Source organism: Arachis hypogaea, chromosome 20 (genome assembly GCF_003086295.3).
Source record: "Arachis hypogaea cultivar Tifrunner chromosome 20, arahy.Tifrunner.gnm2.J5K5, whole genome shotgun sequence".
Classification (NCBI taxonomy): domain Eukaryota; kingdom Viridiplantae; phylum Streptophyta; class Magnoliopsida; order Fabales; family Fabaceae; genus Arachis; species Arachis hypogaea.
This window is the reverse complement of record NC_092055.1, coordinates 143,905,658-143,977,241: the sequence shown is the minus strand read 5'-3', so window position 1 is coordinate 143,977,241 and position 71,584 is coordinate 143,905,658. Positions and strand designations below refer to the sequence as shown.

The 71,584-nt window shown below is 35.2% G+C and overlaps 5 protein-coding genes and 1 long non-coding RNA gene across 11 annotated transcripts; 1 reads left to right on the top strand and 5 right to left on the bottom strand.

Annotated features, from left to right (window-relative positions):
- Positions 1–10,482: 10,482 nt before the first annotated feature.
- On the bottom strand, positions 10,483–14,826 carry LOC112783104 (cellulose synthase-like protein D4). Its single transcript, XM_025825881.3, has 4 exons — positions 14,063–14,826; positions 13,564–13,959; positions 11,913–13,469; positions 10,483–11,671 (listed from the first exon to the last, which is right to left on the bottom strand). The coding sequence occupies exons 1-4, from the start codon at positions 14,527–14,529 to the stop codon at positions 10,711–10,713; spliced, it is 3,381 nt and encodes a 1,126-aa protein (XP_025681666.1). The 5' UTR covers positions 14,530–14,826; the 3' UTR covers positions 10,483–10,710.
- A 3,478-nt stretch (positions 14,827–18,304) lies between these two features.
- LOC112783103 (probable uridine nucleosidase 2) lies at positions 18,305–22,244 on the top strand. The gene is made up of 9 exons (XM_025825880.3): positions 18,305–18,438; positions 18,583–18,698; positions 18,794–18,853; positions 18,926–19,111; positions 19,229–19,333; positions 19,423–19,519; positions 20,650–20,757; positions 20,836–20,971; positions 21,873–22,244. The coding sequence occupies exons 1-9, from the start codon at positions 18,390–18,392 to the stop codon at positions 21,979–21,981; spliced, it is 966 nt and encodes a 321-aa protein (XP_025681665.1). The 5' UTR covers positions 18,305–18,389; the 3' UTR covers positions 21,982–22,244.
- A 1,832-nt stretch (positions 22,245–24,076) lies between these two features.
- On the bottom strand, positions 24,077–31,818 carry LOC112783102 (phytochrome-associated serine/threonine-protein phosphatase). 3 transcript variants are annotated; one of them, XM_025825878.2, is made up of 10 exons: positions 31,475–31,818; positions 30,825–30,971; positions 30,639–30,706; positions 30,335–30,392; positions 27,675–27,785; positions 27,501–27,551; positions 26,514–26,657; positions 26,336–26,431; positions 25,684–25,755; positions 24,077–24,304 (listed from the first exon to the last, which is right to left on the bottom strand). In XM_025825878.2, the coding sequence occupies exons 1-10, from the start codon at positions 31,553–31,555 to the stop codon at positions 24,221–24,223; spliced, it is 912 nt and encodes a 303-aa protein (XP_025681663.1). In that variant the 5' UTR covers positions 31,556–31,818; the 3' UTR covers positions 24,077–24,220. The 3 variants fall into 3 exon arrangements, with proteins under 3 accessions (XP_025681663.1, XP_072087748.1, XP_072087749.1); XM_072231647.1 differs by having other exon boundaries at positions 30,825–31,380; positions 31,475–31,814; XM_072231648.1 differs by having other exon boundaries at positions 30,825–31,404; positions 31,475–31,703.
- Positions 31,819–43,422: 11,604 nt separating this feature from the next.
- On the bottom strand, positions 43,423–47,324 carry LOC112784559 (uncharacterized). The gene is made up of 2 exons (XR_003193942.3): positions 46,918–47,324; positions 43,423–43,817 (listed from the first exon to the last, which is right to left on the bottom strand). It is a non-coding gene; the product is annotated as an uncharacterized lncRNA (long non-coding RNA).
- A 2,503-nt stretch (positions 47,325–49,827) lies between these two features.
- LOC112784024 (protein ASPARTIC PROTEASE IN GUARD CELL 2-like) lies at positions 49,828–52,482 on the bottom strand. The gene is made up of 2 exons (XM_025827103.3): positions 52,134–52,482; positions 49,828–51,872 (listed from the first exon to the last, which is right to left on the bottom strand). Exon 2 carries the CDS (start codon positions 51,558–51,560, stop codon positions 50,127–50,129), a length of 1,434 nt encoding a protein of 477 aa, XP_025682888.1. The 5' UTR covers positions 51,561–51,872; positions 52,134–52,482; the 3' UTR covers positions 49,828–50,126.
- Positions 52,483–59,214: 6,732 nt separating this feature from the next.
- On the bottom strand, positions 59,215–71,232 carry LOC112782481 (probable protein arginine N-methyltransferase 6). 4 transcript variants are annotated; one of them, XR_011879330.1, is made up of 14 exons: positions 70,879–71,232; positions 70,390–70,455; positions 69,080–69,148; positions 68,120–68,155; positions 66,619–66,684; positions 65,311–65,379; positions 64,277–64,354; positions 63,867–63,945; positions 63,256–63,350; positions 61,303–61,387; positions 60,938–61,134; positions 59,766–59,856; positions 59,590–59,681; positions 59,215–59,426 (listed from the first exon to the last, which is right to left on the bottom strand). XR_011879330.1 is itself a non-coding variant. In XM_025824875.3 (14 exons), the coding sequence occupies exons 1-13, from the start codon at positions 71,134–71,136 to the stop codon at positions 59,639–59,641; spliced, it is 1,260 nt and encodes a 419-aa protein (XP_025680660.1). In that variant the 5' UTR covers positions 71,137–71,232; the 3' UTR covers positions 59,215–59,426; positions 59,590–59,638. The 4 variants fall into 4 exon arrangements, 2 of the variants coding, with proteins under 2 accessions (XP_025680660.1, XP_025680659.1); XM_025824875.3 differs by having other exon boundaries at positions 59,766–59,884; XR_011879329.1 differs by having other exon boundaries at positions 59,215–59,681.
- Positions 71,233–71,584: the final 352 nt, after the last annotated feature.

The window sequence follows — 71,584 nt, the reverse complement described above, 5'->3', positions numbered from 1 at the left end:
GACGAGGTCGGAAACTTCATGCAGAGGTGGGGCGTCGATACCACCGCTCCGAGTTGATTAAGGGTAGCTCTGCCGATTAAAGCATTATAGGCCGACCCCACGTCGATGACTATGAAGTCTATACTCAGAGTTTTTGATTTTTCCCCCTTTCCAAAGGTGGTGTGGAGGGGTAAAAATCCTAGTGGCTTTATTGGCGTGTCACCTAATCCGTACAAGGTGTCGGGGTAGGCTCTTAACTCTTTCTCATCTAAACCTAGTTTGTCGAAAGCGGGCTTAAAGAGGATGTCTGCTGAGCTTCCTTGGTCTACTAGTGTTCTGTGTAAATGGGCATTTGCCAGGATCATGGTAATTACCACTGGGTCATCGTGTCCGGGGATTATTCCTCGCCCGTCTTCCTTTGTGAATGAAATGGTCGGAAGGTCGGAGGACCCCTCTTCGACCTGGTAGACTCTCTTGAGATGTCTTTTACGAGAGGATTTTGTGAGTCCCCCTCCCGCAAATCCTCCTGAGATCATATGGATATGTCTCTCCGGAGTTTGTGGTGGTGGGTCTCTTCTATCCGTATCTTCTCGCTTTCTTTTTCCATGACCGTCCGACCTTTCTATGAGATATCTGTCAAGCCGACCTTCTCTGGCTAGCTTTTCTATCACATTTTTAAGGTCGTAACAGTCGTTTGTGGAGTGCCCATATATCTTATGGTACTCGCAGTAATCACCGCGGCTCCCCCCTTTTTTATTCTTAATGGGTCTGGGGGGAGGCAGCCTTTCAGTATTGCAAATTTCTCTGTATACGTCCACTACGGGAACTTTCAATGGAGTATAAGAGTGATATTTCCTTGGCCTATCGAGGCCGAGCTCTTCCTTCTTCTTCGCTTCCCTCTCCCTTTCTTTCGTTGGGGAAGGGTGTCCGAGTCGCAAACTCGGGTCTCTTAGCCTAGCGTTTTCTTCCATATTGATGTATTTTTCAGCTCTTTCCTGTACATCATTTAAAGAGGCGGGGTGTCTTTTTGATATGGACTGTGAGAAGGGACCTTCTCTAAGACCATTGACTAGCCCCATGATGACCGCTTCGGTGGGCAGGTCTTGAATCTCCAAGCATGCTTTGTTGAATCTTTCCATATAGGCTCGTAAGGATTCCCCGACCTCCTGTTTTATTCCCAGGAGACTTGGTGCGTGTTTTACCTTGTCCTTCTGGATAGAGAACCTCATCAAGAATTTTCTTGAGAGGTCTTCAAAACTGGTAATTGACCTCGGAGGGAGGCTGTCGAACCACTTCATCGCTGCTTTTGACAAGGTTGTCGGGAAAGCTTTGCATCGCGTGGCGTCAGAGGCGTCGGTCAGATACATCCGACTTTTAAAGTTGCTCAGATGGTGCTTTGGATCGGTGGTTCCATCGTAGAGGTCCATATCGGGGCTTCTAAAGTTTCTCGGAACTTTTGCCCTCATTATGTCCTCGCTAAACGGATCTTTCTCTCCTAAGGGAGAATCTTCTCTATCGTCGTGGGAATTCCGACCTTTGAGGGAGGATTCTAACTTTAAGAGTTTTCTTTCTAACTCTTTTCGTTGCTCCATCTCCTCTTTTAGGTTCCTTTCAGCTTCCCTTTGTCGTTCCCGCTCCTGTTCTAGCTGTTCAAGGCGGCTATGGATTAATCCCATAAGTTCACTAGCGTGGGAGGGTCCTTCTTTTTCTGACTCGCGCCCCTCCGAGGAGTTCACCTTCGGATTTTTGATTCCGGAGGTGCCTTCCCTATGTTGGTCATTGACTTCCTGATGGAGGGTCTGATCTGCCTCAGTGTTCAAATTCTCTTGTTCGGAATCTGTCTCCACATGACCCTCTTCAGGGGATCTTTCCGCCATCACTGGTTGATCTCACGGGTCCCCGGCAACGGCGCCAATGTTACGGTGGGTAACCAGAGATTAGTGGGCCGGATGGCGTTGGTTGGCCCAAACGTGTGAGGGAGGTGACTATCGAGTGAACCTGAAACTCGGTGTTCCTCCGTCCGACTTGTACGTGCGAAAGAATGGGGGGTGGTACCTGCAAGGACACTCCGATGCCTAAGTTAGCAAGAGTGTGAGCAAGTTTAGAGTGTATTGGACTTAGTGATACCTGAGGGGTGTCAGGGTATTTATAGTGGTGAACCAATAACCACCGCTGGAGTAGTGCCACCTTTTTAGGTGGATAACCGTTCCCATATCTTAGGGAAGTTAAGATATGGCTCTATGAAGTGGTTGGAGAGTTTCTAGGGGCCGTTACTCATTCGAATGAGTGTTATCTGCCAGCTAACCCTCGTATCCGACTTCTTTGGAGCAGGTCGTGTTCAGTACCGACTTCTTGGGATGAAGGCTGGTACTGGGTGAGGGCCAACCCTTTGGGTTGGGTCTATTTGCTTGGATCCTGGACCTTTATTATTGGGCCAGGGTATGAACACTTATCATCGGTAAGGCAAACAGTGTAGCCGCTGTAGCATGACAGGAGCCAGTTCCAAAACCACGATTGTACCTATGATTTATGAATTTCGAAATATTGTTATCAGAGTCGGGCTCAACCGTCCAAGTCTCTTTTATGTGGTCAAAGTGGGCCAAATAGGAGTCTGTCCCATTCCCCGTGAACGATGAAAGAAAGACGGTCTTCTATCATATTTTATTTTTTAGTTTTGAACCCATTTTTGGAAAAACTATTTTGCTTCCTTGAATGACTCTCTTCCGATGCAAAGACATAATGTTTAAATCTAACCTCTTGCAAAACTCAACTAAATCCAACCGATCTTCATGGTTGTCCCTAGTTTTATCAATATTTATTATTGTGTAAATAATATTACTAAATATATTCTTCTCAATATATATATATATATATATATATATATATATATATATATATATATATATATATATATATATATATATATATATATATATATTAGTCTTACTCCTAATCTATCTATCTATCTATCTTGGTCGGTCTATATATAGTTGTTGCTGCACATTTTAATCAACACGAATCCCTTCAGTCAAGTTTATTATAGGAGCCAAACTGTGACCAACCTAGCTACAATCAAGTCTATATATTCTAATAACTTGGGGATATGCATTTATCAAAAAAGCATATCATTGTTGAATCCATAAAATGCACTTGTAGTGGCACCAATAGCAGCAATATGTGCAACATTAAAATCCATGAATGAACAAAGTTTACAACTTTAAAACACCTATATAATTAAAAATAGTAGAATTTATTTCTATACTACACTCAATTGCATCCTTCACTACACTCAATTTGAACGACATCTCTTGAAAGGGGAGCTACGTAGTGAAGATTACTGGGTACAAAAAACGAGCAAAACCAATTTCAAAGTGCATAGAAATAAAGTTCAGAATAAATCAAACCAAAAAGAAAACACCAGAAGTAATGAGCAGAGCAGAAGGAGGAGGCACTAACAACGCATAGAAGTTGGACATTCTTGCGATAGGTCTTACCATTAACTTGAACAGCACCTTTGTCTCCTGTGATTTCCAATAATGCAACAGGTGAACCTCCACGTTGTGTAGAATAACAACCATGATCAGTAATCTAAAATAGTAATTACCCAAAATGCATCATACAAATGACTCATTTTCCATAACCAAAATGCAAACTAGAGAGATCATTAGCAACTCAGCCACCTGTTTTGAATTGCATAAAATAGAAAGTGGAACCTCTACCTCGATATTACTCAACTTGCATAAAATATTGCCAACAGTTAGATCTTTAAGCCATAAATTGCACTAACGATCTTGGCCAATGGTGAAAATAGGATCACACATAGGCTAGTGAGGAATTTGGAGAAGAAAGAAAAACAAATATGATTAATTCTAGATTGACATGACTAATGAAAACACAATCTGCTCATAATTCTTCCCATTTTAAGCCTAAAAAAGCAGAAGATACTTCAAAGTAGATGTCTCACTTACTCATGTCTAGCACGGTAGCACCTATATATTTTATGGTGAAATCACACACAACATTGCTTTTATCAAGTAATGCAAAATCTTTGGCGCAAAATATCACTAACTGTGGCATGATATTGCAAGAAACAAAATTTTCTCTAGCTAGACGAATAGAACAACAACCAAGCCATATCTCATTAGGTTGGATGCACTAAATGAATCAAACATTGCCATCCATAGTGTCCTTATCATAGATCATATCTACATAGAACTTTAAAACATATTCAAAACACTTGGCATATTGTCGAACACTTGGCATGCAAAAGCATAAACAACACAAAATAACATTAACAAGCATTTTTTGCAACACCAATTCAAAATTCAGCACCAATGACATAAAAAATCAGCAGCATTTTGCAGTTACTCGGCAAAGCATCAGTCAATCAATCCAAACAAATTGAAATTCAAACTCAAGAAGCTCTTATCAGCATGTTTAAATATGCATAAACTAACACTAATTCCAATCAGAAAATCCTAATTCTAACCTAAACTCAACTAACAGCAGCAAATAATTCTAAGCAAATCAAATTAATACTAGAATCAACATATAACTAATCCTAAATTAACTAAAATAGAGAAGAAAAGGTGATCTGAGAACCTGAATCGAGTTAATACTAGAGTGGCTCTGTTCTGATTCTACGATTGGGAATGAGAGAGGCATGGGCGAGCTAGAGAGCCACAGGCCCACAGTGCGAGGTTGTAAGGAGGAGAAGAATATGGTTGCGGCAGCACTGGATGGTAGCCGGCGGCGAGACAGAGAAGGCAGGAAACAGGGGAAGAGAAAGAGAGGAAGGGTTTTCGCAGTGGTTGTTCGGCGAAGACGAAGAAGAAGAAGAAGAAGAAGAAGAAGAAGAATGTGGTTTTATGGTTCTGACGGAGGCGCTGGGGGGTGATGATCGATGGGGGTGTTGCGTGGGGTGGTCGAAGAGAAGCTAGGGCTGGAAAAGGGGGAGTGATTCAGATTTCGGTGCTTTGGACTTCAGTGAGTGACGGAGCATTTAAAGCTGACTCTCTTCTTTGGTTTGATCTGCAGCTGTTGGAAAGGTAACTGCCACTATCTTAGTTCTTTTTGTAGCAGAGCCCAAACCGCTACCCTATTGGCTGCTATCATGCCAATTTACTGCGATTTGATAAACAGCCGCTAATTAGCCGCCGCTATCATCCGTATTTGTTGCAGTGAAACCCTTGAATATCTTAGAAAAACCCTAGAAAATCCTAAAAAATCTTAGAAAAACCTAAAAAACCTTAGAAAAACCCTCGAAAACCCTAAGAAATCCTAGAAAAACCTAGGAAACCCTAGAAAGTCCTAGAGAAACCCTCGAAAACCCTAAAAACCCTCGAAAATCCAAGAAAACCCTAGAAAACTTTAACAAAATCCTAGAAATCCCTAGAAAACCCTAAAAAACCTAGAAAAAGCCTAGAAAAACCACAGAAAACCCTAGAAAATCCTAGAAAACTCTAAGAAAACCTAGACAACCCTAGAAAAACCCTTGAAAACCTTAAAAAATCCTAAAAAAACCCTCGAAAGTCCTAGAGAACCCTAGAAAACACTGAGAAAACCCTAAGAGAATCATAAAAAACCCTAAGAGAATCATAAAAAACCCTAGAAAACCATAGATAACCCTAAAAACCTTAGAAAAACCTAGAAAACACTAAAAATACCTAGAAAACCCTAGAATATTCTAGAAAAACCCTAGAAACCCCTAAAAAATCCTAGAAAATCCTAGAGAAACCCTCAAAAACCCTAAAAACTCTCAAAAATCCAAGAAAATCCTAGAAAACCCTAACAAAACCCTAGAAAACCCTATAAACCCTAGAAAACTCTCGAAAACCCTAGAAAACCCTAAAAGACCCTAAGAAAATCCTAGAAAGCCCTAAGAAAACCCTTGAAAATCCTAGAAAAACCCTAGAAAACCCTAGAAACCCATAAAAAACCTGCGAAAACCCTAGAAAAACCCTAGAAAACACTAAAAAAATCCTAGAAAACCCTCGAAAATCCTAGAAATCTCTAAGAAAATCCTAGAAAATCCTAGAAAACCCAAGAAAATCCTCGAAAACACTAGAAAACTCTAAGAAAACTCTAGAAATCCCTAGAAATCCCTAAAAAATCCCTAGAAAACTCTAGAAAACCCTAAAAAACACTAAAAACCCTCAAAAACACTAGAAAAACATAGAAACACCTAGAAAATCCTAGAAAAATCCTAGAAAACCCTAGAAAATCCTAGAAAAATCCTAGAAAGCCCTAGAAAATTCTAGAGAAACCCTAGAAAACCCTAGAAAATCCTAGAAAATTTCTAGAAAACCCTAGAAAAATCCTAGAACACCCTAGAAAATCCTAAAAAATCCTTAAAACCATAGAAAAATATTTAAAACCCTAGAAAACCCTAAAAAACCCGAGAAAATCCTAGAAAAATCCTTAAAACCCCTAGAAAAATTTAGAAAAACCTTGAAAACCCTAAAAAATCCTTGAAAAACCCTAGAAAATCCAAGAAAACCCTAGAAAATCCCTAGAAAACCCTGAAAAACTCTAGAACACCCTAGAAAATCTCTAGAAAACCCTAAAACCCTAGAAAAATATTAAAAACACTAGAAAACACTAAAAAAATTCTAGAAAAGTCTAGAAAACCTTAGAAAATCCTAGAAAAACCCTAAAAAATCCTGGAAAATCCTAGAAAAACCTATGAAACCCTAGAAAAATCTGCGAAAACCCTAAAAACCCTCGAAAATCCTAGAAAACTCTACAAAAACCCTAGAAATCGTTAGAAAACCTTAGAAATTCCTAGAAAATCCTAAAAAACCCTAGAAAATGCTAAAAAAATCCTAAAAACACTAGAAAAATATAGAAAACCCTAGAAAAACCTTTAATACCCAAGAAAAACCCTAGAAAATTCTAGAAAATCCATATAAAACCCTAGAAAATTCTAGAAAATCCTAAGAAAACCCTAGAAAAACCTAGAAAACCTTAGAAAATCCTAAAAACCCTAGAAAAGCCTAAGAAAACCCTCGAAAACCCTAGAAAACCCTATATAACACAAGAAATCCCTAAAAAAACCTCGAAAATTCTAGAAATCTCTAGAAATCCCTAGAAAACTCTTGAAAACACAAAAAAATCTTAGAAAACCCTAAGAAAATCCTAAAAAACCATAGAAAAACATAGAAAAATTTAGAAAATCCTAGAAAAATCCAAGAAAACCCCTAGAAAAATCCTAGAAAACTATAGAAAACCCTAGTAATTACTAGAAATTTCTAGATAACCCTAAAAACCCTAGAAAAACCATAGAAAACCCTAAGAAAACCATGGAAAATCCCTCGAAAACCCTAGAAGATCCTAAAAAACCCTCGAAAATCCTAGAAAACTCTAAGAAAACCCGTAGAAAAACCCTAGAAACCCTAGAAAACACAAAAATTTTAGAAAACCCTAAAAAATTCTAGATAATCCTATAAACTCCCTAGAAAATCCTAGAAAACTTTAGAAAATCTTAGAAAAACCTTTAAAACCCTAGAAAAACCCTCAAAAACTCTAGAAAACCCTGGAAAACCTTAGAAAAATGTTTAAAACCCTAGAAAACCCGAAAAAAAAAACCCTCGAATACCCTAGAAAACCCTAAAAAACCTCAAAAATTTTAGAAAACCCTAGAAAACTCTAAGAAAATCCTACAAAATCTTAGAAAATCTTAGAAAACCCTAAGAAAACTCGAGAAAACCCTAGAATATCCTAGAAAAACCCAAAAAATCTTAGAAAACCCTAAGAAAACCTTAAAAAACCCTAAGAAAACCCTAGAAAAACCTATAAAACCCTAGAAAAACCCTCAAAACCTTAGAAACTCCTAAGAAACGCTCGAAAATCATAGAAAAACCGTAGAAAACCCTAGAAAACAATAAAAAATCCTACAAAACCCTAATAAACCCTCGAAAACACTAGAAAAATCTAAGAAAACCTTAGAAGACCCAAAAAATCCCCAGAAATTCCTAGAAAACCTTAAAAAATCCTCGAAAACACTAGAAAACCCTAGAAAAACCCTAGAACACCCTAGAAAATTCCTAGAAAATCCTAAAACCCTAGAAAACATTGAAAACCCTAGAATAACTCTAGAAAAATCCTAAAAACACTAAAAAACTCTAAAAAATCCTAAAAAACCCTAAAAAACTATAAAAAATCCTAGAAAACCCTACAAAACACTAAAAATCCTAGAAAACGCTAGAATATCCTAGAAAAACCCTAGAAAACCCTAGAATATCTTAGAAAAATCCCAGAAAATCCTAGAAAACCCAAGAAATCCTAGAAAACCCTAAGAAAATTCTAGAAAATTATAGATAAACCTAAAAAATCCTAGAAAAACCCTCGAAAACCCTAGAAAACCCTAAAAACCCATGAAAATCCTAGAAAATTCTAGAAAACCCTAAGAAGACCCTAGAAAATCCTAGAAATTCCTAGAAATCCCTAAAAAATCCTAGAAAACTCCTAGAAAACTCTAAAAAAACCATGAAAAATCCTAGAAAAACCTATAAAACCCTAGAAAATCCTTCGAAAACCCCAGAAAATCCTAAACAAACCCTCAAAAATCTTAGAAAACCCTAGAAAACTCTAAGAAAACCCTAGAAAACTCTAGAAAGCCCTAGAAATCCCTACAAAACCCTAGAAAACCCTAAAAAAATCCTAGAAAATGCTAGAATATCCTAGAAAAACCCTAGAAAACCCTGGAATATCCTAGAAAAACCATAGAAAATCCTAGAAACCCTAGAAGATTTTAGAAAACCTTAAGAAAACCCTAGAAAATTATTGCAAAACCTAGGAAAACCCTAGAAAAATTGTCGAAAACCCTAGAAAACCTTAGAAAATCCTAGAAAAATCCTAGAAAACCCTAGAAAATCCTAGAAAACCCTAAGAAAACCTTGGAAAATCTTAGGAAAACCTTTAAAACCCTAAAAAACCTTCGAAAACTCTAAAAAACCCTAAGAAAACCCTAGAAAACCCTAGAATATCCTAGAAAAACCCTAGAAAATCCTAGAAAAACCATAGAAATTCCAAAAAATCTTAGAAAATCTTTAGAAAACCCTAGAAAAACCTATAAAACCCTAGAAAAACCCTCGAAAACTCTAAAAAAACTTCGAAAACCCTAGAAAAACCCTAAAAAACACTAGAAAACACTAAAAAAATCCTAAAAAGCCCCAAGAAAAACCTCGAAAATACTAGAAAAACCTAAGAAAACCCTAAAAATTCATAGAAATTCTTTATATACATAAGAACAAATAGATTTTGCCCCTCAGATATTACTACTCTCCCTCCTTGTAGATGAAAGGAAACAATGCCAAGTGTCAAAGGGTATTGACTTGTGGGCAAAGCAACAAATCTTATTCTATCATTAATTAAGGATAGGGAAGTCTACCTCAACCAAGGAAAGATACAAGAATAAAGTACCGTGCAATTTAGATTCCTTGATTGATCTTATTATACTATGAATAGATAGGAAGAGAATCTAATTAATCTAGGCAACCTTTTTTAAAAGAATTACAAACTCATTACTTTACTTACTGAATTTACCGAAACTTAGCTATGTAAAATGACAGAAAGTTGTATTCACCTTAAAGTGTATGAGTACCAAGCTAAAGGGACAATATGAGTTCTCGACTCTAAACTATTTTAGTCTGAACAAGACCACATTCAAAACATCAACGATTCTTGCATCTTTTTTACACTATGTAACACTACACGTTATGACTTATAGCAATTCCCAAAACCATCATAACTCCATGTGAAACAAGGCACAAAATCTTTATAAATCAATAGAAAACCATAAAAAATATAGCTATCCTAATTTCTTACAAACAATTATAATTTTATGCTTAATCCTCAAACTTAAGCACCAAATTCTAAATTCTAAATCCTAAATTTTTTATCCATCAGATACTTTTAAATGGGTGGTGCCACCCACCATGTGTAGTTGTTTTTGTTTCCTTTTTAACCGGTCAATAATCTTTTGAAAATTCTTTAACGTGAGTGACGAATCAGTTCACCTCCTTTTGTTATAGAAGCCATTTGTCTAACAAGGATTAGTTAGAAAGACTTTGATGGTTAGTTCCAATTTTTCATTTTTCATACTATCTAAGTCATTTGATTAATAAATTCATTGTAATAACATGTCTTGTTCAAGTAAATGCAATTAATTGTTTCATTTTCTTTCTTAGCATGAACATGGTATCTAAGCCTATCTTGTATAGATGAGCTACCTACAAAAGTTTATTCTTGCAAATATTATGCTTCATATGTTCAATCTTGAGTGTGATCTGAGAAGAATGTATTGAAAATTCTAAATTATTTAAGGTATATGATCTCGATAACCTTCATGATTATGTCATAGTCCTCACTCCTTGAACTATAGAATGAGATTTTCTGGTTGAGTTATGCCTACTGCTCAATGGAAATAAAATAAGGTATATACTTTTGTACATTTCAAAAAACAATGTCTTTACACCAACTCATCCGCATTGCAGAAATATATGAAATAAAAACTAATCCACAATTTTTTGTCTTTTATTTTCATGCTTTTAATACCCAAGATTTGTCTACCCATTTTAAATTGAAAAAAAAAAATATATATTTATACTGTAAGTTGGTTTCTACACCTATCTAGACTCCACTTTTTGTCCAAAAATTTTTCCCATCCTTCTCTTTCAAACATGGTGCTCATACCAAAGTTAGGTACATATAGTGTTGTTGATTAATGTTTCATGGAAATTGGAATTCTGTCTTAACACCTTTTGCGCCTCCCTTGGGTGGGCTAATGGCAATCCACAACAAAGAAATTGTAATGGCAACGAGACCTGCCCAAACATAGACAATGGTTGGGGTCTTTCCTCTCCTCCCCATCAACCCTTTGGCAAATGGATACAAATGAGCAAGCACCCAAAAACTAAAGAAAGCACCTCCAATAAACTTGCTCCAATCTGGATATACGCTGAAAATTGTCCTAGAAAATGCAACCACAATGGCAATAATGTTCACCATAGCAATAACAATGGGTGGAATCATGAGGGAGGACCACTTAACTATATACAAATCTGCATATATATCTTCATCGTCCTCTGCCGCAGATTTGGATGTCAATGTGAAATTAATTTCAATACCAGCAATGACCTTAAGGAGTCCTTGAACCACAGCAGCAAAGTGAGCACTAGTTCCAGAAATGAGCCAAAATTGTTCGTTTCTCCACCATTGCTCTAACTCAACACCAGACCATTTTACCTCAAGAATGGCCAACAAAACCAAACATATGGTGATGGTAAGCAAGTAGATCAAGAAGGCAATGCTAAGAGTTTGGACAATGAAGAACCCAGAAAATAGAGAAAGTGCAGGGAGGAAACAATACACAATAAGGAACACAGAGGTGAATGGGTATATGCCAACATTTAGGTAAGCGAGTCTTTGAAGAAAATTAAGGCGCCGACTTGCAAGGATAGCATTATTCTTTGAGAAGAAGATTTCAACAGACCCTGTGGCCCATCGTAACACCTGGTGCAGTCGATCAGTGAGATTAATTGGTGCCGATCCTCGAAACGAGTCTCTTTTTGTTACACAATACACAGAACGCCATCCACGATTGTGCATGCGATACCCTGTCACCACGTCTTCTGTCACTGACCCATAAATCCATCCTACCCTATCTCCCCACTCTGTCTTGTCCTCGTACCTATAAATAATTTACCAACTTATTGTCAATAATAATTAATTATTATATTTTAAACACATATATAAAGAGACACATTCAAAAAATATATTTATAAAGACACTTCTATTAAACACAACCATAAAAAAGATATTTTTATTAGACACATCCATAAAGACATTTTCATTAAACACAATTATAAATAAGAGTTGGTAGAAGTTGGCAGAAATGCTGTTGGTAACGATTCAAAAGCATGCATACATACCAACAAGAAATGACAGATACGGCCTCTGCTACAGTGGTGGCATCAAGTGGGTCACGAGGTACCCTAAGAGCACCGGGTGGACGTCCATACTTGACTGCCGGATGATCTGCAAGCGGCCGACCTTGGAACTCAGCAATGGGTATGCTCTCGGATAACATGGTAGAATTACCAAAACGTTTTGGCAATAGGTTCATATCTAGATCTCTATCAAATTCACTAGCACTCAATGCTTGCATTTCAGACTCACCTTCACCTTTTTTAGGGTTTACCTGATCCACCAAGGGAGGGTTAAAACCATATAGTGCAAATCTTCGAAACATGCAACCCGTTCCCACATAAACTGGGCCTTGAAGACCATCAAGAGCTCGCATGTTACCATCAAAGAAGACTGTATTGTGGTTGGCATAGCGATCTGAAGGATCAATTCCTTCAAACCTCTGTGGGAATTGGATATAGCATATGTTTTCACCACCTCTATCCATCATGAAGCACATTCCTTCTCGCACCGCCTTGCAATTATAGATGTAATGGTCACAGTCAAGGTTCAGAATGAATGGCCCATTCGACAGAATCGCGGATGCTCGAACTAGTGCATTCATGGCACCTGCTTTCTTGTTGTGATCGTAACCCGGGCGTTTCTCTCGAGATACATACACAAACATTGGTAATCGTATATCTACTTCTGCAAAGTCTATGATCTTGTCATCTGCACTTCCTAACAATGGATCAGGACTTGGCGGCTTCAACATCACCTGAAGTATTCCAGCATGATCACCTTTTGCATGCTCCCTAGAAGGAGAAGCCCAAGTGCCAGGCCAATGGGTACCATCAGCCATCCATGTTGCCTTCAACACTTTAATTGGTTCAGAAGGGTCGGCACCACTCTCTTTCATGTGTTTCATCATCTTCATTTCCTCTCGTGCATTGAAGGCATCTGATCTTCTCCTAATAGAATCTGGAAGCCCATTGATGCGCACTTTGAACTCATCATATTCTCTTTTGACCCTTCTTCTGTCCTTCACAAAATCTGATCTGCTTTTGTTCTTTGTGGGGTCAACTTTTAAGTTGAAGTAACTCTCTGGATTCCTGGGCTCAATTTGATGTTTTCTGCAAAAAGGAACCCATAAGTCGGCAAAGCTAGCAGCCTCAGCCATGGCTTCAAAAGTCAATAGGGCACCTCCATCGTCAGAAACATAACATGAAAGCTTTTCCACCGGATAATCAACTGCTAATATGGAAAGAATTGTATTGGCAGTCACCAGAGGTGGCTCTTTATCAGGATCAGCAGTGGATACAAAAAAGTCAACACCCGGTAAATCTGATCTCCCTGTAGGATTGGAAGGGGATGGAGCATCAAATTTCTCATGAAGGACTTCAAGGTCAGTGGAACGGTTAATGGGGGAAAACTTGGGAATTTGATCAAGTATCCAAGAAAAAGCAAACCATGTCTCACAAATAATTGACATAAACCACAACCATAATGCATCTTGATTTGGATGTGCTATTCTCCAATGTAAAAAGAATCCCAATACTATTAATCGAACAAAAATTAGCAACCTGTCAACAACATCAATAAAGTATATTCAAATCATCAACTAATTAATATACTATAATGTGCATGTAGTTTGTTATGATGATGAATAATAATAACCTATAAGGACTCAAGATAGCAGTTGGAATTGGTATTATTCTACTTAAAGGCTTCCATGGTTTGTCTGATGGATCTATCATTCCTCCTTGCATACCACCATCACCATCACCACCATACATATGATCTTCCTGAGGCCAATACGCATTTCCAACACCATAGGTACCTTTGGTCTCAAATAGCCACCGATTATGGTCAAATTCTCCATTTTGATTCCTTTTCATGACAGACATGTTGTTTGCATCCCGCTTAGACCCATCTGGTGCAGGTAACGGCAATGCTCTATTAGAATAATCTACATCGTCGTCATATTCACCCACTCTATATGGCTCTTTACAACCAGGGCATAAGCCACTTTCTTTTTGTGCATCCAAAAAGCAGTCTCTGCAAATCTTGAACCTGGGTTGGTTCATAAAATTGTATAAAAATCAATTGGATTATTTCTTCCAAGTAATAATACTTTTAATATGGAATTAGGTGTTATATTTAATTGAAGTCATACCTACACTCACATGGGATTACATCATTTCCTCTTTCATCCTTCATAACCTTGCCATCACAGGCAGGCATTGAGCAAGCAGAGCCTTTGGCGCCTGCCATTTGGGGGTGGCTCACCTCAGAATCAATCACCTTGTCCATTAAGTGGGCTCTAGTTACGCTATTGAATCCTCCAGTAAATAAAGAATTGGAAACATATTGTTCTTCGGCTTTCATAGCGACTGATGAGTCCATGGGTTGATTATCAGGGGTAGGAGGAATATGAACAGTATAATTCATATAGTCTCCTGACATGTCTCCAGACATGTCAATGTCTTCTCTTGACAATGTTACATATTTCCCACTTGAAGTTCGCCTTGCAAACTTCACAGTTGGTCCTCCAGAGTTGCGCGCTCCTTGGGAACTACTCGATTCTGATACTCCACTATTACGTACAGACTTTTTTGAAGGTTGGCTTGATGATGACATCATCTTTTCTATAATTTTGATGAATTTCGTTGCAAGCCTTTGCTCATTTTAATTTACACATCTTTTCGAAAGAATCAACAAAGAAACATACCAGATAGATTTATGGTGAGAGACCGAGTCATTTTCTACAATCCTATCTTCAAGGGTATCCGTTTCTGATTTCTAGGAGTGTGTTTGCTTTATATGCATGCGTCTTAAAACTAATATGTTTGTTTTGCTATATATACTTGCAATTTTTTCTTTGAGTAATTATTATTTCCACTTGTGCAATGTGTATGACAATTTGAAACTATTGAATTATATTTGTTTTTATTAAAGCTTTTTAAAATATTTGCAAAAAGATACTTTAGTTAATGCATATCTTTTTAATTAGACCTAACAAATACAATGAAAAATTTAATTCTGTATATTTTCTATAAGAATCTGCTCGGTTAATAAATTTATGATAACACTTGCAGCGAAAACCCAACAACTAAAATTAGTAAGACATCATTTAATATGAAAATAAAAAATTCATTAAAAAATCATATTTTTTGGAAACCTAATGATACATTGCACTTTTGTACGTTTTTCTGTGTATATTTCCGTCTTCAGCAAAATTTAATATTTTCAACACACGATTTTGGCTTCATTTGATTTGAATCCCAAGATGAAAGTACAGAGACAAATAGAAATAGAAATATAAAAATAAAAAATAAAAAAAAAAACATTTAGAATAAAGGACAGCTACAAACAAAGAAAATAGATTTTAGAGAAAAGGACAAATAGGTCCCTGACCTTTTGTTTCGCAGACATTTTCGTCCTCGACCATTGAAAAATACTTTTAAGTTCCTGATCTTTACAAAATTTGGACGGATCAGTCCCTCCGTCCAAATACCTCCATCAGTGACTGATCCGTCCAAATGCCTCTGTCAAGGATTGATCTGCCTAAGTTTTGTGAAGGTCAGGAACTTAAAAGTATTTTTCAATGGTAAGGGACGAAAATGTCCGCGGAGCAAAAAGTCAACTCTTTGATCAGTGACCAAACCTAGGTAACTGTTAACAAAATTCTTTATTTATTTGGGTGAAATTTGAAATATATTATATATATAACGATATTATGTACAATATTATAAGAAATCGTGTTTTTTTTTTTAATAAAGAGACATCTTTTGGAACATATAAATTCCTCGTGGTTAAGAAACACTTGTAAAAGATGTGAGAGATGTCATGAATCTTCTTGCACACTATATACCTTAATATATAAGATTTTGAAGATATAAACCAGGAGAAGCAACATTATAAGTTTAAGTATTCTCAAATATTACAAGTTTACTTTATCATTCTTATAAGTTTAAGAGAGTATGAAATTTTGTTATTGCCTGAATGTTTGATAAGTAACTCATTAACAGCTATGTATTGAAGAAAATATCTTTCTACAAAAGGTATTTCATTTATAAACCATAATATTCAAGTTATTATTATCTTAGAATGCAAATATAAATGTGAAAGTATATCTTTCTTCTCTTTTCTCTTGTAGTAGACCAAACCCACTTCCAATATTTCTGTGTTTTTATTTTCCACAACATTAACATCATTTTCTTCTTCTTCTTCTTCAAATGCTTCTTCTATTCCTTCCTCTTCTTCTTCTGACAAATTGTATTTAGTATCAGAATTTTTTTTGGTGACTATTTAGTATCAGAATTTGAAAAAAAAGGAACAACTTTTTTCTTTGTTTCTATTTTAAATAAAAATGGTTTATTTTCAAATATAAATTTTAAAAACGTTATCTTAAAAATATATTAAAATTATAATTTAATAATTTTTAATTAAGACCATTAGAAAATCTCAAACTTACTTATGTTACGGATCCGGCCCACCATCCCGGATCCAAGACCGAACCCAACACCGGTTCCCCGGGTCCGACCCGTTCCTCACTTCTAGAAGGCCCGAAAACGGCATTCTCAGACTCCTAACCGACTTTCGAATTCAAACGTCTCCTTTATCTTAGCCAAACAAGATAAGATAAGATATTCTCCATCACCTATAAATAGAGGACTCAAAGTCTCTCCAGGTATTCATTCATTCTACACACTTTCTACCTCTCAGATCCATTCTGACTTGAGCGTTGGGTACCACCCCCCATCGCCCCAGTCAAGCGATCCGGCATCCGCCTCGACCCGCAGGTTTCCGATCCATCTCTCAACCCGTACCAGAGACATCTTGTACAACTTAAAACTATCAAATTCAATCCCTACATATAACGTATTATACAGAGTGTACCCTGCATACACATTCAGCAAATATATTCTCCCCCTCCCCCCCCCTCTTTTCTCTCTTCTCTTTTTCTTTATCTTTTCAATTCATTTTTTTCTTTCCTTCTCAACAATAATTCTAAAATTCTTTTTCATACTTATTAATCTGCACAAATACAAAAAGGAAAAAAATTTATACTTATTTTTTCCAACACAATTCATTTTTTTCCTTCACAATTCATTTTTTTCTTCACAATTCATTTATATATATAAACGTGTTTTTCTTTTTCAAAAGTCCATTTTTACTTGTCTATTTATATTATATTTATTAATTTGTACAAATGTGAAGAAAAATATATGTTTATTTTTTAATTGAAATTCATGCTTACTTTATGCCTAGCATGTATATTGAATTATACAAATACAAATAAATCAAAGAACATGTCTATTTTGTGCCACCTACATTTTCTTTTCTTTTTTTTCCTCCTTGGTTCTTTCTTTTGTTTCTCTCCTTTTTCAATTTTCATCTTGACTATTCTTCGTTCCTTTCACTTATGTGCAAATTTTGAACCATTTCAATTTTATTTGTCTTCTTCAAAGAGATTGAAGACTCTTCTTCTCTCGTTCCTGGCTTTTCTTCCCTATCAAATCATATAATCGTTTCAAACGGATGGTAACAAGTAATAAATCTATCTTGAACAAAAATAAATGTTTCACATAATAAATACTCATCTCTATCAAAAGATTAAATAGGGGATCGCAATATGGTTTTGAAAGAACAGTAAATTTGATAGAAATAGAAAACAAAACATTGACCAATAATTTTTTAGGAAGACATTAAACACGATTTAACCTGTATAGAGAAAAAAAACATGTTTTATTTAGACACAAATAAATATCCATTTGAAATACAATAAAAATGGTTCATAATTTGTACCAACATGCATGTAACATCTAAGTAATTCTAAACAAAATAAACATTGTTTAAATGCAATTTTATTTTATATATATGTAACATGTTTGGAATTTAGTAGAATATATTCATATTTATTCTGATTCCAATACACGTTTCTTTTTTAATTTAAGACATGTTTATTAATTAATTTGTACAAAGCATACTTGTCTTGGATAAATATAGTAGATAACTTTTATTTTTAAATGTGATAGTTTCTGTTCTCACAGATTATCATTGTATATCACAAAACGAAGGAAACTGATTCCACAATTTCACAAAAAGTACTTCTAATAAAAAAATATTTTAAGAAAGTAATATATAAATTTTTAAAAGAGTAATGCTAGGGAGCCAATGGCCTAAGTGTACAATACATCAGGGATGGGTTCACCAAAGTTCGAACTCTTGACTTTTCGAATCTGGAACTCTAATACCATGTCCTGAAACCACTCATCCCAAAAGGGTAACCTGACAGGACAATGTAACACTAATAATCATATCTCTAATACTTTCTAAACCTTCGTTGTACGCATTATACGCTTAGGTCATTGGCTCCCTATACTTTCTCTTTTTAAAAATGCAATTTGTTCACACGCAGGAACTTAACTGAACTTATCTGGTTTGGTTGGGAAAGAAGAGAGGATTGATCAGTCATAACTCATAACTCATAACATTAGATGGCGGCCGAACCAAAGAAGATCATAATTGATACTGATCCTGGCATCGGTAAGAATAAGATTTCAAGCTTTCCATCATAATTCGAAATGCTTCTTTGCTGATCCCTAGTGCCCCCAAATCAAACAATAAAAAGCAAACAGATCATTTTGAATAGAGGATTTTTAATTCAATTTAGATTGGTTTTTCTTGTAGATGATGCTATGGCAATATTTCTTGCCCTACGATCACCGGAGGTGCAAGTAATTGGACTTACAACTATTTATGGAAACGTTTACACCACCCTGGCAACCAGAAACGCCTTGCATCTGGTAAATTTACTGGGATATTTCTTGTCAGCACCAGTTCCATTTTCTATGTATGTTATTGTGAAGGACTTGTGCTTTGCGTTCCATTGCATGTGCAGTTGGAGGTTGCAGGGAGAACTGATATACCGGTTGCTGAAGGATCTCATGTCACATTAACTGTAACAACTCTCACTCAGCATGGCTTTAATGTTGATATCAATTGTTATGACTCTTGTGTTTTTTTCTTACAGAAAGGAACAAAACTTCGCGTTGCAGATTTTGTCCACGGTGCTGATGGACTTGGCAACCAAAATTTTCCTCCGCCAGAAGGGAAGCCTATTGAAGATTCAGCTGCTGCTTTTTTGGTTCAACAAGCAAAACTTGACCCTGGCGAAGTCACTGTGGTGGCCCTGGGTCCACTTACAAACATTGCTTTGGTTTGATTATAAATGGACAATTTTCGATTTGGCTGGCATTTCTTTTCCATGTTGCTCTTCGGAGACCATATCATGTCGTACAATACCTCATTTCTTGACTAGATTCTTCTTTTGTAGGCCATACAGCTTGATCCAGAATTTGCCAAGAACATTGGGCAGATTGTTATACTTGGTGGTGCTTTCGCAGTAAATGGCAATGTGAATCCAGCCGCGGAAGCCAATGTGTGTTGTGATGAAATAAATAAATAACTACATCTGTGTACGGGTCATTTCTCTCCTTGTCTCACTCCTTTAGTTGGGTTTGATTCCAGATATTTGGTGATCCAGATGCTGCAGATGTTGTGTTCACGAGTGGAGCGGATATACTAACAGTGGGGATAAATGTTACCCACCAAGTTGTATTGACTGGTACAAGCTCTGTCAAAGTTTTCTTCACTCAAGTTTTTCTTAAAATTTTTAACCATTAATTCATTGGTCCTATCTTTATGGAAAATTTTCTTGTTGGGTCAAGTGTTTACCACTAGACCAGAAGCTATGGTTGTTAGTAGGATACAACTTTATTTTCTTATACTTTCTCAAATCATATCTAGCATGAGGAGGTGCTAAACCTATTTTAACATTTATATTTTAGATAAAAGTAAGTACAGAAAATCAACTTTTAATTAGTTAAAATTAGGCAAGTTTTTTATTATAAAATTACTTTCTTAACTTTCACTTTTTGGAAAGTATAGAGTTTAGGATTTAGAATTTAGAATTTATAATAAAAGGGTAATTTTAGAAAATTTGTCTAATATTGGCTGAAATAGTTGATTTCCTAGTTGAATTCTTTAGATTTTAGTTGGTGAGTTTTCTATAACAGAGGTTTCAGTTCAACTGAACTCAGAGGTCTACCCAACTGGACTAATATTCAAGACTTTCTTTGATCAATGAAAAGTTACTGCTGTGTTACTAAATATTTCAATTATTTCAATGAAGCATTGCATTGGTATGTTACAATGAATCTGTCTTTGACATTTATTTCTCATATCTTGTTCTGTAGTATGCTTAATTTTATAAGTATTAAGGTTAGACAGATATTTTGTGTTGTATTTTGTTAGTCTGAACCCAAAGAGTTGGGAGAGGATTTGAAGAAACTTGGAATTTGAATGGTTACATGGTTCTGTATCAGTAAGCTCACAGAACAACAATGGGGCAAAATATAAGATACAAGCGTACATAAAGTACAAAAGTAAAGGGTGATACTTCTCTTTCACCCTCCCATTCTTTTGTGAAATTCCACTTGAGCCTTCTGTTCCCCCATTCCCACTTCCTTTTTTCATCAATGCATACAAGGTTAGAGATGCATTGCATTGGCAGGGAAAGATACTAGTACTTAGATTGGAGGAGTCAGAGTTCACAAAACTGCTACAAACTTAAATAACACTATTTTAATTTCATAAAATTGCATGGCTTTTAGCTGCTGTTAATTATGGCACACATCATTTATCTTCTTTCTCATCCGTTCTGGCCTAATCTCATGCTCTAAACTTGATGACTAGGTTCTGATCGAGAAAAGTTGGCAAGTTCAAATGGAAAATTCGCTCAGTACTTGACCAAAATCCTTGATCTGTATTTCTCGTATCATCGTGAGGCATACAACACCGACGGTCTGTCTTCAAAGTGCATTCAAGAATTGGGAGAGACCTAATAATCTGAAATACTAACTGCAATTATTTTCTGTGCAGGGGTTTACCTTCATGACCCCACAGCACTTCTTGCAGCTGTTGATCCTACTCTTGTAACCTGCATGGAGGGTAGTGTTAGAGTTCAAACCAGTGGCATTACACGGGGTCTTACAATACTGTACAACAAACAGAAAAGGTACTGTTATCTTTGTATGACCTTAAGGTCACGAGGTTAAGTCGTATAATTAGTCATTGATGCATTTATTAGGTTAGAATGTCTACATTACATCCTTTAGGAATGGTGCTTGTGCACCAGGGTTTTTTTTTTGCTTGCAGTTTAATCTAGTATTTATGAATTCATTCCTTGATATAGAGTAAACTCTTTCCAGAAATGCAAAGAGTAAGATTTGGTAAGAGTTTGGACTGTATTAGACATAAGAATGCCATACTCTTCTCGTTACTAGCTAATTTTACGGAGACCTAATAATCATCTTGCATGTTAGAGGGTGAGATCTTGAAAACTGCAACTATAGTATCTCTTTTCTGAATCTTGGGCACAGATATCATAGTACACATTTTCAACTAGACAGCCTATTATATTCAGGCTATGACATTATTTTGACTTTTCCATTCCTCTGATTTATTGTATTTAATGTAGTTTTATTTATGCTCTTACTGAAAAAAGAAATGCTATTAAAGATAAAGAAAGGTAAGGGGAACCTGGGACATGGATGCGTCTTAAATTGATACTCTGCTGTCTCTAATTTGAATGGTGTAGAACATAGATTTATTGAGGACTCCATCGAATTGTTTATGCTAGGAAAGAACAAAGGAGGGAACTGAAGTCTGCTTTACATAGGCTTGGATGAAATAAATGCACATAATTATTGGATATTCTAAATAACAGTTTATTATTGGTTAGCGATGTAATATGGCATTATGTAGTTACTTGTAGTGACCGAACTAAATGCTATACATGTTGAATCTGGATATGATTTAATGCTTACATATATATATATATATATGAACCTGTGACCAGGTCATATGATTCATTTAAAAATATATGCCTATTCACTTGTATGTCTCAAATAATTCAGGTTTGGTGAAATCACTGAATGGTCCAATAAGCCCACAGTAAAGGTAGCTGTGACTGTTGATGCTCCTAGAGTTGTAAAATTGATCATGGATCGTCTTGTGGAGTCTTGAAGATACCACCAAACCCTTCACATAAAACTATATATTTATTTCTATCTATTTGGAGGAGGATACAATAAGCTTAAAGCAAAATATGTTTATGCTACTTCATTTTAGGTGCGTGGGCACCACTATGTTAATCTCAAATTCAGGATGATACTGGAGAGGAAGTAGCTCTATTGAGTTGTTCATTCTTGCTCTCCAAGCAATGCAGCATCTTACTCACTTTTTGTACATTTCACTCTTCTTTATTAATCCACCAGTTATTATAATTATGTACCAGCGTGTGGCCTGCATAAGAAATTACTTGAACAATGTTATAAAATTTATTTCTAAAACCCGCGAAAATGTGCAGGATTAATACAAAAAATTGTATATTACATACATTTTGGAAATAAGTTTAATTATAATTGTTTAGAACAAAACATTATCAAGCATTAATAAATATTAAATAAACTTAGAATCTTTTGAAAAATAAATGAAGTCTTAAAGAAATATCATTAGCCAACACCAAATAAGCCATGTCATCTCGGAAGAGACAAGTAAAACACGATGGAATATTTTTAAGTCAAACATATTATTACTAAAATAAATATAATCAGGAGAAAACATTGATTGAATCAAAGAAAAATGCCCTTTGTCCAACGACAAGAAAATTTTACAATTCTAAATCGTATTGGTATGGGAAATAATTTGCTAATGAAAAGATTTATGAAACGATCATGTTCAACAGAAGGACCACACTATGTTTTTCAAGATTACTATTGGATTATTCTTCACAAATAAAGCTAGGTTTTGTGCAATAGACAAATAAAGATAGGTTTTGTTATCTCACATGATGATTCAAACAACTCAACACAAACAAACAATGTGGTTTATTATTAAGTCTCTTTAGGAACATTTGATTTCATTCTCAGGATGCATACTCTACCGATTAAACAACCGGGTAAGAACAAATTTCCCAAATTGCATCGTTACAACTATCGTATATAAATTTACAATTACAAATTTGCATATTGCTTTCTATCTCTGTAGTGTTATGTTAACTCCACTCAATCTAATATTTTCCTCTATCCACAATCAGAATCAGCTCTTAGTGTTATATTCTATGAAGCTATTTTTATAACTTCACCGATAATCCATGAAAGTACATTGCATATGTTTATACAAAAACTGCTACTTTCCATGCATCTACTTTTTTTGATATTTCTAAAAAAAAAAATTCAACTTTCACATCATGCTAAGAACTCATTGTTGGCATCATTGCAGGGGATGAAACGTTTCCATAGCTTCAGAAGTTCATTTCGACCAAGTCATGGATGATACCTATGTGTGCTAATGTATTTATCATTTGTAGTATTAACTACCATAATTTTCTTTACAACCAGTTGAAAAAAAAATCTCATGCAGCAAAAACTTTCACAAACAACTTTCACAAACGTGCATAAACAATATTATCGCATGGGATATTGATCAAACGGTCACACACTTAGAAAAGAAAAAATTGTAAAATTTCAAAGAACTATCCTTGAATACATGAGATGGGGACCAAATGTCTTGGAACTATCTAGTGTGAATAGCGCTTGCAACACAACTCTCATTTGCAGATATCCAACACGCTCCAACCCAGTCAGAGCGAATTGGCAACCTAACCTGCAAAGAAAGTCAAATACGAGTGCCGAAACAACCCTGTCTGCACCCTTCATATAAAATGTAAATGTTCATAAAAATATATATACATATGATGTAGAAGTGATAATTTGAGCCCAAATTTTTACCTCTTGTACAAATACTTGATGTCATCAAACTATTAATTTAATTTATCATACATCAATAATATTTAATATTATAAAATAAAAAAGACTAAATACTATATTTTAGTCAACTTTTTTTTTTTTTTTTTTTTTTGCAAATCTAGTCGAATAGAATTAGATTGAAAGAATTAAACTGTAAGAAGAATTTGGATTGCAGAGTCTAAACCCGCAAATAAAGTTACAGTGAAATTTAAATCCTATTCTACCCTATCCATCTATCCTATCCATTGCCACCCAAGTTTAGTGTTCCATATAGAAAATTGAAAAACATATACCGCATAGGAATCGGGAAGTTTTATGCCAAAAATATGATCCACTTTTGCAATAAAAAAGAAATGCTTTTCAATCTCCATGATACATGACTATCAATGTCCAATCATAAGAGTAAACGATTTACTATATAATTTTACAATAAATTCCAGCAAGAAGTTGACAAGTTACAAGAAATATGGAACGCCTGTCCTGGGACCTCTCATCTGGTTGTTCTCCTCTGTTTCAGTGAAAAATTTAACTTCTCTCTCCTGTTAAAAATAAACCATATGCTCGCAACTAAGAATGACCGCAACCATGAAAAACAAGTTACAAGATCACTTATTTCATCTAAGCACATACATTGGATCACATTCATATGTTTCTTTGCTGTCTGAATATATCAAATGTTAAAACACTGAAAATTTTCACGCATGCCACAAGATAACTATTTTCATTATTTAAGAAGTTTCAATACTACTCCTAAAGTATTATTTGTTTCAATTTTATAACTAACATTTTCAGAAAGTTTCAATCTTACCCTTCCATTAAATTCTTTTTTACAATCAAATGCGGGTCAAAATGCTTTATTTTATTTTTTTTTAAATGTTACCCCTCTTATCCCATCATCACCGATCCTCCCATCCACCATCTTCCATAACCATCAACACCACGTCTTCCCCCATCCTCCTCATCATCATCACAACCTACACCTCTGCTGCCACCACCCCTCCTCACAGCCACCACATCCACCATCATTGTCATCACCACCACCATCATCATCTTCCATAACTAACACCTCCTCCTCCCTCATCTTCATTATCATCATCATAACCTCCAAAAAATATCCCAGAAGCGAAAAATGATGTGTGCTTAATTGTTGTTGTGTTTGTTGATGATGGTGACGGTGGTTTTTGAGAAAGGAGAAATTGGCAATGGTAGTGGCAGTGAAGGTGATGGTGGTGTTGGTTTTGGTTGTGGCACTGGTGGTGCAGGTTGAAGGAGACAATAAGGATGAAAAGGGGTAGAATTGGCTGCGGGGAGATGATGACGGTTTGGTTGTGGTGGCAGCGGGGCCGATTGTGATGGCAACACTATTGTTGGAGGAGGTAAGATGAAGAAAAAAGATGAAGAGTAAGGAGGGAAATTGGAACAAAAATATTCAATTGTCTATAATTTAACACATGGAAAATAAGGGTAAGATTGAAACTTTTTTAAATCGCTAGGTACAAAATTGAAACAAAACGTTATGAACTGTTTTGAAACTACTGAGTAGAGACAACATATTTTACCAACAACTACCATCTTCAATGTTTTATATTGACACTTATTATTTAAATTGATTAGAGTATATTAATAAGGGGTATGACTCAAAATTAATTTACCATTCACATCTAAATTTTGGAGGTAAATGTCTTCCAGTTCCAACAATTCGTATCTGTTGTCTCTCAATTTCTTTGATATAAAAGATGTAGGAGAATGAATGTAATTTGATGCATCAAAGAAAGAAATCATAACTCATAAAAACATTCGACAGAAATACATATTGATAAAACAAAAGCACCACACACGTTCATGAGACCAAATGATGCAGTGAAGCAGATTGCACATACATACACCAAAAAAAAAAAAACAACTGGAGATAGCTCACCATATTTTCATTGAAACTAAGAATGGAAGCTACATTTCCACAACGATAGCAATAATTAGGTGCAGACCATACCTGCAAAAAATAAAAGAATTACTCCATTGACCGCATAATTTTCAAGAGACAGTTTATAATTTTTGAAAGACTACAATAACAGTCAAGGTTAATACCACAATAACTGCATTGGCTAAATGGATTAATTGACAAATTTCACCATCAACCATCAACCTCTATCAAAAATCTAGTGTAAGTAAGCATTTATAGGCAAAAAAAAAAAAAAAACATTTTAATATTTCCCATCATGTTTTCTCAAGTCTTCCACATTTCTTTTGGCTCGTACAATGTTTAGGCATAGACTTTTCGTGTGAGACTAATACACACATCCAATTTATTGAGATTTGAGGATGCCTTTCCCAGAATTACTTTTCTAAAAGTGTCAACCCTTGACATTTCACTATTTCAGAATCCCCTCAAGGCCTCAACCACTGAGCTCAGGCTTCCTTATCACTTTAGCCATCAATGTGAGTCATTTTCTCAAAATAAAACTTTTACCAGTCAAGTGGCCCTTAACCACCTTAAAATGTACAGTAATTAAAATTGAAATAACATTCAAAGTTTTCATAAATAAAAATACAAAAATACAATCTACACTTACAGTTACAAGACCTTTATCTTGGAACATATACTTAAGTCCTTCTTGAACAAGTTGGTGTGCTCGGCAAACTAGATCAAGATTGTTTATGTGATTGAACTGCATAAACACAATGCTTATGTAATTAGCACTTATGTTCAGCTCTACAAGTAAAGAGCATTTAATAATAAACTTATATTACCTCAGAAGTGACTCTGGAACCAAATAGCCAACCTGCTCCACGAGGACTAACCGCCCATGTTTCAATGTCTTCAGGATCACTCCACATTAGATCACAAAATGGTCCCTCATGAGGAATTTCACAGTTCCTCTCAATGACTCTTATCTGCCATAGAAAATGTGCATCATTATCTTCAAACCAATAAACTTTGTTATTCACTTATTCTCTTGAAAAAAATTTACACAAACATCACAAGTGTGCACCATTTACAGATAACAGTGAATAAACCAAATCCCAGTGACAACTTACAGATTAGATATTTCTGTGGACACGACTAAATTTGGGTAGTGTTAGAAAATAAAACAGACAAATACATCAAAATGAAACAACCGAAAGCTTTCTGAAGTCAAACAAACACTGATCACATAAATCTGCTACTGAAAAGATAGGAATCTAAGGACAAGCAAATACACACATACACACACACATGTATATATATATATATATATATATATATATAAATAATCCAAATGTATCCGTGAATATTATTTATTAAATAGTGATATTTTGTTCTCTGAAGTGCTTGAAAAAAACAAGGAAGAGAGGAAAACCAGCAAGAAAATTACAGGAGCACTTTATATTGTGAAAGTTAAATCAAGGTGTACAATAATACAGGCACATCATATACATAACACGCTTGTACATATGATGTATCAACAACAAAAAAGACAAGGATGGGCATAGAAAATTGTAGCGTGAAAATTTTCAAAATATTTACTTGACAAGATGTATTTTTACATCTAGTGAAGTACTTATTCAAGTTGACATACACATCTTATGGATTTTCCAGACCTATTAAACAACAAAAGATTTAGAAGAAAAAGTTCTAGCTGCAGTTTATACCAGAAGCTTTTTCAAAAAACAAAAAAGGATCATCCAAACCTAAGCGTAGCTTAAACTTAGACCATATTTTTGTATGATCATTAGTTGAGAAGGGAGATACACAACCTGATCAATTGTTCGAATGTCTGGAGAAAGTCCTCCATGAACACAAAGCACCTGTGTCAACCGAAGCATGCATAAGAGGGATTTTTTTCAAACAGATTGGAATATCAAAATATTAAAGGCTTGTATACCACTATACACAAATAGAAGCAGAGGGATGGAAGAAGAGAGATTTACGGTTCCATCTATAATTGCAGAAAGTGTTAGATAGTCAAAAACGTCTGTACAATATCGCCAAGCATTAGCATTTCCATACTTTCTCTGGCATTCATCATAAAATCCATAGACCTGGAAAAAGACAGTAAATCAAAACAAAATAAAATGAAAAGAAATAATAATTGGTATGATAAATTGTAAATTTTTCTTTTAAAATCTTAATCTTAGCATTACCTATGGGATCAACCAAAAGAAATTCATAAAATTTTGACATCTCTTACTATAAAAAGAACAAATGGCAAAAATATAAATTTTAAGTTTTAGCTCGGTCTCTACACTGCAGAATCATAAACATCATCAATCAACTCCTAATTCCAACATAACAAAATCCTTTAATTTTATCATAATTACCAATGTAATGCATCTATGGATCCTGAGGTGCATCAAACTATAGAATGCATCACAGTTTTGTATTCATCAGTCATCACTACTGCAACAACATATCCAATGTTTCTCTTCTGTACACTTCTCATCCCTAACATCAGCAACCCACATTTTTAAACATTATTACTGCCAATCTGTACATCCCTGTGATTGAGCAATTATTTGCCAGCCAGAAGAAAAATGGGACGAAATGGTCGTCTATTTTGAGGTGTTGCATAACATGAGTCTTCAAAAAATTACTGAACAATTAATTATACCACATGCTACATAAACCATGAAGGGTCATCACTTACTAAACTCAAACTTAGTTAATGACTATAATACAGGTGAAAGGTTTAAGAATAGATCGATTTTACACTTCATGAAAGTAGAATAGAACTGAGCAATTTCCTAGTAAATGAAGCTGAAGGTTCAAATGAACTATTTTACATTTTACAGACAATGAAATTCAGACAAATACTTTATCAGACTCGGTTTGTTTTCCATCACGAGACAGAAACAAAAGGACAGGAAGATGTTTGGAAAGAAAGACAAGGACAGAGACAGAAAAAAGATTCTATCCCAGAGACAGATATTTACCAATTTTCATCCACCCCAAAATGGGGGACATAACAATGGATAGAGAGACGGAAATTTTTATAGGTCAAGAATGGTGTTGGAAGAAGGTAGATGGTAGTTTGGTGTGGATGGTAAGGAGATGGGGACAAAACTGACTTTTAAATTTTTTGGTCTTTATTTTTACCAAACAAGATATAAAGACAATTTTGTATGCCTCTATCCCTAATGTCACCATCTCCATCTCTGTATTTATGTCTCAGGAAAATATCCAAATGGAGCCTTAGGCCCACTACCTTCTCAGATATAATTTATCATAATAAAAAATAAATAAATATAAATAGAAACCATGAGATCACATGCAGTTCAGTTTAGGATAACATATAGCCTATAACCCCAACATGCAGTATATATAGTTGGAGTGCAATTTATGCACTTTCAATATCAGATTTTTAGAAAAATAAGTTTCAGGGGATACAATTAGAAGTTTGGCTTGAGAGATTGGAAATCTATGCTTCACTGGTCTTTGTTACTTATTTCAATGTAGTCAAAGGTGTGCTTTGGCACTAGAGGCAAGTCAAGCAACAGTTCTGTGCCTCTAACATGTTCAGGCACACTAGGTTCAACGAAGCGTGTTGCTAGTATGTCTCTTCATGAAAATGGTAGTCTACTCGTGGCGCATTGGTAATGACTTGACAGCCTTATATAGGGAGGTAATGAACTCGAGTTAGTTAAGACTTCACTGGTTGCAATGACAACACGGTGCACAATGTTTGGCCTTCCCCTAGGTGATCTAGCAAGCATGATGTAGTTGTAGGGTGATCATAGTGGCACCACCCCAATTTGAGGTTGAACACAAGTGCAGTCTAAGAAGGGCAACACATCCATGCTCCATTGCTTTCTACCGGCTTTGTTTAGTGAGGTGTGTGCCTTTTGGTGCTTTTCACCTCAAGTCATTTTGAGACACTTGCGCCTTTCGCTTTGACTACCTTGACTTATTTTATTTTGTTAGCAGGATCTCCTATTCCCCCTTCTTGTATCGTTCTTTTCCTAGCCATAATTATCTTCTTTTACTCAAAGGAATACATACATATACTGAAAAAAGATCCCCATTCCCTACTACATTCAAAACCACATTTTACTATAATCAATTTACTGTTTAAGAAAACTCCTAGCTAGTAGACTTTTTGAGATTACCTAGTTCATGCTAATCAAGTTCAATAAGGGCAGATCTGAACTGCAAAGGTTTTAATCCAAGTTCTTCCTTAAATCTTGGTGTTAATTGGCATAAGAAACTAATCCTGTCTCAACAACACTAAAACTGGCAGACTAAGGTGACATGCAATGACGTAATGCATATATCAAATCATAAACGGAATCTGAAGTTTAGAAACAAGGTGCTAAATGACTCAGTAAAGAAATGTTTTACAGCTTTCATCTTTTGTACAGACTACTCACATAAAATATAAGTATACAATTATTCATGCCATATTTCTGGTTACAGGCTATGAAGTCATGCAGATAAAGTCGTGCCAAAGATGCTTTTTAAGCTTTGAATCGGCACATGCAACATTCACATTGAGTATAAATCTTCAACATAACCTTTTTGAATAAGCTGTTTACTTCAAATAGAATCCTATAAATCTAGAATGATATATTTCAGGAACAATAGCAAAGCTTACCTGTGTAAGTTGTCTACTTTCATGGTTTCCACGGAGAAGAGTAATATTAGCTGGGTATCTATGAAATTAAACAAAGGAATAAATGTAAAAGAAAAGTAATTGTAAGATCACAACAATTCTAAGATTTGAGCAATTCTAAATTGGAGCTTCAAAAACAATCACTAGGAAGCTGCTACAGCCTGAAATTATTCTAATAAGCTTACAATATCAAGGTAAAATAAAAAATGACCTTATTTTAATTAAGAGTCATGTGAACAATGCAGCAAGTTGATGACAGATGCAAGCATACATGATGATAACATACCTTGCTTTTAGAAGCAAAAGGATGGTGAACACTTCCAGACTGTTGTAACCACGGTCAACAAAGTCTCCCTGCCACACATTTAGGAAGATATAGCATACAAGATAAGATATTTAAAAGCAAAAGAGAGACAGAGAATACATTAAGTGCATCACCCAATAAGCAGTTCCTTGAGAAAAATTCACATACCATAAAAATGTAATTTGTCTCTGGCACATGACCACCAGTCTGGAAAAGTTTCATTAGATCATGAAACTGACCATGAATATCACCACAAACAGTCACTGGACTGTTGACAGGTTGCACATTGGATTCTTCAATAAGGATTTCTTTGACCTGAGATATCAGTCAAAACATAACAAAAGAAGAAAAGCATAATACGTTGCAGTATAAATGACCCAAGCTATGTAGATAGGACAAACCAAATGTGACCAAACGACAACCCAAGCACAAGAAATACGTAAAGCATAAGCCCCTCAACGAAAATTAATATAATCAGAATTGAACCCTTGGGTATACATATTAAGCTAAAAGCTTCGCTTCTTCTTGCCTCGCAATGGCACATTCATCAACCACATTTGATTCGTTTGACAAAGAGACTTATCAAGATAACTCTATTTTACCCCCTCCCGACTTAACTATCGGTGCTTTAACACGGATAACCCCAAAATGCAGATTCAGTCTAGATGCTTGAGCAAAGATTTGGAGAGTGGGAAAAGAGAACCGAGGGAGTTGAAGAGGAACCCTAACACGATAGCGGAGGGGAGATCTAATTGGAATTATTATTAGAAACCCTAAATGGGGAAAATGAACCGAGCGAAAGGGGAAATGATGCTTACGTATTCGCAGAGAAGTTGAAGTTCGTCTTCCAGAAGGTGTTGGCCATCTTTGACCTTGGAGATCCACTGGTCCAAATCCATGTCTCTCTGCCTCTGCGACTGCAAAATGCAAAAATACAAACAAGGAGAGTGGTGAAGGCAAGGCCAGGCAAGGCAGGGCAGGGTATACTCTTACTAGTAGGTTGCCACCAGTCAACAATAATTAACACCCCTCTGCCCTCTCTAATCTAATTCGTGTTCGATTTGATCGCCTTTTCTTTTCCCAACGAAAACAAAAAATGCTAATTTTTACTTTCTTTCTCTTTTTCTTCAATAAAATTTTACATATTGATAATAACACGTTTAATTTAGAAGATACTACTCTCAATATAAACACATTTAAAACAAAGTTTTGTCATATTAAAAATTAAATTATAAATTTTAAAATGACAATACCCACTACCAATTACTTTCTAAATATTTAATGAACTAATAATTCAAACATTTAAGAGAAATTATTAATAATAATTAATTTAATTAAAAATAGTTAAGCAAAAAACTTATATAAGTATACAATAATATATTTTATTTTGTTCATCCTTTGTCGTTCATTTGCTATTTTCCTCCTTTATTTCCATGTTATATATTAAACTCTTAGCAACATGCATCCATATCCACACATATTGAAGGTTTTGAAAATTGAATTAGTTATTGAATCACTCTAATTATTAGTTCATTAGTTTAGTGATTCAATTATAGTTTAATAGAAGTAACAAATTATAATAAAATAATATGTAAAATTATAAATAAACATATAAAGTATAATTATATTCGAATATAAAATTTAAAAATACACAAACTAAAATATGATATCAATCAAATTAAAAATCTTATCATTTATCTAAGTATAGTACAAAAATTAAATAACAAAAATATCTAAACATAAGAGACCAACATTAAAATTTGTTATTGTTACAAAGTAAATCAAAGTGATTTGAATTTAAACGTGAGCTTCAAATTTTTTTGGGTGAAGATTTTGGGATGGTGGATTATCCAACGTCTTTGTTTGAACGGTGGTGGAGGTACCTATAAAGAACTTCGATACTTAAGTTAGCAAATATTTAAAGCAGACTTAAGCGAATTGAAATTGAGAAATACCTGAGTTTAATAGAGTATTTATAAAGATAGGTGATGACTTGGCTACCACTTCTAAAATTCCCTACTTGTAGTAGTGAGTAATTTCTTCCTCAATATTTAAGAAGTTATCCCATGTTATGGTATGAGGTGGAAATAGTATTTGAAGTAATGGATGACGAAGTAATTGTTATGTAAGTCGGTTCGGACACAGGTTTTCGGCACCTATGCCCCAAGTAAATCGGGTAGGCTAACCCGTGAAGCTTCTTGGGATGATCTTACTAGATTTGGTGGACTTCTATAGGTCCTCTGAAATTAAATTAATTTTAATTTGGCCATGGCATTATTTTTGGGCCATGATGTACACAGTGTCCTTGCTCACAACCGAGTTTATTGAAATTGGATCTCGAGCAAAGTAATATTTGTCAAGCTGTTGATAATATTTCTTGTCCGAGTTGACATGATTTGGATGCGTTGAAATCGAAAACTCAATGTAATTACAGATGTGTCGCTTTGCCTATTTGTGCATCTTTTCAATTATCTTAGTAACTATTCACTCATTTAAAATAGGGTATTATTACTTTTGCCCTTATCTATACCTATATATATAGTCACCTTCTTCTATCATCTTTTTCTTCTTCTTTTTGCTTCTCTATTTTGCAAACTCTTTATTTTTTCATATTTTTTGTATTTTGATTCTTCTTTTCTCATGGCTTTCTTCTAGATTTATCAAGTAACTTACTTCTGCTCTTCATTCTTCATTTGGGGTCTTTTCTACTTGAATGATTATTATGTGATAAATGATCCTTTTTTACTATACTCCATTTTTTTTGTATGTGAGAAATGGTTCTTTAGTTATTATAGATGAATTTTGGTTTTTTCTTACTGTAATTACTAATTTTTTCCATTCGACTTATTTTGCGCCCTTCGAGGTAGCATCGCCAATTCTTGGTGGTGAAAACACTACGAAAGTAGATATGTGTTGAATAAAAATAGCTATCGACCTCTATAGATAGCGGTTGTAATGGTTGTGTGTATGGTGGCTGTAACGATGAAGGTGAACATCTTCCATTTTTATTTAACAATTTATTTAATATGCCTAACTTCTTTTGCTTTCTGCCGATGTCACCATGTTGAGTTAGTTGTATTCTTATTTTATAGGTGTACCAATATATTTGTCTTGTTCAATAGTGTGCATAATGTCTTCTAACATTTCTCAGGGTTTGGATCGGGTATATTCAATCTTTTTAGGTGTTGTGTCTATTATGAATAAAGAAATAGTTGAAAAATTCTTATTTATATTACCAATATAATTTGTAGAGATAGAGAGAAAGAAGAACATTATGTTTTAGTCGTCCTCGATCCGAAAGAAAGGATATGTTATCCTCGACTTACATGTTCTAACCCTAATTTCATCTATATGTATGAATGCCTCTTTATCTATAGTGGTGCCAAAATTTCCTTTATTAACTTTGAACAAGACGTTCGATTGACTTACAAAGTAAGTCATACCCAACTTCATTCTAACTCTTAGGTCTTTATGTAGATTTATCAACTAGTTAGTCATACTCTTACCTTTCGATTTCTCAAGAGTATTTTTTTTATTTTTTCTATTTAACCAAACTATTTAGTTCCAAAAAACAAAAATGGGATTCTTTACGAGATATTCTAAATTGAAATTTTTTTTTCCATTTGAAGAGTCCTTATATGATTTTAAGAATTACTATTTCTAAGTCTAAATTCAGGAGGGATACTGACCTTTTTCATGAACGAACAATCTAAACATATGTTCCACTTGTATTCAAAAGTAGAGTTAGAGATCATACTTTTCAAACTAGAGGACCTTAATGATGATGAACAACAGATTGTAAAATATTTTCAAGAGTATTTTGGCCGAGCTCTCCATATAAGTACCAAGAAGCTTCTCATAGCAAAACCGAGCTATGTGCAGAACAAAAATAGGTAGATATTTTATTGTTAGTAGCTTTCCTTTCACATAATATTGATACTTGATACTAATTCCCTTTATTTCTTGGCAGAAAGGGTTGTCAATGACTCAGACACATACAAGGAGCTGAGTAGGGATAACAACACCACCCAAATTCGCAGGTATCCACCCCGCCCCACACCACCCAAATTATATTATATATATAATATACATAATTTTAATATATAATATGTGTAATATATGTAAAATAATTAGTAAAATGATTAATAATATTGTATCATATTTAAAATTTTACTTTAATTTATGTTATGTATGTGATGATGGTTATATAAATTTTAAAATTTTATTTTATTTATTGGATTTTAATAATTATAAGGGCGGGGCTGATACCCACTGGGACGGGTTAGGATTCAATTTTTTACTACCCGTTGGTAGGAGTATGGCGGATTCTATGCGGGTTATTGTAGGGTGGGATGGGGTCGGATAGAGCAAAAACATGTCCCGTTGCCACCCGTAGAGCTGAGGGCTGCCAAAAAGAATCTAGCCGCATGTCCGGCCCAACAACGATTGGCTAAAAGATCGAAATAGCCCCCAAAGTTGGGAGTTGGTCTAACGTTGGGTAGTTCTTCTTCTACCAAGGACATACCCAATTAAAACCTCAAGCTCTAGCCACCACTTCTTCCATACCCTTCCAAAAGTTCCCTTGTTTAGCGAGACCTCTAAGGGTCCCAATTCTGGTGCCTCCCGAAAACGCAAGAAGCCAAGTAACAAGTACGGTCATTTCTCTCATTTGGGTTTTGACACATTGGATTTTACCAAGGGTTTTATTATTCTTGGAAATTAGATTTTCGTGGATAACTTAGGCCTGAAAAAGAATTTGGGTGTCTTAGTGAATAGTGACATTCGAACGGTTGTAATATGTACAATTATTATGAAGAAATTGAAACAGTCATTTTTTGGTGCTTTATAGGCTAAGATAGGGCAACTCTAAGCTAAGGTGGCTACATTTGAGAAAGAGAATACCAACTCATAACAGAGAGGGATTCTACTAGAGTAGACGTCGAACAACTCAGAATGATTATTAAGAATTTAGATGACATCCAAGATGCAGCTCTAGAATCCCAAAAGAAAGTTGAGACTAGTTGAACCAGAATCTTTCAAGAAAAATTAGAATTGGAGGAGAAACTTGAGAAGCTGAAAAGTGACTATAAAAATTTGGAGTATGGCTCCATGAAAGGATTGAATGTAACAGTAGACAATTTGAAAGCTCAGTTCCCTATTTTTGCTCCTGATGTCGATCTCTCCTAAATCGATCCTGATAAGATTGTAATTGATGGAAAGATTATAAATTCTCCATTCGAATCTGAGTTGGGTACACCCGACGTTTCAAAGGGTTATGCTGTTGTTACTACCTTTTTATGTCTTTTTTCTTTTTTTTTTTTATGTAATTTTGATGGCTGGACTTGTGGGTTTATGAGCAATTTTATTTTGTAAAGTTTTAAATAATCTATTTTAACACTATATAATGGTTGGTAATAACAAATATTTTATAAATATAAAAAATTAAGCATTATATATTTATATGTTATTTTATATATTTCAAATATTTTTTAATGAAGCAATCAAACATTACAATAAATCAATTCTTTTATAGTGGAATAATCAAAATTTTTATTTATATTAAATATTTTTATTTTTAAAGAAGGATCATTTTTTTAACTTTTATAAATATCAAAAATTAATTAAAATTAGGTTCTTTTATTATTTTGATCATAAAAATGAAACTTGATTATATTGATTATAAAATTTGATTGTGAATTTAAATTTAATTTTATTATATTTTATATATAATTTTTTATTATAAAAAAATAAAATCGATGTGTATCAAAGGAAGGGATCTTCTTACTAACCTTGATATTTTTATTATATAAAATTCGAATAAACTACTAAAATAATGCATGAAAAAATTTGATAATGATAAAAACAATTTTGAAAGACACAAATTATAAATGAGTCCCTAAAATATTATTAAATTTGATAAAAATAATTAATCATCAAATAATTTCAGTTTTCTTTAAAGAAAATTGGAGTAAAGACGCAAATCAGTTTTTGTCCATTTTCACGAAGGATAAGGCGATTCTTATAAAAAAAACATACACTTTGATCTTCTACTTTTTATTTTGGAACAATATAATCTTTTTGTTAAGAAATCTGTTAAATAATAATAATAATTAGTTTTGTGGGGATTTTATTTATATTTTGTAGGGGTTTAAAACTCCACAAAATTCTTTTCAACAATATAACTAACCATGATCACTATTACCACCACCTTATTCATCTTCATCATTATTACTTCTACCTCTGTTATTTCTATTGTGTAACCATACTTTATCATTATCATTATCTCCTTTACCGTCATATCACCAATACTAATATCATCAACATTAATGTTCTCTTCTTTTATTTCTTATTCGATACTATTTTTTCTTTAAAATATATTTGTACTCTAATTACTTTTTTTTCTTGCGGCATCATTTTTATCAATAATCTTTCTTCGACTAAATCCCCAAAGTGATCCCTCAGATTCACTAGTTTCAACATTTTAGTCCCTCAAAATTAAAATTACCTATATTAGTCTCTGATATTCAGTTTTGGACACCATATTGGTCTCTGGACACATGACTAAACAACGTCATTTTATTTTGGCACTTAAACATAGGAAAAACGAGAAGAGAAAGAAGAGTTTATATGATGTGTAAATCATTATATCTCCATTCATTCTCCAAAACTACCTCGTTTTTGTCTTATTTAAGATATGAAAAGAAAATACGCTATTTAGCCATGTATCTAGCGTGGCAAGTTAGAGCTACTGAGCTAGCTTAGCATTCCTTGTTAACTCAAATTGGAAAGGGTTCAGGGACCAACATGGTGCCTAGAGCTGGATCTCGAAGACCAATATAGTGAATTTTGAATTTGAAGGACTAAAATGGTGAAAGTCGTGAATCTCAGGGATCACTATGGGAATTTAGTTCACTTAACCACCATTGCTGAAGAAATTTTTCAAAAACAAACTTATTAATAGTTTGTGGGAGTTTAAAACTCTTACAAAATATAAATAAACTCCCACAAAATTCATTTTTATTATTATTTAACAGATTTTTTAACAGAGAAATCGTATTATTCCAAAATAAAAAAGGTTGAGGTCTGAACTTTTCCTTTTTTTAAACAAGGATCGCTTTGTTTTTCGTAAAAATAGACAAAGGCGAGATTGAGTGTTTACTCCAAAAAATCTTAAGTTGGTTAATGAATGAGATAAGATGACAAACTCTAATCACTACATGCCATTGTTTATTATAAAAGTTTACCATCTGAAAAATTAAAATTTCCAAATCTATTAAAAACCTATAATTATTGGTTCATCCTGATTCTCATTTTCCTTTTTCTCCTTGAAATGGCATATGCCTTTTGCATTCTTTCTAAGAATACCTACCAAGATTGTAAAAAGCATGATGTAAACTCTACTAAAGTAGCAAAATTCCAATGAACTAGAAAGAAACCACCGCGAATCGCAATTTTTAGCTCTTATGCTTAACAATTGTGATTTTTAAAGGTGCAACCAAATCTCCCAATGCTTCGGGTGGTTGGAAAAGGAGATTGCACATCGAAAGAGGGTGACATTGTTGATTTCGTCGGAGTTGGAAATGGGCGAAGTGATATGATGGAAAGAAAGGATTAGTGGTGGGATAAAGAAAAAGATTGGCAAGAAAAGGAGGAGAGAAAAGTGATGATGAATTCAAATGGCACTACTTTAAGGTAGCGGCCGCCCTCGATTCTTCGTCCTTCTAGCTAAAACCATATGGTAGTCCTTAAGGATGGCTTTATTGGAATTTTTCTACTTGTCTTTTTTGTCCCACAGACCTCAATCCTTTGAAATCAAGATGGACTGGGGTCTCAATTTGAGGTCCAAACTCCTTTGAACGAGGATTTTGATATGTCTGCTGGGATGGTAGTGTATCCGACGTCCTCATATGGATGGTGCCCGCGTCTGGACGATGCTAGAGAGTACATACAAGAGACTATGATGTCTAACTCAGCAAAAATTTTTTAGCTGATTTTTAATAGAACTAGATTAAAAAATATATTTGAATAATATTGAGATATTTACAAGGTAGCAATATGAAATTTGGTAATTTCTTAAAAATGACTTATGAAAATTATACGTAATTATTCTTTTACGGAGTAAAAAGTTATCTTCCATGTTCAAGTTGGTTATCACTAGGAGAATGATAAAAAAAAGTAGTGAAATGAGCATCTAATTTACTTCCCAATTCGAATCGAATACATATTTCATAGACCTATATTTAAGTCGGTTGAACCTACGTAGATAATACTACATGGATCAAGTCTTGACACTAATGGACCAAATTTGTGCGGTCCAATTTCAAATTTTTTTTTATGTCTGATAGGATAATAGAACAGAATAACGGAAGTTTGTTAGAGTCACTTAGCAATTAGTTAGTAACTAGTCAGTGGTAACAAGTGCAGCAAGTCACATGTCTCAACATATGTATATAAACTCCTATCAGCTATAGCTGCTACACAATAATCACATTCTCATTCTCTCATTCATTCATATAAGTTTCATCTCTCTCTCTCTCTCTCTCTCTCTCTCTCTCTCTCTCTCTCACAACACTCTGAGCTACTGATACCATTTACATGGTATCAGAGCTCTAGGGTTCAATGGCAGAAACGTCTCAAGCGATGGCTATTCCACCACCAATAAGTGAAAGCATTGCTATAAATCAACCAGCAGCAGTGGTGCACAGTTTTTCAATCCCGATTTCAATCAAGTTAGATGAGGAAAACTATTTTCCTTTGAAGGATCAAGCTAAAGCCTCCATCAAAGCTCATGAGCTTGTGGATTTCATCAATGGAGTGAATGTTCCAACACAATTTCGATCAGAAGAAGATAAAAGAAATGGTATAGTAACTACAGAATTCAAGATCTGGAAGAGGCAAGATTCTTTCTTGAAAACCTGGCTCCTAGCCTCAATGACTCTGTCATTTGCAGCAAGAATGGTAGGATGTACAACCTCTCATAAGATCTGGCAGAGACTTCAGGGCTTTTTCGCTGCACAAATGAAAGCCAAGGTCAGACAATTGAGAGCAAAGCTCAGTAACACAAAGAAAGAAGGTACAATGGCAAATTACTTATTAGAAATAAAGAAAATTGTGGATGCATTAGTGTTGGTAGGAGCTCAAATTGATGAATCAGCACATGTTGAAGCCATTCTTGAAGGCCTCTCTGAAGAATATAGCTCCTTTATCACATCAATCAACACCGGAGACACGCCTCTCCAAATTGGATTGGAGTGTTAGAAGCAATGCTGATGGAACAAGAAGAGTGGTTAGAGAAATTCAAGAAATCAGAACCAATGATAGCAAATGTCGCACAATTTCATTCGTCTCAACAGCGTAGATACAATTCTGAATCTACCTATGATGATAGAGAAGGATATAAGAATTTTTCAAGTAATAGAGGCGGTTTCTTGCAAAGAGGATGAGGAAATGGCAAAATGAACTCTGGTCGAGCAAATTCGCGACGAGGAAGAGGAAACTATGGCAGCTATGGAAGAAATTATGATAGAATAATTTGTCAAGTGTGTGACAAGGTAGGTCACAATACTCGTGATTGCTGGTATAGATACAGTAATCAGCACAGTAGTGGAGGTGGAATCACTCAGTCAACTGGCAGAACTAGTGCTAATATTGCTACGAGCAACATTCCTGCAGATCAAGCAACAATTCCTGAACAAGTGTTTTTACGCTAATGCTGGAAGTTCTGTCTTAAAACCATTTTCTTCAAAGCACGTTTTTACGCTAAACAAATTGCTACATGTTCCTGAACTCATGAAGAATCTTTTAAGTGTTCATCAATTCATTTGTGATAATAATGTATGGCTTGAATTTCATCCTAACAAGTGTTTGGTGAAATTTCAGGATTCCAAAGAGACGCTCCTCCAAGGAACTGTTAAGCAGGGTCTATATAGTTTTGGCCAAGCTAAAGCACAAAGCCTAAGCCCAGCTGCACTCACTGCCCATGTGCAGAAATTATCCAACTTCAAGCTGTGGCACAGGGATTAGGTCACCCGGGTCTATATAGTTTTGGCCAAGCTAAAGCACAAAGCCTAAGCCCAGCTGCACTCACTGCCCATGTGCAGAAATTATCCAACTTCAAGCTGTGGCACAGGGATTAGGTCACCCTTCTTCCCAAATTCTGTCCAAGGTTCTTAATAATTGTAAAATACCCTATCAATTTCCCTCATCACTTTGTAGCTCTTGCTATATAGGGAAATCCCAACAGCTTTCTTTCCCTACTTCTTCCTCAATTTTTTCTGCGCCTTTAGAATTGTTGTACACAGACATTTGGGGTCCCTCCCCTGTCCCTTCAATAAATGGCTCACGTTATTACATTCACTTTATTGATGCCTTTTCCAAATTTACATGGATTTATATTCTTCAAAATAGATCACAAATTTATTCTATCTTCCTTGCTTTTAAGAAAATGGTGGAACTCCAATTAGGTACTAAGATAAAAGCATTACAATCTGATAATGCAAAAGAATTATTGTGTTTATCTAACTACTTGATGTCTGAAAGAATTGTGCATAGGTTCTCTTGTCCACACGTTCACCAACAGAATGGTGTAGCAGAAAGGAAGCACAAGCACATCACAACCACGGGGCTCACATTGTTGGCAGAAGCAGTAGTGCCTGTTCAGTATTGGCCTGATGCCTTCATGACTGCTGCAACCTTAATAAACCTACTGCCTACACCAATGTTAAATTTCCAATTTCCAAGCTGTAAATTGTTTGGCAAAGTTTCCTCTCTTCAAATGGTGAAGGTATTTGGCTGCTTATGCTTCCCTAACACTTGCCCTTACAACAAACATAAGCTGGAATTTAGGTCTGAGCCTGTGTGTATCTTGGCCCAGCAATTCACCACAAGGGGTTCAAATGCCTCAAAACAGATGGCAAGATTCTTATCACAAGAAATTTCATATTTCAAGAAGATCATTTTCTCTTCAAAGACCCAACTCTTGGGCTTTACTCCCCGTTCATTACCTTCTCCAGAATCACCCTTATCCTCCACCCTCCCAACTATCCCTCTTATTTATTCCACCTTGCCCAGTTCAGTTCCTCCTCACCAATCTGTTAACTCAGATCCCCAATCTACAGATTTGGCTTGTCAAGTCAGTAATTCACATGCTAACACCACTAATTCCATCAAACCTTCAAGACCTGCAGCTGTCTCCATACTCTCTGCACCATCTAACACTCATTCCATGACTACCCGTGCCAAGAATGGCATCACCAAACCTAAACTCTTCAATTCTGAACTACACTCCTTCCGTTTACCCAAAACAGCCAAAGAAGCTATGACAATACCACATTGGCGACAAGCAATGGGAGATGAATATGCAGCATTGATGGAGAATAGTACTCGGCAACTCACTGCTCTGCCTTCGAACAGACGTGCAATTGGTAGCAAATGGGTGTTTCGTGTTAAACAGAATCCGGATGGTTCCATCAACAAATTTAAAGCCCAGCTTGTTGCTCAGGGCTTCAATCAAAGGCCAGGCATAGACTTCAAATAGACCTTTAGCCCTGTTGTCAAGCCAGCCACGATTCGGGTTATTCTCACTCTAGCATTGCAAAATCACTGGCCCCTAACTCAACTTGATGTGAATAATGCATTCTTGAATGGGAGCCTGCAAGAAGAAGTATATATGAGACAGCCGCAAGGCTTTGAAATTGGTGGCTCGGAGGTTGTGTGCAAACTAACCAGGTCACTTTATGGTCTAAAGCAGGCACTCAGATCCTGGTTCAATACTCTAAGGGCAGCATTGTACACTCTGGGATACTCCTCTACCAAATCAGATGTCTCCCTGTTCTTCAAACACACTAGTGAAGCCACAATGTTCCTCCTTGTGTATGTGGACGATATTATCGTCACTGGAACTTCAAAAGAGGCTATTGCCAAATTGGTGCAACACCTTCACTCCAAGTTCTCACTTCGAGATATGGGAGAATTAAAGTATTTCTTAGGCACTAAAGTCACTCGAACATCTTGTGGAGGCCTACTACTGTCCCAGACGAAGTACATTGATGATTTGCTAAAGAAGGCTAACATGGGAGACTCTAAGGCTGCTGCTACCCCTATGACTTCTAACTTGAAGTTGACATCCACAAATGGTGTGCCTTTGAGCATGTGAGCTTATACAGATCTGTTGTTAGAAGCCTCCAATACCTCACTGTCACCAGGCCTGAAATTGCCTTCTGTGTCAACAAAGTCTGCCAATTTATGCAAGCTTCGCTGGACAAGCATTGGAAGGCGGTAAAGCGTATCCTCAGGTATCTGCAAGGCCCGAGGACCATGGGGCTTCATCTGCGCAAACCTACTTAGTTGATCCTAACAGGATATACCGACTCTAATTGGGCCTCAGACATTGAGGATCGCAAATCCACTGCTGGCTATTATGTCATGTTTGGGCCAAACCCTGTTTCTTGGTGTTCAAAGAAGCAAGCTGCAGTATCTCGTTCCAGCACAGAAGCTGAGTACCGTGGCATTGCTGTAACGACCCTATTTCTGACAGGTCCGGATCACTGCCAGTCATCAGGTGTCACTTTCCAGTAATCCTATAAAACTATAGACTCGACGATACTTACTACATATGAGCCTTTCGTACTTACAGAATCGCATTTGTTAGCTTATTTTTATCATATGCTTTCCTTAACAAATCCGTTAGCAATAAGCAATAACATTATCAGAGATATACAATATAAAATAAATACCAAATTAATAGTAAAATCAAATGGTAACAAAATTATAGAAAAAAACTTTCATACATATATACATCTTAAGTTAGTTCATACAAACTTGACATGCTTCGATATTTATATATATACACATATAGACTTATATACAACTGACAACTTTCCAGAATACCTGGTTCTATAGAAAACCCCAAAACTGGTATCCGAACTAACAGAAAAAAATAACAAACCCTATTCCTCGAAGAGCTACCAAAAGTGAGGGAAAGAAGATTCTAAGAAAACAAATACCATCTATCCTATATCATACCACTGCTGAGGCGCAAGTCTGCAGAAGATCATCTCAGGACTAGTCTCGGGCATCTCCTGTAGGGTTTGGAATCACAAGCTCTTCCAGTAGCCTTCTGAATATAACTCTAATGACGGCAGTCAAGTCGGAATCCTCCATCTGAGGGAAAAGAAAAAGGAAGGGGTGAGAATCTATATGGTTCCCAGTAAGGCGACACCGTAAAAATACGTCTCTCTCGTGAAACCTAGAGTTCTTGCTCTATCGTAATAACTCCCTTGCTAAGTCCCTCGGCTACTTCCGTATTGCGACTCTGACAAAACTCTATCTTGGCATTTTCTGTTGGGGTTAATGCCACTCCTTATGCTATTCTCTATGGCTATTATTCCTAGTTTTACTATCTTAATCTAAACTTTGGAGAAATTGTAATTATACAACTTTAAAACACAAATAAGAATTAGAGAATAAAAAATTAACAAGAAGCAAATAGCATGTAGTAGAAAGAATGAACAGTAAGCAATCACAATCAAATGCACAAACAATTTGCGTTGGTTGTCTACCCGCAACCCGACGTTACTCAGAGTAAACCCCGAATATAGTTCCTTTACTATGTCAGTTAGACACCTTGGCATTACAATTACCCGTGTCAGTTAGACCTCATCATAATAACATTTTAATGTGCATCACAGTAAGAAATAATGCTATCAGTTAGGCGAACATTCCCGCATTAGCAATCTCAAACTATCAGTTAGGCGGGCACTTTCGCATTAGCAAATTGGCACAAGGCCCATTCAACATACATTATGCTATCAGTTAGGCGGACATTCCCGCATTAGCACTTTGGCACAAATGCCCATTCAAACAAACAGTTCTCATGAATCATTATCCATTCATGATTTTATTTTCTTTCTTTTCATCATGCCTCCATATCACCTTATAAATACGCATACCTCCGCATCACCATGTTACTAAGCATACCTCTGCATCACTATATTACTACGTATACCTCCGCATCACCTTTTAACTTTAAACCTTCCTAGGGACAACTTACATTCTTGTTCATTTTCCTGACTTGTCTAGCCTATTACCTTCTTAGCGACCAGTCTTCAATTTAATAATTAATATAACAAACGAACTCAGATTTGCGCAAGCTTTATGTCCACGCATTCGTATCGAACTCAAGTTTCATTTGGTTTATATTGCAAAGCATTCTTGCTTCCAGAACAAAGGTTATGCTTATTCTGTTTTGAGAGGTTTCTATTTGGTTAACCGGTGAACCAGTTAACTTTCAAAGTGCATAACTAATTTTCTAGAATAGCCATGGCTCTAAAATTTGAACTGAATGAAGTAGACACCCTAATATCTCATTTGGTTTTGGTTTCATCACAAAATCTTTTCTGCCTTAGGAGATATCCAACAAGAAATTCGCTGCTCTAACTTCGTAAATCCTGTTTAGCCTTTAATGAGTAGTAAAATGTTAAAGCCTATAACTTTTAATCCTTAGCTTCTAAAATTCTAAAATTTTGAGAAAACAAAATATACATCATAAGGGTTCTATCAAAATATGTTTCACTCAATTTGGAGTTTAAGATCAATACCAGTAACTCAAACAAGTCACTGGAATTATCAGCGAGTTGCAGAATTGCATGTCAATAAAATAGTGAACCTTCCATTTTGTAAACTTGCATATTTAATTCTATAGAAATGGGATTACCCCAAAATTTGGACACACTTTTACTCATATACCAATATTTCGACTCTCTTTGGTTTCAACCCAAAAACCCATCAGAATCAAAAGTTGTGTAGGTTGGAAGTTGCTAATTGATTAATTCAAAAACAAACTTTTTAGCAGAAACTATTTACTTTCAAACATTTTTATCTTCCAACCTACCCATCAGAATATTCTGAAAATTTTAGAGGATGATCTACCCCAAGGTTCTGAAAGCCGAACCGGTCATCGAACCGCTTTAGCTACTAGTTCATTGATTTATTGGTCCAATCGGTTCAACCGAGGTTCAACTGAAAAAACCATTTTATAATAAAAAATAAACTATAAATAATCACCATAAAACATAAATATAGTCTATATAAAGTATAAACCTTAAAATGTCTTTCAAACTAAAAGCATTATATGAATATCATCAACCAGAGTATTATAATCTTATCAAAATACAAACTCAAAAGTTAAATAACAACAAAAAATATGCTAATTTACAAAGAATAAATATGCTAATAATCACATATTCTAGAGAGATGCCCACCAACATACATAAGAATTAATTTACAAAGAATAAATATGCTAATAATCACATTCTATTTGATCTACACAATTTCATTTATGCAAGTGTTTTGCAGTAAGAAGGCAATAATAATCCATCATATGTAAGTCCAAACAAGCAGCAAATCAAAAGAGTAAATAAATGAAAGAAATATAAAAGCAAGTATATATACCTCAAAAAACCCCTCATGTAAACAATGGGAACCATGTTTATTTACGATGAGTTGCTTGCAAGAAATTAAAATGTGCAGATACACATATAGAGTAGGTAGAAAGAGATATAGAGAGTAGACTAAAAAAGTCTAATTTGGTGATTAAACTGCAGCATTCAACAAAGTAGCAAGACCTCTTCTGCAATTAAACTCAACCTAATCACTGAGTCAAACCTTCTCAAAACATATCAATTATCAAAATTTATCACAATCTAAACTCATATCTAACAAATAGCTCAAAATTTCAGGCCATCAACAACACAGGCAACAAAGATCAAACAAATCATCAAATTGTTGTTCGTAATAATAACAATACATGTTGCAATTGCTCAGATACATTCTTTTAACTTTAACAAAAACTTCATTCAACCCAAGAGAGGGATAATAAATCATGAATCTTCCTTAGCAAATCCAAATCAGCTATAATACTAAATTGTACCTTCTGATTTGGCAACTAATAAAATATAACAGAGAAATAAAATCTGAAAAAACCAGAATTAAAGAAATAAATCAGCAACAGAACAAATAAATTAGAAAAAATTCATTGAATGAATCAAAAGCATAGAATCAATCCTAAACCAGAATTAATAAAAAAAAGAACAAAAAATTCAAAGTAAAACCAAAGAATCAAGAACAACCCAACCAAAGAACAAATCAGAATCAACAATGGGGAGCACTACGGAAGAATAAAATTAAATCAGAACCAAACCAACAATCAGAATAAAGAAGTTCAGAATAAAAACAAATCAGAATCAAGCTGAGGTTCCATTACAGTTTCAAATGCAAGGAAGGATGACGGCGTTGGAAACGGAGAGATGGCGACGGAGGCAGGAACAGAGATGGCGCCGGCGACGGTGGAACAGAGCTTCGCGACGGAGGCAGGAGGCGAGCTCGATGACTATGCTTCCACTGCTGAGAGTTTGAGACGTTAGCTGAGTGAAGGACCGAGTGAGCTTCGAAGCTCCAACCGGCGACGGCGTCAGGAGCAGTCCGGCGGCTGAACGAAAGGGAGGGACTGAGCTCGCCGGCGTTGAGAGGAACGGCCAGCTCGAAGGCGATGGGAGGGACGAGGGATGGTGTGCTGCTACGCCGTTGGAGAGTTGGAGTGAGTTAGGGTTGGTAAATGGTAAGGGTTGGGGGGGTGGGGTTACTGAATGCTAAACGGCTGCATTTTCAGCATTTTTGGGCAAAGTAAAAAACCGGCCGGGTCTCGGTTCAGTTTGACTGACCGATTACTGGCTGGTTTAGCAGTTCAAAAATGGTTTTCATTTTTTTCGGTTTTTTCATATAACCAAACCGTAATTTTCATTGGTTTGCGGTTCGATCGGTCAGTTCGAACTGATTTTCAGAACATCGATCTACCCTCATCAAGGATTACCAGAGAATTATTACCGGATTTTTGAGTGGCTAGATTTTGCCCAGAAATTTGTGTAATTTGCTACCTAATTTCATTAACTATATCGGCAGAATTTGGCTTAGGTTCTAACTAACCATTTTGGTTTCTTAAGGTTCTCATCATCTCTTAATCATCTTCATCATTATCAAACACAATCTAACATCATAACTAGCAGCAATTACTTATTTCATCATCAACAAACGTCATTCACATAAACATAAACATACAATTACACTAATCTAACCCCTACCTCGATGGAGTTTATCCTTTCTCAAGAAATCGGTTCTAGCTTCCTCTTCCTCCTTCGGTTAGCTTCACTCCAAGCTTTGGCCAGCTTCTTTACTTCACCATCCTTGTTCTCCTTGCTTAGCTTGATCATTCCCATGAGGTGGTGTGGCTGGAAGCTTGAGGAATCACGTGGAGGTGGTGGTGAAGATTGGAAGAACTCTCCTTTTCCTCGGTTCATTCCCACTCTCTAACTCTCGAACTCCTCTCTTTCTCTAACTCCCTTCTCGTTTCTTTTTTTTTTTTTGTTCACACTTAATACTAGAAGACCTTTTATGAAGAATGACTTGATGATAAAGGGTTGGGTGGTTGAATAAAGGTGTGGGTCGGTGATAATAATCAAGGGAAGATACTTGTTTACATGCATATGTTCCTTCATTAATTGTTCACTAATGATTCAGCACCCTTGGCTCATATGTATAGGAGGTTAGCCAGCAAGCAGATAAGAGAGAGAGAGTGGTTAATTGTGATTAAGTGGCTAATCTAGAGAGAGTTGTTTGGTTAAGAAAAAATCGGTTCAGTTTAAATTCGATTAGATTTTAATTAAGCTAAGTGCTTCGATTCTTTATTTTTCCTCTAGATAATCTTCCTAGTGGCTTCATGAATTTAGATTGATGATAGCTTCCTTGAAGCTTTGGCCAAATTGCCAAAGAGAAGGAAAAAATGGTTCAATAACTAAACCATAAGATTACCGTTTTTTAAACTGTATCGGTTTAAACAACTGGCAACTGGGATATTAACCGCAGAGAGTATCTCAACTTTAGGTCAAGCTTAGAATGTTCTACTAAGCTAATTCAATCAAGAAAAGCTAGTAGTAAAGATTCCATAAATGAATTTAACTCAACGGTCAAATTCAACGTTATCGATACGATTTTTTGGCTTAAGACACGCTTTTATCTCTCACGGTATATCTTTTCTTTTCAGTTATCAAGTCTAAATCCGCCTTATTATTTTATAATGAGGTGATTCTCAGATATTTATCGAATTTCTCATCACAGAATTTCTGAGAATAACTCTGTGGAGAATCGAGGTGTTATAATTGCCAATGTGGTAGCCGAGGTGCTCTGGATTCGAAAGCTACTTGGTGAAATTCACATTCTTGTATCTACCCCCAAAGTGTATTGTGACAATGCAGGTGCTGTGTTAATGTCCGCAAATCTTGTGTTCCATTCTCGCTCAAAGCATTTTGAGATTGATCTCCACTTGGTGCGAGACCATGTAGCCAAAGGATGAGTCCAGATTCATCATATCCCTGGAGATGCTCAAATTGCTGATGTCATGACTAAGACAGTAAGCTCTTCACGGTTTGCAACCTTTCGGTCCAAACTTAAGATTGAGCAACCTCAATTGTTGAGTTTGAGGGGGTTGATAGGATAATAGAATAGAATAACAAAAATTTATTAGAGTCACTTAGCAATTAGTTAGTAACTAGTTAGTGATAACATTCAAGTGCAGCAAGTCATGTGTCTCAACATATATATATAAATTTCTATCAGCTATAGCTACTACACAATAATCACATTCTCATTCTCTCGTTCATTCATCTAAGTTTTATTTTTCTCAAACTCTCTCTCTCTCACAATATTCTGAGCTACCAATACCATTTACAATGTCTATTAGTATAATGTGAATCGGACTTATATCTAGTAAAATAGGTATAAACAATATATATATAATTTAATTAAAAAAGTAAAGGAATTCGTTGGGAGAATGAAATAAATAAATTTTATCCTTTTAAATACATTGTATAAAAAAGTTTAAAAAGTTGATATTATATTGTATTTTTATTTGAAAAAACTTTTACTTAAAGTATATTGAATTGGTGTCTTTTATTAGCAAAAATCCTATAAAATTAAGAACATTTGTTAAACTTACTTCAGTTAGAAAATTTAAATTATTTTTATATAATATATAAAGTTGCATTAAGAACCTTAAATATTTAATTTTCCAATATATTAACATCCTTTAGCTATTTCATAAAATAAAAATATGATATACATATTATAATAAATGAGGACTCTAATATCCGAGCAAGCTTTATTGACCTTTCTACGATTCTTTTGACCAATGATATACCACCGCAGTGTAAATTTAGATACTACCCATCACTATCAAAATGGCTGGAGTGCACCACTTTCCACAAACTATTACTTAATAGTAAATTATGAAAAGAAAAAAAAAAAACAAAGATGCAGTATATATAATAAATAAATAAATAAAATGTGTGGCCCCACCACTGAGATGACTTAATTACGACAAAATTATATATCCTCTACAACTAAATGTAATTGTGTATATACTCAACAGACATTGGGTCCGAATCCCACGAAGCCATTAGCTCCATCAAGCGAAATCTGGATGCCTTCTTGCTGAATGTTTCCTATGATGGATAGGCCAGAGGGAGAAGCAGCAAACGCGAAGCAGAAGGTTCCCACATCGTCTGCCGGAATCATAAAGTTCCTGGCTGGAAGAGTCAGAAATGGTCCACCCGAGAAGTAAAACGACACCGTTGGCACCCGAACCATCACGAATCCGTTCAAGTCGTAGCAAGTGTCAAAGATGGATACCGCGGGTGCCCGAGGCAGGTTCGTCGTTTCCGCAACGAAAGCATCACGAAACGCCTCGTAAGCTGAACTCGGCAATCGGGTAACGGCAGTGCCGGTGTCCATAACAACCCCTCCCTCCCCCAAATCGTTTATCTGGAACACCTTTTCGGATATGTTTAGCTTGGAGCCCCCAACCCCGAGACCCGAAAGCCCAATGTAGTAGAAACTGGGGAACAGCGGGTTGTGAATGAGAGGCACCCATGCAGCACCCACGGGCATGGCTTCGCGCCCGAATTCCAGGGAACCGGAAGAGCCGGTACTCCCACGACTGACCAAACAGTACCCGAAGGCACCTCCAGTCTGGCCCCCTAACTGGCCCACGAAGGACATGGGCCCGCCTCCGAGACCCAAAAGCCCAGCGGCCCCAACGAACATGCCCTGGTTCCAGTGGCCGCACCCAATTGCGGTGTTTCGGACAAGGGTTTTGCCGAAGGTGAGGGTCTCGAGGGCGAGGGTGCCCTTGGTGTAGGAGCCATCGCCGTAGGAGACCTCGTAACGGCAGCGGCCCTGGTTGCAGCCGGCGTTCTCGAGGCGGTCGCAGACGGCGGAGGTGCATGCGACGCCGGAGAAGGAGGTGGAGGTGGCGGGGTTGAAGAGGGGGTCGGACTGGTTGTAGCATTGGCTGCAAGGCTGGCATTGTACCCAGACGATGTCGCTGCCGGAGTCCACTACCACGTACTGGTACGTCGGAGGGCTTCCGAGGCCTATACGCACGAAATACTCTCCGCTCCCCTCCTCTGTCCCCGACACCACGTTCGACCCGAAACCGAAAGCATCGTTGTTGTTGTCGTCGTCCTTGTAACTGTTGCTTCTTGTTGCGGTGCGGCGAACGAGGGAGGCCACGCGTTTCGCGTCTCGTCTCATTCTGGAGTTGAAGCGGCTGCGGTGGTCCTGCAAGGTGAAGGTATTATGTAGTGCGCTGATTTTGTCTCTGTGGTGTAGCTTCAGCTTCCAGAGACGGGGAGCCTCCTCCTCTTCGCTCTGTCGGAGAGTGTCGGCTTCTTTGATTGGCTTGAGTTCAGTGGCTGCGATGGTTTCTTCTACGTTGAAGTCCTCGAAATGGAATGCGGTAACGGAAGTGCTTGGAAGGAGAAGAAATAGTAGGAATATGTGTATGCGTATGGCCATGGTGGGTTGGGGCCGGGGATAAAAGGTTGAGGTTGCTGGTGACTGGTGGCCGTTTCCCTTTTGGGGATGGATGCTTCTATAGACTATTAGGTTGGTCGACTCGAGAGTAAGAAGGAGAGGACCGAGTGTGAAATTGAAAATATTATTTATTCATAATAATTGAGGAAGGGCCGAAGGAATGCGTCGCGTACATCTACATGTGTATTTTGTGCTGTGAAAGGGACTTTTACCGCAAATCATGCTGCTGTCCTTTGCTTAGCTTTTGGTTTCTCTACCGTGGACTATGGACCGTTAAGTAGTAAACCGCATCTACTGTGGATAACCAACTTAATTAAGTTCTTTTTAATAAAATAACGTAAACAATAAATAATTCTGTTAAAAGTATTTATTTTATAGAAATGTGATGAAAAATAAAAGTATTATGAGAGAAGTTATTTTTTTTAATTTTTCTATAAACTCTTAAATAGTTTTTTAAAAAATTATAAATTTAATTTTAAAAATTACACCAAACATTAATACTACTATTTTTTATAAGTCAAAAATTAAAAAAAGTTACTTCTAGAATTTCCAAACGGTCCTAATTAGTGGTAATTCTACACATCTTTATTGCTATACTAGTAATTACCAAAGGTATCAGACTATTAGCTGCTTGCTGCTGTTCTTTTCTTTTTTAAGGAAGCTTTGTTTTTTTGTTCTCCAATTGTCACAACTCACAAAGATGGATTGAAATTGTTACATCTATCAGCATGGTCAATCCTTAATATATTACCCCCTCCCGGAAGCAAAGCAATATGTACTCCATGGGATTAACCAAACAGTTAGAACAAAAAATTTGGACTATCGAATTTTTTCTCCTCCTTGTACAGTATTTCTCGCACTCTTTTCAAGGAAAGTGGGAAAAACGAAAGAAAAAGATATAGGGGGGAGGTCAGAGTTGTAAACTCTGGTAACTGAGTTTACATCAAAGATACTCTCATTATTCCCACTAGCGTATAAATGAGCCTTTTAAAACTTCTTGTCCAGTTAATATAATAATAAAAAAGTTAAGAGATTTTAGATTCAAATTTTAGTAACTCTCGATTCTTTAAATTTTCTCACTTACCAAATCTTTAACTTCTATACCTACATTTTTTCCCTTACGATATTTTTAACTGGTATTCTTCATTTTTAATAAATTATTTGTTAAATTAAATTAACCAAAATATATAGATGTCATTGTATAGGATTTAGAAGTTAGAATTTGGGTTTAAAATTTTAACATTTTATATTTTAAGTTTTAGAAGGAAGAATTTTAAAGAAAGGCCAGGAATAAAAAAAACAAACAAATAGATTTAGTTAATTATATAGGTGATTCTCTCAGTAGTGGGTCAAGATATGTAGAGTCTAGTGCGTAGGATATTTTAGAGCGATATGATTAATTCTTCTATGCTTGAAATCTTTATTGTGCTCATTCCTAAAGTTGACTCCATAAGTAAAATAAAGGACTTTCGACCAATCAGTCTCTGCAATGTCATTTACAAGAAAGTAACTAAGGTATTTGTAACCCGTTTGAGATCCTACTTGGCTAATATTATATGTCCAAATCAGGAAGGCTTCATTCCTAGTAGAGGAGTTTCTGACAACATCATAGTAGCGCCAAGAGGTCCTCTATTTCTTGAAGCGAAATCAAGAAAGGGCGCTATCGCTTTTAAGATAGAGCTTGAGAAGGCATATGACCGGGTCGATTGGAAGTTCTTAAACTACACCTTGAGTAGCTTCGGCTTTCCTACCTCTACTAGAAGTCTCATTATGAATTGTATTCAGGCGTCATCTCTTTCAATATCGTGGAATGGGAATAGGTTGGATGGTTTCCAACCCAATAGAGGGTTGCAACAAGGAGATCCCATATCACCGTATTTGTTTGTACTCTGTATGGAGATGCTAGCTTGCTTTATATCTAATCAAGTGGAGTTGGGGACTTGGGACACGGTTGCTGTTTCTTAGGGAGGTCCGCGAATCTCGCATCTCATATTCGCAGATGACCTTCTTCTTTTTTGTAAAGCAAGCAAGACTCAAGTCCACTAGGTCATGCATTCTCTGAACCTATTCTGTAAGGCATCGGGCATAAAGGTGAACATAGATAAATTCAAAGTTGTTTGTTCGAAGAGCGTGTCTAATACTCATAGAAATGTACTGGCTGGTGTGTCTTCTATCAGATTTACTAATGAGTTGGACAAGTACTTGGGGGTTAACATCAACCATCCCCATGCATCTCGAGCGGCTTGTCTGGAGGCAGTGGAAAAAATAAAATGCAAGTTGTCTAGCTGGAAGGGTCGGCTGCTTAATAGGGCCAACAGATTATGTCTTATAAAATTCGTGACAATGTCTCTACCTATATATCAAATGCAGGTCTCTCTCTTCCTTAACAAGGTATGTTCTAAGATTGATTCTGTTATGCATAATTTTTTGTGGAAAGGAAAGACAGATGAGCAGGGCTTAAATTTGTTAAATTGGGGTACTGTGATCATGTCCAAGAGGTATGGGGGCCTTGTGTTTGCGACACTCAATGTGTTAATACTGCCTTTCTTGGTAAACTAGTTTGGCAGCTCTTCCATGGTAGGAACAAATTATGGGTGCGCATTATGCTAGCTAAATATGTTCAAAGAAGCTTGGGGTGGATCTTCATTGTCCTATGCAATCCTTGAGCATATGGCGCAACATCACAAAGACAGCTAGTAGGCTTAAAAATGGCTATGTTTGGTGCATTGGGTCTTTAACTCAATCCTCCTGGTATCATCCTTGGAGACCGTTGGGGCTAGGAGTGGCAAACGGGGCTAAATTCGTTGGGCTGGTCCGCGTAACCCGCCAAAAAAGACGGGTCGGACTGCAAAATTGGGACCGTCAAATAGGAAAAGTCCACTTAACTCGCACCGCTTAAACCGTGGGTTTTGGCGGGATGGGCTTTCCCGCCTCCCGCCGGGCTTAGTGGAAAAGGGGTCTTTTTTAAAATTTTTGGCCAAATCCCAACTTCTCCGAACCCAACATACTAGAGAATAAAGATGAAAATTAAATGTTTTGGATTATGTTTATTTTGCTTTGGAGACAATATTTATAATTATGTTTTGGATGAAAACTTGGTTTATATTATGTTTATTTGATATTTATAATTACAAAGACTTTAATGTTTGTGAATATAAAAATTATAATTTTTTTTGTTTTTAGAAATTATAAATTTATTAAAATAATTGTAAAATTATATATATTATTTAATAGTTAATAGTAAAAAAAAAAAGAGAGGAGATTTGGCGGGTTTAGCCTGCTAGCCCGCCAGCTTGCAGTTAGGCGGGGTGGGATGGGATTTTAGGACCGTCTCACTAGGTGGGGCGGGCTTTTGGCGGGGTGGAGCGGGCTTCCCCTCTTGCAACCCCTAGTCGGGGCCTTTGGCCCCATAGATCCTTTTTATACATATTTCAGACACTTGTCTCTCCTTAGGCGATGTGTGATTTGGTGAAAGTTGGAATTTTGATCAAATTTATACTGTGTTACATGAGACCCTAAAGTTAGATATTACAACTTACAACCCTATAATTCAGGTAGGGTGTGATTTGAACTGGTATTGAGAATGCCTCAAAGGCTTACTCAACAAGGAATGGTTATGAATGACTCCTTAAAAGAAAGGTTGCATGGGATACAAATAAGAATTGGTTGTGGCTCTGGCGTTTGGGAATACCTGAGAAGGTCACGGGGTTGATTTTGCTCATCGTGCATGGGGTCATTTCCACTGCTAACTTCCATTACCGAAGACGCCTAACAGCAACGGATCTTTGCCCCAGATGTAATGAAGCACCATAATCTGTAGAACATTGCCTCAGACTTTGTAATAACGTGAGACCGATTTGGGAGAGTTTGAAGGTGGGAATGCGAACTTTGGATGCCTCCTTGAATTTTTAAAGCTGGCTTTGTCTAAACCTTCGGATCAGTAAAGAGATTTTTGTAGAAGGTCTTTGGTGGATTTGGAAGGACAGGAACAATGATATTTTTAATTAAAATAACATTTGAAGCAAGGTGAAGATTCTCAAGTTTATCAGGCACTCTGCAGCTGAGTATGCTGCTATTAAGCATTCTAATCAAGTGACACATCACCCCTCTTTGTGTGATTCTTGGTACCCTCTCACAATTAATGTTATTAAATTAAATTGTGATGATAGTCTTTTGAAACAAGACCAATTTGCTGGTTTGGGTGTGCTATTTGGGACAGTACAGGTAAATGGTTATTGTGAGCTATTAGCAATTCGGAGGGGCCTTTATTTGGCTTGGATAAGTGGCTACAGGGAGGTGATTTGCGAAACAAATTGTCTAGAGACTTATCTCTTGATTACAAAGGATTCATCCTAGAGAGAATACATAGACAGGTGCTGCAACAAAATTGGGTGGTTTATGTTCAATTGATTTAATGAACAATGAACTTGGTAGCTAACCGTTTAGCTAAGATAGCGACTAGTCATTCTCGTCCTTACACTAAGTTTTTAATTCCTTGTAGTGTTGTTGATCAGATCATTAGGAAGCAGATGATATCTTCATCTTAGTTTTTCTTTGTTCTTTCTTTTATCAGACACTAAAAAATGGGTTTAGTCAATTAATTTTTGTATTGTCCATAGAATTCCAACCTCCAATATTAAACGGACAAGTGAGAGTGAACATTGTCTGATATGATTATCATGAAACTAGACCAGGTTCAAGCCCAGGGCTCATCTCCCGTCACACTAAAATAAGCCAACCAAATGAATCTCTAATTTATGGAATCCCCTTTTTAATTTGTTCATTAGATGGTAGCTTGATCTCTGTTCTGTGTCATTGCAGGTATGACTCAGTATTGCGAGGATCACCTCTCAATTTTGCCTCTGTTGGTTGATAGTACACATATATACCACTCAATACTCATCCTACTCCTTAGTTCTTCTCTTCATCCACATTTGTCCATCACGTAAAGAAACTCATAAACATACTTGCTATTACTTGTAATTCACCAATTTCAGTATTATTATCATCCCTTTGCTGGTTCTATGCAATCTGATATTAAGTAGCAAAACACCGTCACCAAAGCGTATCCTATTTTGTATTCTATTTGTTTAATTTTTTACTTATTTCAAATAGGATTATTTGTTACTTGTGTTACTAAAACGTGTTAGTTATTTGGACGTTTTTTATTCCGAAATATTCAGTATTTGCTGACAAAAATATCAATGGAAGACCAAATTGTTAAATTAATCATAAAAAATCATTTCTGTTTGACAAGAGCGACCATGTGTTAATCTGATCCTATTTTCATTGACACAATTGATATATATATATATATAAAATATTATGTGTATATCAAAATTAACTACTAAAATTAATCATTATTTATTTGTATATAAATATATATTATTTAATTCATTTTCAATATATATTTTGTATTATAATATGTATTTTATATTAATAACTAATTTTGATAATTAATTTTAGTGTACACTAAATATAATTAAATTATAAATTGCCCTTGTTGAAAATCTCATTTCCTAATAAATTAATAATCCCCAAATAAGAAAGGTTTAAATTATGAAATAACCCGTTTACTTCATCTTAATTCCTTTTCCTTCAAAATTTCCAAATTCCCTACCAAGTTATTTGGATCAAATGATACAACTATCAATTTAAACAACTTTACTTTGTATAAATTTTTTATAAGATTGATATTTTACCGAACCCACCATTACATCATAATGAATTAATAATATATACTGAAGATCATCTATAACAATTTTTACTTAAATCGGATATCAATTAGCTTGTTATTAAACATTAACTCACAATAATATGAAATGAAGATAATTTATATCAAATTTTACAACACCAATAAGGTTTAATTAAATAACCCTTTATGTATAGTTCGAAGAAATATACACGTTGATTTTCTAGTTATAAAAAAATGTAAAGTAAACAATTTTGGATTGTCGGAAATTTTTCTAAAGATGATTTACAACATATAAATTTCTAATCCACCGATTTTTTTTTAATTACACAAACAAATTTAACGATATAATAGTTACTTAAATTAATAGCGATATTATTTGATCCTCAATATATATATATATTATATTAATTCTACTTTCTAACGATCAATATATTTCTTTTGCAGCACTGGTGATTGGAGAAGCTCGCTCTACAATATATGTTTATTAACCCACATGCAAGTAACTCTGCAAAATACTTAACTATACCTTTTTCAGATCAATTCTCTCTAGCTAAAGTTGGTAGGTTACTAGGTTGTTTGCTAATACTAAAAGATGCCCTTGTGTGAACATAAAATCGCTGTAGCACAAAATGATTCAAGCAAAGAATTGTAAAGTTGGTGTGACAAAAGTCTCGCACGCGTCCAGTGAGCAAAGGACAGCTACAGACGGCCACTAGTGAAAAGTTTCATATCATGGTTATTTTGAAACATCCAGCACATGCCCATATTTATGTGCAGACAAGATGCAACAGGGAAAGGCAAGAGCGTGCGTTAAAGAATAAGTCCATACATTTTATATTACCACAACATCATCATAAACTCTATATGCAGACATACACATTCTAAGAACACAAATGAGATTCATTAAAAAAAAAAACTTACGTAAGATTCTCTCGGACCTACATTCCAACGAAATCATGGTCATTAAAAGTTGGGCACACAATTCCCACTAAATATTGTCAATACTTTTGCAATCAATCGGAAATAAAATGAATATAGGTTAGTTGTTGCACAACAAAACTTACTCAGACTTTAATGGCATGAATAATATCCCAAATAAGTCACTACAAAATCTAATCAAACACTTTAATCTTCAACAAAGTTTAATACCAAATCAGTCTCCAAATTTTATTTCGTTAGACATTCGACATGAAGATTGATTTACCTAACAAAATAAAGTTAAAAAATAATTTGATGATTAAAATTTGTTAAGAATGAAAATGACTTGCTAAAAATATTTTGGACTGATTTGAGGTATTATATACACTAAACTCAGTTTTGAAACAACTAATCGGGGAACGTCCAAGGAAGCAAAGACAACAATAAATAAATAAATCATGAATTTCACACAATGGCATCTGCCTATTGTCATGAATATAATATTTAAAAAAAAAAAAAAATCCTCTATTAGCTTGTCTAAAAGAATATTTCAAACATATTTCACTATTGTCATGAATTTGAAACGCTAATACCTTACTCAGCTCCTCCTGATACTGAAAAAACACAGAATTAGAACAACTAAAAACAGACGCATCCAATTAAGTTACCCATTCATACACCCTCATGACAGAATTGTCCAGAGACATACGACTGTGTTTTATTTTATCCCATCACAAATCCTTGACATATGCAATTGTATCCACAACAGAAACACAGTGGCTTCTCTATAGTATTCGGTGCAGAGTTAGGTCGTAGTTTTACAACGTGACCAAGCAAACATGCACAATCTTTTTTATCTTCAACCACATTAAATTAAAGTACATCGTTAGCCAGTAGATAAGGCAAAACAGATGAACAACGAAAGACAAAATGCTTACAATTTTAAATGACTTTGAACATAAAAAGACAAGAATGTCTAATTCAATAAAAGAAGCCAACAATAAACAAAGTTTGACAAACAGATTAGAAACATCCGACTCATGTTAAATAGAATCAATTAAAAAGGGCAGCGGGTGCGAAGCATACTGCGTTATGCAAGGTCCGGAAAAAGACCGCACGCAAATGGTGTAATATAGGGAGCCTAACCTGATGCAAACATCAGTGGCTGATTCTATGGCTTGACCCCGTGACCTTGAGATCACACGAAAACAAATCAGCCATTACTCTAAAGCTCCCTTCAAACAGAATCAATTTACAACAAAATTTTGATCAGTCAACTAACAGTATATGTTAAGAGGTTTGTCAGTTTCTCCATTTCTAATCTAGTAACCAGAGATTAGTGAATTGTGCAACTCAGATCTGTTAGAAAAATAAACCAGTAAAATATATATGCATTACTTGGAGGATCGCGTATATGGGATGCAAAAACTACTCATGGTTGTGGAGATCATCTCATTACAGACTCTTTGATGTGTGATCGACCTCCCGAACTGCAATGGCAGGGAATAAAGTCAGAATCAATAACACTCATGGTTAAAATAGAAACGATTGCATAGAATAAATGTCTCACTCACGTATACTCAAGGTGAATATTCATAAAGCGAGCATTCTCTTTGCTTTGTGTCAATGTCACTAGACCTTCAATTACTTGATCTTGTTCCAATTCTATCGGATCATAAAAGTATATCAACGTCTGCGAAATAGATTAATAACTTCATGACATCAAAAGTACTGTCATTATTGAAGATGCAATTTTGTGCACTTCATTCCGGCGGTAAAATAACGAGGATAATATAAAACTAGCATAAATAAATAGAAAGAGGGATCAGGGTCCCTGTCTGTCTTAGTTTCACTCTTCCTCGGTCATATTTTGCCAAAGTTGTTGAACCCAGCTCTCTTGTCTTCAGGTACAATCATTACCCAAAACTAAAAAACCTAAAAATGACACTACTAGTGTAATGCTGTAAACCCAATATTTAGTACACAATTTTCAGAATATCAATTTTGTTTCAGAAAGATTAGTGACATTCAAATGGTACATAGACTGCAAATCAAAAGACTATGCCTACATTATTATTTTTGCCCATTGAATGACACCAATTTGATTCCATTAAACAAGGGGAACTACCAAAATGATACCACAAAGTTTATATCGTTAATAAAAATAACTCTAAAAGATACAAACAAGATTAAAAACGTGACAAACCAGATATTAGATACACTTTCTCAGAAAGGTTTAAAGATATGATTTGATGTAAGCTTTTGCAACCATTTTAGAAAAATGTTACATTTTCATGTTTAAAATTTGGTGATTTTACACCAAGTGATTTTTTTGTGATTTTCTTTTATCCTTTTCTTGTGAATGAGGGAATTTTTTTAAAAAAATGGAAGAAAGAAATCTAGAGATTAAATTCTGCTCTGATTTTTTACATACATCTTCTAAATAGTTATTCAAATCTTCCCACAAAAATTCAGCATGTTTTTAAAATACAAAAGTCATTTGCCACATAAAAAAATACATTTTTTGGTCATTTTACTCACGTTTTTAAATATTTCAGAGGTTTATTTGTCATTCATATCATTCGAGATTAATTGTCAGTGATATGAACTTTCGGTACTGTTTTTGGTAGGTTTACCCATTAAACAACTACCTGACATGGTGGTAAGCATGGACTGAATGTATCAACATCATGGAAACATGGAAACCAAAACCATATATATAGATAGATATATATAATTACTGCACCTGCTGCCAATGTGTTGGAGGGTCCTCAGGTGCAGTGGATAGGACCAATGCTTCATTTGGATTTATCCGCTTTTTCCTCTGACTACCATTCACCAGATGATTATCAGTAAATGAAGTTGATGAAGGATAATTGCTTTGTGGCATTGCAGGCCCATTAAATTCAACATCAAACCAAAATGCAAAACCATGAAGTGGTGCTGTAGAACAAAGGAAAAATAATTCACTAAATGAACAATTTTATAATAAACTAGACGAGCACTGTGAAAAGCAAGCAAGTACAAGAGGTGGGAGGCTCAAATATTCACAGCTGGAAGAAAAAAAATCAGGACTCAACACATCAAAGAAAAGAAACATACAAAAGTTACCTCGCATCATTGAATTGAACTTAAATCTTGTTGTTACAGTTTCTAGCTCACCAATGGTAACAGAATAACAATCAATATATTTCACCTGTAATAGTAATGAGCAATTCCTTCAAAAATGTTACTCAAAATCACAGGAAACCCAAAATGGAGAGACAATATGCAAGCATATATAAAAACACATAGTCACATACATTATTGTATAAAAATATTTACACCCTTTACCTATTCAAACAGGTTATTTGAACAAATATATGCATTTTGTGATTTAGGCATCCTACAATTTATAGAATTGCATAAACCCAGTAATATTACCAAGTTATTGATGATGTTTACTGGTTCAGCTATATCTACCGAGACTTATTGCATACCATAACGTGGGAATGGAGGAGTCCCCCAAAATCCCCCCCAAAACAAACAAAAAATCTTGCTCTTCTACTCCTCCGACACACACAGACACAACAAAACAACATGCTAGGACCAATGCTCACCACCTCAGTGTATCTGACCATAAAAACTTGTATAAAGATGGAAAAACACCTTTCCAATAAGAAAGACAGCAATATGATTTATCCATGGATATTATGGAATTTCTCTTCGCTCATAAACACAAAATTGCTACAATCTGACGAAGGCGACAAATGTCAACCCAATCACAAACCTTATCCATGTTCCTCTTCTTCTCCTTAATCACATATTCATACCCGGTATTACTAACAAGCAAATATTGGTGTAGGGCTTCCTACATTTTCTTTTTTTTTATTAAAGAAACTACATTAGGTAAAATTGCTCTTAGCTAAACCGAAAGGCAGAATATAATGATCCAAAAACCAGCAGATCTTTGAGGGTCTGCCAACCACCCTTCCAAAATGGCTCCAAATCCTCCACTTACTCTTCACCAATCACTTCATTCCATTTAGACTTGCATTCAAACTTCAGTCTTTGCTTCCAGCATTAATGGCCACAGTAGTTCTAAGAGACCAAACACTGTTTTCTAGAATGATATGCTTGATCATTTTAGTAAACATGTGTAACTGGCAAATGACATCAATAGGTCCTAGAATCATAATGTGACATCACTTTGATTTGTTCTAAAGACATCTTTAGTGATCTACTGATGTCACATGCATGATTTAGAAACTAATGTTACATGTTAAGAACTCATTGCATATAATGTCAAACAACTTTGAAGAACTAATTCCTTCCCACATTAACTTTCAGGAACCTATTTGATGTCAAAAACCTTTCCGTCAAAAATTTCAAACTTTTTCTAGTTAATTATACTTCTGTTTTATCCCCTCAAAAAAAAAGAGCCTACCTCTCATTGATCTTAGCCCTTTTCCCTTTTCTACGACTTTGTTTTGTCTTTCCTTCTTCCACCTCTACTTCTTCCTTTATACCCTTTCTCCCACCAGTTCCACATCAAGGTCCTAGTCAACTAGCGTTCCAAAAAAAAAACTAATACTACAAATTTCAAAGGTTTCTTATTTCAAGGTCCGTTTTGAGAAGCTACTGCTTGTTTGGTATAATTATTTGGAAAAATAGCATAATAAGCTAAACCATAAAAAGCACTGACAAATGAAGATCCTGGCTCTACCTACATAATACAGTAACTGTTCCACTACACAACTTATCTCTACCTAACAATCTCCGGAGTGGAAAAAATCCCCCCTAGATGATATATAACTACCAAGCTTCCCACCTAATCTTGAAATATAAAAAGAGCTGTAATTCAATATATAGCCATACTCGACACAGTACATCATGGAAAGCCATGAATAAACATGTTACGAAGTGAACCGATCTTTTATTCAGATGGTATTTCAGAAGCAAATTTCAAACTCAACCAATACAAGTAATTAAATGAATAACCTAGAAGAGCATGTACTTTATACTTCAGCATCTGATAGATGCAAATTCCAAAAAAATTAACAGCCACAACACTTCCAGACTCACCACATGTGGCCATGTCAAAATATTTTCACCGGTAATTGTCTCCACAGAAGGTTCTTCAAATGCACACTGTTTTGCTAATGATAACATGGCAGACACTGAAACCAAAAGCAGCATTAAAAAAGCGAGGAGGAAAACAGTAGATAAAAGTACAAAACAAATTTACACATAAAATCTTATCCACAAACTTCTATCCATCCCGTCAATTTCTGTTATAGACAAGGCAATGTGGCAGAAAAGTTATTTCGATTGTATGATCCTTGAAGGATGAAAAATACAACATGAAGAGCAAAAGTTTTATTTAAGAGGTGATATCCAAATCACCTCTACCATATCTAGCATCATAATATATAATAACATAATATATAGTATCAACAGGGTCAGACACGACTTTAGTAAAGGAATATTTTACAAATACAACAAAAATAAAAAATGTCCTTGAGAAAATGTTAATACAGTAAATGAAGTATTGCAAGCCCAACAAAACAAAGTGGTAATAAATCAGTAAATAAGCAAATCCAGATTTAGCATGTAGCCATGTACTTGAAGTCAGTAAGAAGTTCAATAAAACAAAGATCTTGAGTGTCATCTAAGTTCCAGAGTGGTGCACTCACTATCAATTCCATAAACATTGCGCCAGAAATCAATGCTTCCACTGTATCTGTCACAATGTGTGACAGGAGCCATGTACAACTAGAGAAAAGTACACCAAAAGGTCAGCATTTTTATAGTTGACAAGACAAAAACATCATATTATTATCAAGTACAGGATAAACCAAATCCAGTAATTAGTGACTGTCAACCAAATTTTAGCAATTCTAGGTTTCATGGAAAATAAATCTCGACTAGATTGATCAAACTTTAGGGGGAAACACTTTTAACTAGTAGTACTGAACTTCTTGATCAACATTTGTAATATCGATAGGTATACTTTTTTGGTCAGGTATCAGTCAGACACGAACTTTCTAGAAGAGACCTTCACAACAACATATCTGTCAATAATTTAGAAACAAAATAAAGATACCGTTGCATTTGAAGGAAGGATAAGACCCCCAGGTTTGAGCCAGCGATCTCTAGCAGTAATGACACTTCCAAGCATGCTCTACAACAAAAGCAAAATCTTCAAACCCATATAAATTATAAAAGTTGCTGCAAGAAAAGGGAAAATAAAGGTTCTGCTGATGTAATGATGCCAAAGTATCATTTCAGACAAAAGACTAATGTTTGAACTGAAGCCAAACCCAACCTAAGTTGGAAAAGGAAAACAAGGATCTCATCGAAATATCATTTTGGTTCCTCCATTCATAAAAAACATAGCATATCAACACTCATAAATATCTTTTTCACATCTCTCTTGATGGAAATGATTGAATTGAGATCCGTGGGATTTTTGGGTGTTCCATTTTGTCCTAATTAATCCTGCCTTACTGTTCCTTTCACAAATTATTATTAATCCGAAATTTGATACTTACTGAAAATTGTGTTTAAGGAAAAAAAATAAGTGGTATACATCATTAGTATATTGAAATTAAATGACATCAGGTTTGAAACTACTGAAAAACTCATTATCAATATTATATTATATGCCGTCACAAAACCAGGTGTACCTCAGTAGTAAATCAATAACCATGTCAATGATCACACTCAAATTAAAACATGAACATAGTATTATTTGCTCTTTTCGAGACAAAGAAAGGAATGCAGATTCGAACAATGAGTTGCTGCCTGTTTGGCAGTGTTGTGCGGATAAATGTTAAATTAAAAAAAGAAAGAAACAGAACAATTTTAAGGTATTTTTAAATCTACTTTGCCAATCATCTTCACAAGGATGATTATTCGAAAGCATTATGAATAGCTAAGATTCCACAGCATACTGAATAAGTACCAAGAACTGCGACCATTAGATAACAAATTCTCTTTTACTTTGCTGTGTCAATGTCTCTCAGCGAAAGATAATTGACCAATTTCCTTAACTGCTTTCATGATAATTTGTTAAAATATTTTTAACTGCGAAAAATGCATATGAACTCAAACAACCATAAGAATCATAATAAACACCTCATATAGAAGCATATAACCCATCCATTCTGAAATAATAACATCCACCTGTTCATTGATTTCAACATCCTGCAAAAACCATAATCCTGAGGTAAATAGTGACTCGGCTGGGTAATCTATCAAATATAAAGTTAACATAGAAAGATTTTATACTCGTTTCAGAGTAAAGTAGAATATGCAGTAAACATTAACTAAAACTATCATAGATTTTATGGACCAGTTTTGTTAAAGAGGAAATATGTGAAATAAGAGTGGCAAGTGGATGCCTCAGATACAAAACTTGGGAAAACTACATCCAAGAGAAATTTCTCCAACATATCCAGCTGCTTACCCTAAATGCATGCACAACAACATTATCACAGCACTCAAAAGTTCACTATACCTGTACTCGTTAACATTCGGCTTATAGTCAATAAATTTATTGTTTATCAAGTCAGTTAGTTAGTTGTCTATTAAATTTACGGGTTTTGCTGACATATCCAAAGTGGAAGTTTAGTATTGAACATGTGAAAAAATTGAAGATTCCTTACAATTTTTTGACATAAACATTCCAATAACATCAAATGCATGAAAAACTTAAAAAACTTCCACTTGTTAGCAAAGTCCTCAGTATACTGCATTTTTATTTTATTTCATTATATGTTCCATTTTTTGCCAAAATTACTCATTAGTCCAATAAATATTTAGGATTTAGTCAAAATCAATAATTCATTCCAAATCAAATGTTATGGGATTAGAGACACTACTATCAACTATATTGCTTGTTTGACTAGTATACTTGTTGATTGCAACAATTAAATTGTCATTTCAAATTAGAATTTTAAGATCATTGTCTCTCTTTTGAATTTATTTTTTCACAGATTCAAACATTGTCAATATTTAGATTACTATACTTTAAGTATAAATCAAAGCATGCTAGGTACCCAGCCAAATAGAAATTAGGGACTCAATTGTAATTGAATTTGAATGAACTATTGCCTAGAGTGGGTTTTGTAATCTATTTGACTAGCTGGCAAGTGAGTGAGAGTGAGGATCCTGTTATGAGGGGTAGGTGAGAACAATTAAGGGTTGTGAGGAAGTAGTGAGACGGCATTCAAACCATGACTACGGGAGAATCAGGTTTCTCGAATACCTGATACCTTAGTTACACTTTTTCCCTTCATTTTCGGGGAATAACACAAAAGGGAGGAGGGGAATACCATATTGGTATTGCCTAAGAGCTCTTCCCTGCTATATTGCTACTTGATACCTGTTGTTACATAGCACCTTTCAAGAATTATGAAATATTTATCATTCAAAGCAACATACCTCAACCCTTCCATGCAATACAACAATAACATCAGACAGATTATTTGCTTTCACAACTTCATTTGCCTGCTTGCAAAAGAAAATAACTAATTGAAACCAAAGAAAATCAACCTAAAAAGTGCTATTAAACATCATAGACTTATGTGAAATTGACAAGTGGTAATTGTCAAAGTAAACAATCAATTTTAAAGGAGAGAAGAAAAAGAAAAACACAAAGGGGAAAGAAATACATAACAAAACAGAAGCAACCACAAAATCATAAGAGGGGGAAAAACAAAAGAAAAAAGATGCGACCAGACACTGAGAATTAGCTTACAACCAATATTAAAAGTTGCCAGATGTTACGAGAACAACAACGGAACTGTAAATACAAAAAGAATGAATAATACAAATATAATCAATAATTATATTTCCAGTATATAACACAATTAGATACCAAGCAAATACTGGGAGAATGGGGAGGATTGAGAAATAGGCTGCCAAGAACACAATTCTTTTTTTAATTTACTTTATGATAAAAGTAGAATTTCATAAACTCATACTAATGAAAATATATTTCTGCCGCCGAGGACATTGGCGAAGCATGCAATGAAATAATTGACAATAGTCAAAATACGATACAGCATTCCTAAAACAACTAAGCAAAAGTTCATTGTACCATACCCTCACAGATCTAGGAATATTGTTACTTAGTAATGCGAATGTCAGACAAATATATGTAATGAGATTTTGATCTTAAATTTTTAAAAGTTAATACAATTTACAAGATATAACTGTGTCACTTGATCAATTGCCAAACCCAACTAGTTGACTCCAAATGGACATAGTTGTCTAATGACAAAGGCCAACCATGGAACCTCAGGGTGGAGCCATATGATGCAATACCTTACATACGTTCCCTAAGAAAAGGGTCGCTACCTAATGGTTCTTCGACCAAGCCCCACCACTAAGTTCTAGTAGGGGGCCCAAGGCTTATATGTCATGTAATATAATCAATATACTTGTACATTTTGGGGGTTTAAACTCAACCAACTATCAAAGTGAACTTCTAGGCAGTTCTATTTTCATTTCTTCCTTTAATGTTATAGCATCTCAAATGGTTAAAAACACAATCTAGTATGGAAACACAAAATAGATAACTCATCATATCCTCTCCAGTATCCTTTCTCCTCTCCAATCTTATTCTACATGGTGCACTAAACAGTGCCATAGGTTAAGTGCTTTATTGAAGAAAGGAAGGAAAGCTATGCTTTATATATAGCTCTTATTTTCATTGTCTTTTGCTTTTGTATCCTCCATATCCATGTATCATTGCTTTCTTTGTCATAATGATATTCTCTTTTATCCCACAAAGAGAGAACATTTTAGCTAGCGATGCCACAGACGTACATATGAATCCCAAACAAGAGAGGAACATATTAGCAAAATAGAAACATGATCATCTTCATTTGCACCAGAACAAAAAAAATTTACAACAATGAAAAAATCTTTTGAGAATTACCTGCAGGGCAATGTCACTGGCATCAACTGCATATACCTGAAAATACGACATTCCAGAGTGTCATTCATGTCAAACACTTCTCTAATGGTATAGTATAAGCCCTATTTGACACAACTAGGTGAAACTATTGGGGCAATAAAATTGATCAAATAAAAACCTAAAATTTGGGTTGGGAGTTTTTTTTTTTTTGGGAGAAGGGGGGGAAGGCGTGGCTAAAGAGTTATAGTAACAGTAAGTCTTTTATCACAAGGAGTATGGGTCAGCAGACACAATTTTAATTAAAAATAACCAGATCTTTCACAATTTAAAAATATCACATAAGGAGTTGAGAAAATAGAAATGAAAAGAAATACAGCGCAAAAAATGAAAAATATTCCTTAAAAATGCACAACAGATTTAAACAATCAATAAAAGGGATGCAAAAACTATTAAAAAAAATAAGGTTGTTAAATGAAGAAGAAAAAAAAAATCCTTCACAAATTTTGACTTCAGTAACTTCAAATTTAATCAATCAGTGATAGAAAATGACAAATCTAATCTAACCAAGATCAAGCATCTACTATCACTTATTGCACTTTTATTTAAAGCCATCTATGAAGGTGGACTGGGAAAATAGCATCTATAGAAAAACATATAATTGTCTGTGAGTATGTAAATAAGGGGAGCCTTAGAACAAACGTTGAATTGTCTCGTGTGACTTTAAGATCATAGATTCAAGTCTCGCATCAAGTTAAACCTCCTACATTACACCCTTTGAGTGTGGCCTTTCCCCAGACCCTGTGTAATGCAAGATGCTTTGCACCAAGCTGCCCGTTTGTAAGCGAGTATGTAAAAAGGATTGGCAAGAAATAATAAAGCATCGGCGAAATTTTTATACAAATATATTTTATCATATTAAAACTAAAGCTATCATGTATCTAAACTTGAAAAAGTATACCATTTCAATTTGAAAGAGCTTACCCGCTTTGCACCAGCCTGAGCACAAAATATTGCAAGGATTCCTGTACCACATCCCACGTCAACTACAACCTGAAGGAAGATAGCACATTAGTGGGAAAAGCAGGATTTAAGAAGACCAAAACAAAAACAAAACAAAAAGGAAAAAAAAGAATCTTGCATAAGATGCAGCCACCAATGGTTGGTTCTGGTTCCAAGATTCATATGGCATACCATCTCTCATTCATTGATTTTACAATTAGTAACACAACCCAACAAGAGGTCCTTCACGTATTGAACCGAAATCCTCTATTATGGCCAAAGATTTTAAATTAAATCAAGTTATTCATATTTTCAAACACAAGGTAAGAAGAATTAAAATTGAAACAGGAATCATATTTGTAATTAAAAAGTTTTTTTTTTGGTCTTTCTGAAAGACTTCTAATTTACAAATTAGCACCCTACCTAGACTTTAGGCCAGGCAGCAGCATGTTTAAACCACGTGATGCAATGAGAGAAATATGGATGGAAAAATGTTTTGAAGATTGTACATGTGACCTAGTTAGGGAAATGGAATAAAAGGGGGAGCTATCTCAGACTTAGGAAGTGAAGGACAAGGTGAGAAGTGTGGGAAAGTTCAAAGAGAATCTGAATCTGAGAGAGGTCAAATGTGAGACAGAAGGTATACTCTTTGTTGACTCTAAAGCTCTGAACAGAATTTTCACATGTGCAATAAATCACAGTTTTGTGTAATTGCCCCCAAAAGATTCTAACAAAAATAAAGTAGAGAATAAAAGAGCAATTAACTCTGTAAGTGAATTGCGGACAGTGAATTGTTACTTAGCTCACTTCAATGGAGAGACAGGGGCTAAACAAGGTTTGAGTTATGATTGGGAAGGGAAGACACGTACATATACCCTTCTGAAGTGTTAATGGTGTTTTTAGTATTCTGTTTCTTGTCATAGCATTGAAAATATTAACCAAAACTTCTAGTCTGATTTCAATTCCTTATCAGTATGGTTTCTGCCTACTGAAATCAGGATTACCAAGTTACCCACAGAAAATCTAGTAGTAATAACCCAACTTACAGTCATATTTTTGTTGAAACAGAAATTCTCTCCCCAATTTTTCTGAAATCAATTATGTCAGAGGCTGAGGTTTAATTTTGATCAAGATTAATGTTTCAGGCAAATATCATATAAATACTAGGGCTCTATGGCTTCCATCTGGAATTTAATTGTGCAAATATTTTTTCCCTAGAATAACAAAATACTTAAATAGAACCAAATACTATATATATATATATACTCAATAACTTGTGATCGCTAAATTACTTTGCCTGCAATAAAACTCTGATGCCGCATGATTGCTTCTCTATAAGTTTCAGTCCTCACGCGATCCTATGATAAGAAAGGAAAAGAAAAGTTAGTTTCTACTAAGACATTGCTTTAAGAAGAAAAAGAATAAACCATAGAGAAATTGGAGGATACAAAATCAATTGAGCATTGCATCCCAATAAATCGCAGTCAAACTGTTATAGAAACCCCATTCAAAAAACCAAGTGCTTTACACCAAATACGTTCAACCAAAACCATGAAAAGCTAATGATATTTAAACCAAAATTTAAAAAAAAAAATCAAAATCAAAATGCTCTAATGAATATTCGCTAAAAATGCAAAATATATCTTTGCTATTCCAGTGAACAACGACATTCTTGTGGTTTTAGAAACAGCAACAATCTTATATAGGCTATATACAAATAATGAAGTAAAATACGACAGAAATAAAAGAGGAAGAAAAGGATATAGTATATGCTACAGAACCTTTATCATCTCTTCGTGAATACCGAGGTGAGCGTAAGAATGGAAATAGGCCATGTCGAAGTCCGTGCAAGGAGCTCGCTGCTGCTGCTGCTGCTGCTGGTCATAAACCCTAAGGCTGATACTGTCTCGGGAAGCACGTGACCTGCGCGTGCCTCGACGGGCTCGCTCTCTGTGGCTGTTAATGTTACCCACTCCCGGCGGCGGCGGCGGCGGCGGCGGGTTATGGTAGCCGTTACTACTATTCTCCTTCGGAAACATCTATTCTATCGTTCTTTCTCTGTGCCTTCGGCCCAAGCTAAGCTAGTGACCGCAGCGGTTAAGTACCTCGTCTTGTAAACTTCGTGTTTACCCAGGGTCATAAATAATTAACAAAAGGATCATAAGTTTTAGAATAAATTATTTCAAAAAAAAAAAAACAAATTAGTTTCTAATATCAAAATTAGAAAAAGAAAAATTTATTTTTAAAAATAAATAGATAAATGAAATTTTTATCTCTTAAAATATTAGACACTTTAATCATCGACCATATTGGATTTTTAGAAAAATTAAAAACTAGCTCTTTGTCACTTAAAAAATATATATTAAAATTAATTTATACTTTTAAATTAATAAGAACTAATCAATCTAATATTCTATAAAAACAAATATCAATTAATAATTTTTAATTAGAGACTAATTTATACAATATAAGATTTATTTTGATAAA

Excerpts from the sequence above, each read along its gene's own strand:
- LOC112782481 (XM_025824874.3), bottom strand. The coding sequence starts at position 71,136 with ATGTTTCCGAAGGAGAATAGTAGTAACGGCTACCATAACCCGCCGCCG. Across the intron at positions 68,156-69,079 it reads CTCAGGCTGGTGCAAAGCGG|GTATATGCAGTTGATGCCAG; the intron begins GTAAGCTCTTTC and ends TCGTATTTTCAG. Across the intron at positions 63,946-64,276 it reads TCCTTCCTTCAAATGCAACG|TTGTACATGGCTCCTGTCAC; the intron begins GTATCTTTATTT and ends ACTTTTCTCTAG.
- LOC112783102 (XM_025825878.2), bottom strand. The coding sequence starts at position 31,555 with ATGGATTTGGACCAGTGGATCTCCAAGGTCAAAGATGGCCAACACCTT. Across the intron at positions 27,786-30,334 it reads AAAGTAGACAACTTACACAG|GTCTATGGATTTTATGATGA; the intron begins GTAAGCTTTGCT and ends GTCTTTTTCCAG. Across the intron at positions 27,552-27,674 it reads CTGCAATTATAGATGGAACC|GTGCTTTGTGTTCATGGAGG; the intron begins GTAAATCTCTCT and ends CGGTTGACACAG.
- LOC112783104 (XM_025825881.3), bottom strand. The coding sequence starts at position 14,529 with ATGATGTCATCATCAAGCCAACCTTCAAAAAAGTCTGTACGTAATAGT. Across the intron at positions 13,470-13,563 it reads GCTATCTTGAGTCCTTATAG|GTTGCTAATTTTTGTTCGAT; the intron begins GTTATTATTATT and ends TGTTGTTGACAG. Across the intron at positions 11,672-11,912 it reads GTATCTGTCATTTCTTGTTG|GTACGAGGACAAGACAGAGT; the intron begins GTATGTATGCAT and ends AATTATTTATAG.
- LOC112783103 (XM_025825880.3), top strand. The coding sequence starts at position 18,390 with ATGGCGGCCGAACCAAAGAAGATCATAATTGATACTGATCCTGGCATC. Across the intron at positions 19,112-19,228 it reads CACTTACAAACATTGCTTTG|GCCATACAGCTTGATCCAGA; the intron begins GTTTGATTATAA and ends CTTCTTTTGTAG. Across the intron at positions 20,972-21,872 it reads CTGTACAACAAACAGAAAAG|GTTTGGTGAAATCACTGAAT; the intron begins GTACTGTTATCT and ends CAAATAATTCAG.
- LOC112784024 (XM_025827103.3), bottom strand. The coding sequence starts at position 51,560 with ATGGCCATACGCATACACATATTCCTACTATTTCTTCTCCTTCCAAGC.